Genomic DNA, 72,089 nt, shown 5'->3' on the forward strand with positions numbered 1-72,089 from the left:
ATTCTTCTGCTATTGTCCCATTTCTCTTTATCTGGATTTCACTGTTTGTTCATTTACTTGTTTTGTCATTTCAAGCAAATCAAAAGCAAAACAAGAAGAAAATTCACTCAAAGCTCAGACTTGAACTCATTTTACAGTTAGGGATTTATTGAAAGGATTTCAGATTTATCTAGTTTGACACTAACTACGTAAATGTCTTTAGCCCTGTGCCTTCCTTGTAGTGTGACAAATGGAAATCCTCCCCCAAAATAAAAACACCGAAGTATTCAAGGTTGTTTCTACATTTTTCCAGAGCTCTGTACTGTGACTTATTTTTTAGCCAGCAAAATTCTCTTTGTTTCTCTCCTTTGTGAGATTAATACCGTTATAAGTGAAAGGCCTAAATGGGTTAAATTGCTTCAGTCAGTTCCCAAATAGTTATTACTTTCCCAAGCTGTTTCTATATCCTCTCAGGCAATTAAGCTCCCAAACTTGTTCTCTGGAAATATGTGGCATGATTTGGAAGTAAGCAAAGACCCCCTTCACTTCACTAGCTGTGGATTAAATATTATTTGAAGGTTTAAATTAAGGTTCTAGCATAACTTGTACAGTAGAGTTGTGTAATTCAAAAGGGAAGACTAACTTTTCTAGCTTTTATGCCAGTTTTCTTATTTGTAAAAAACTCATTTAGGGACCAATTTTTTTTCCCAGATACTCTTGGATAAACTTACCTTAGAGGAATCAAATTGAAATCAATAACTGGGACATGAATCTGCACTTTTTCTCTAGTTTGAATATATTCCCATATATTGGGAATATATAGTATGTGACTTTGCAGGATATTTTGGTAGTGCTTTAGTATAGTTGGTTGAAATTCTTTGACAGTGAGGGATATTTACTGATTATGAATAGTGTTAGGTTGTATTTTCCTAATACGATCAGCAAAAGGAAGTTCAGACATGGTCTGATTAACTAGTCTAGAAAGTGTGTGTAGATAAATGCTTAATAAAAATGGGGAAAATATTATCCCTGCAAGTTGTGAAGCAAATCTGTGGTAGCTACTGTAACTGGAGCAGTCCTCAGGAGATGTAGCTTTGTTGTTTGTGCCTGGGGAATGTCCCTAAATATCAGTAGTCTCTTTCCCAAAGAGATCTGAGTAAGAATATATATATTTTTTCTATTCCCAATGTACAGCTGCATTTATCTGTTTATTTATTTATTTAAGAAAATAAATAATCAGAATTATGTTGTCGCAGCAACTTGCAGGGCAACTTTTTAAATATTCACAAGCTTTCCCCTCCTTCTTTGTTCCATCTATATGCATGAACAAGTCATTTGTTTGCATGTGGAAGAGTCTGGCCCAAGGTTCTTCTGACTGAATCTGAATGCTTTTGAGTGCAAATTCTAACTATTCATTTAGACGAGCTCCTTTTCCCTTGGCACTGTAACCAGCAACCTTTAAAGTCAGGCTTTGGTCATCTTGGCCATATGAAAGCTACTCAAAGTGGGATGCTCCAACAAAAAGATTTGTCAAGTCATGACAGCCCAGCTATTGGAGACCCTCATGTTTTAGGCAGATCCCCCAAGAAGCCTTAGACTAACCCAGAATGGGTGAATAAGATAGTTTTCAATGCAAAACTACTTAGCTTCAGTTACATTCTTTTCAGCATTCGTGCATTCTGCTATTCCACTTTTGGGTACAGAGATGCACAGGGAATTTTTGTATTATCAATGCAAGAAAAAAAAAAAACACATTTTTTTAGCCCAGATTGCAAATCTGTTCAATTTCCTGTGGGTGAGCTTAGGAAGTTCCTTTTCCTTCAAAAATCTTATTTCACATCAGTCTGAATTTGGAAAAATGTAGGCTTGGATAGAAAGTGACAGACTGCTACTAAAAGTTTGCAGATGAGGTAGTTCTCATTTTGAAAAAGAAAGAATGAGACAAAGAAAATAAAAGGAGACACTACAGAGCAGCTATAGGTTATGTAAGTGGTTTAGAACAGCAATGGTCAGTAGATAAAGGGTTTAGATACATAAGTTTTTAAATGTGCTTATGATGTCAGAAGGTTCTGAGATATGAAGCAATAGAATTATCTTAGAGTCATTTTTTCTGGAAGCTAATCACTGGTCATAGGATCTGAATTACCACAGAAGATGTTGCCACTCTACCTCATCTGTCATTAACAGCCAAAAATAGGTTAAAACTCTATTTTAAGTCACAGAAATATAAAAATGTAGGGAAAATAATTACTTTTAAATATTTTGCCTTGATTACAAAAATAAAATTGTGTTTTTCCATTCAAAGCTGTGGCCTGCATCACTGCTGTTGTGTCTTATTACATTACTCTGTGGAGGTGAAATTCTCTGAACCAGTTCCCCCAAGATTTTAGTAGCATCTGATTTACTGCATTTAGTGATCCTGTGTAGGAAAAAATGGATTAAGTGTTTTATAGTTTTAACTTAGCTCCACTTCTATCTGCCTTTAAAGTTCTAATCCTTCTTTATCTAGGGACACAGACCAACAAACTAACCACAGTTCAGAAGATATTTTTCAAAACAAATGAAATCTCTCAGAACTCTTTAAACTGAGACTGTAACTGAAGATTGTTTTATACAGTAAAACAAAGGACCAAATCGCCAGCACATGGAAATCTGCAAAGTACCACTGATTTAATTCAAAATCAGTAGATCTCTTTCCTTAGTTCTGAGTCCTGCTAATTTCAAAATCATTCATTATTTGGTGTCTCTTGCACTGAACTGCTTTGAAAGTTGAGCTAGTTAAAGTTATATTAAATTGATTACTGATAAATATGTTCTGTATCATATTATGATCAATGTTTTTCTGAAAAATCAAAGCGATTCTGTAGACATTATACAAATTGAGCTTGTAAGTCCTCCTAAGGTCTGTGTTGCTTACTGTGTGTCCCCACTGTAATGTTAATAATGCAGCTTCAGTTAACAAATACAGAGACCCTTTATCAGAAATCAAATCAGAAAAAATGTTATGCTTTGCAAATATCAGTTTCCATTTCCACATGGCTTGAATATCTGCAGTTTCCATTAAAAAAAAAAAAGTCAATCATATTTCAGGAGAAATGATCAGTCACAATAAATGTGTGTATTTCAATCCAGAAAGCAAACAAACAGACAGGCATTGCCAGGTTATGCTGTGCAGTAGTTGTTCCTCCTAGCATCATAGAACAGCCTATGTTGGAAGAGACCTCAAACGAACACCAGGTCCAACCTTTCACGGGAAAAAGGAGCCAGGAAGAGATTAACACCTTGTCCAACTGCATCTTGAAAACATCAAACATGGGGAACTCTACATGTTCCTGGGTAGGTTCCAAAGACTGATTGTTCTCATTGTGAAAAATTTCTTTCTTTTTTTTTTTTTTTTTGTGTCTTTCTTTTCAAGACAAAACCTCTCAAAATGCAACTTGTACCCATTGCCCTTTGTCTTCTCCATGTGCTTCCTTAGAAAGAGAAAGCCTCTGCCCTCTTTGTAGCTACTCTTTAAGTACTGGAATACTGTGAAAAGACCTAACTTCTTCAATAGTCTTCACAGGACAGTTTCCCCAGCCTTTTGATCATCTTCATGGTCCTTTTTTGGTCACTTTCCAGTCTATCTACAGACTGTCTTTGTTCTATTCTTTACATTGAAAAAATTACAATCCTATAGTAGAACACGAATTTACCTGCTCAGGGCAGACTACTAAACAAGTTGCTAGATTCTATTTTATTGTAAACATCACTTTTACAATGTGATTTTCTAACTAAATATGCTGCCCTTCCACAGGCAGGCAATCCTGCATATCCAGGTAACTGCAATACAACTTGTATGGCAGCATCTCTGTCAGAGGTGTATTCCTTTTGATACAGCTCTCTGTGACAAAGACATATCTATTTTGATTGTTGCTGTTTTTTGTTGTTATTGTTGTTACTTACCTTTAGCTGAGTACATCTTAGTTGCTGGTATCAGCTGGCCAATACTGAAATTGTTGCTTTCATAAAGTCAGAATGGTGCTTAACTTCCTATGTAATTCAACTTCTATTAGGAGCTATTTAATTGAAGTTCTTCATACTGTGTCAGGTATTCTGACTGGGAAGTTTTTTTTTTTTGTTTTTTTTTGTTTTTTTTTTTTTTCTAGAAAATTACAGCTGCTTCATTCAGGTTGCTTACATCTGTAGCAGAAGGTCACGTATTAGGTACAAGTTGAATGGTGACACCTGAGAGATTGTAGCATTTTATTGATTTATGTAGTAAAGTCCAGTTCAGTGTGACAAAACCTACAGTGACAAATAACTGGGGCTCTTCTAACATATTTGCCAGCCTAGCCTAAGATTTAGATCTTAAGGACATAGTCATCCTATAAGTCAATGTTATTATAATGTTTTCCGAGGTGCTGAAAGTCTTCTATTTCTCAGCTAATAATTCTGAACTGGGAGTTATTTACCGCACACTGAGCAGACTATGTTCTGTATAAAGCATAGCCAAAAAAGGCTGGTTAAGCACTCACTATGGATCCTGATGATATTCACTCATTTCTTTTTCACCCTTCCTCTCACGTTGAGAGGATTTGAATGTGTCTTTTCCAAGAGAGTGATTTAAGCATGAGAGTCTCCTTGGGTTAGCCTCTCATATTTCTTAAATCTGTTTCACTTGTACTACAAACTTTTTTCTAAGACAGGAATACTCCTCTCATCTGTCTAAGGTCTAAAATGTAGAGTAAATCTCTTGTCTAACTACATTTTAGTTCCAACTAAGTGTTTGATCAAGGAGATACATTTTGCACAGGGAAATATACCCACACAGTTTTCTTTTGGATGGGTAGAGATACCACCTCAGATCTCTCTGACCAAGAAGGAATTTGTATAAGGAAAATGAATTTCATCCTAGGTGAAAAGGAGCTATTGGACTACTCAGTGGTTGGATAAAGGGAGGAGAATGTAATAGCACAGAGGACCTCTGAAAAATGGCTGACTTAGGTGTACTTTTAGCATTTTGCCATTACCATGCATTAGCTTACTTAATCCCAAGTGAAATGCTTTCTTCAGTCCTTATTAATACAAGAGTATAGTGATCATCCATGAAGCACCATGAATAAAAGAGAAAGTTCTTAGCTTACTGATAGCTGTTATGTTCAAGCATTGCTCCAAAAGCATTAAGAGATGTATCGGTTGGTAAGGTAGATAGAGAGTACATTTAACACTTTCAAAACTGGCAGGGATGCTAGTTTTCCCATTTCTTGAGAATTCCTCAGCACCCCTATGCTGCAGTCTTTGGGAGATTACTTCGTGCTTTTGTAACATAGGCTTTATATTAAATAATGTTTTCCCTAACAAATTCTTACTTTCATGGATTTTTGTATATGACAAATGTGTTAACACTAGAATTAGATAGACAGTATTCTACTCATGCTTGGCTCTTGCTAAATTTTTGGTTACATATATACTTCCTAGGTTACCTGCTCCAAGTCTAGTCATAGGGTGAGTGGAGTCTTTTGGAAATATCGTGAAGTTACATCCAATAATCTGTTGGAATCTCTGCATCCCATGCTACATATGAAAAAATCAATAATGAAATGATGATGCTATTCAACCTTTGACAATATTCTTTATTGGAGGAAAGCAAGCAAACACAGCAGTATCTCTCAGACTTGTTTAGGACTTCTGCGAGTGGTCTCAAGGTCTGCTGTGGGTTCCTGTCTTGAGAATACTTTGATGTCTGATATCAAAATTATTGTTTAATCACCTCTGTCATTATCCATGCATAGGTATTTTTCTGTGAAAATAAAACAGGAGGCATTTTGCTATTGCCACAAAGCATTTGCTGTGTTTTGACGGCACAGTGCACAATGCATTCATTCATGTGGGTGCAGGAGCTGTGCAGCTGCATGACAGCCCTTATCCCATGGCATCTGACTTAAGCAGGAGAAGGTAAAGAGTGTTGTTTCCTTAACACTTATGCTAAATCTATTCCTGTTCCAGTAAGTGATATCTGGTTCTGTATTATCATTCTTATCTTTTTTTTTTTTTTTTTAATTTTCCAAATACAAATAACAGAATGCACCTGGAGTTGCTGTCTGACTCCTTTTGTACTCAGCCTAAGAAATACTTTGTCCCATGAATAACTTTGTCCCATAAACAACTTCTACCAAGTCATCTTTTATCATGGTGGTCAACCAGGTTTCTTCAATGTTTCTGGAACTTAAGCATAGTAAGCATATACTGTCAATCCTTGTTTCTTATTATATTTATTTATTTATTAAAACAAACAAACAAACAAAAACAATGCAAACCAAACCAAACATCTTCTTATGCTTGGAACTAAACACAAATATCTAACTTTGTTTCTCTGAGCCCATACTGTATTAACCCGATTTTCACAGCTGTCTGCTTTGAATAAATATTGTTCTTTTTTATTTTATTTTATTATTATATATATTATATTATATTATATTATATTATATTATATTATGTTATGTTATGTTATGTTATGTTATGTTATGTTATGTTATGTTATATTATATTATATTATATTATATTATATTATATTATATATTTTTTTTCCTGGCATTACTGCAGGAGTTGCCCCATGTTCATTTAAAATGCGTGATATGGCCTGTTCAGTTCAACACTGATATTGTTCTATGTTTCATTCTGAATATCTTCTCCCTTGGAATGTAAAATCATCCTGTAATGTACACTGATAACAGCAGTGTTATCTCCAACTTCTTTGGGCAGCCTCTATATTGACAGGAAAATGTTTATTTTATGATACTTCCACCAGTCCTCCTTTCTTGCTGCTGTTCACAGTTTCCAGCTGTTGCTTGGAATCTTGCTCCCTCCTCTACAGCTTTACTGTTCTTTTCTCTTGTGAAGAGATATTGTTCTCCCCATCTCTACTTTTGCTCTATTTCTGTATTATGAGAACGCTCCTGTTGCTATTTCAGTTTTGCTTTGCTCATCTTCTGTGTATTGAGGCCACCTGACACCAGACTTCTGGCTTGGAAATTGTAAGTAACATTGCCCGTGCTTGGATCTGAATGACAGTGTCTCTTCTGAGAATCTGTCTCCTTTTTATATGTACAGCTGTTCTTTCTCTTATGAGTTTTCTTTTGAAGTCCACTTATCGGCAGCATTCAGCAAAGCTATCAACTGCTTTTGTGAAAGCTTCATTCTTTACTTTTATTCCTAGCATTTTAATATAAGAAGGGATCTTGTGTGAAACTTTTTCCTGAAAGAGGCCACTAGGAATAACAGATTACCCCAGCTTTTGAGATATGCTTTCCTGTCCTGCAAACCTAGACAAAATAATTAGAAAGGAGCCGATAGCTGTATCTTATAAAATTCTTTAATAATAGCTTGTTTCCTAACTACATTACAAGTTCTCAGTCAACAGCTTGCCACTGTCAGTAGTTCTACTTGAATTGGCTTCTCTGACCTAATAATGAATATCTGTCCTCTGGAAAGTTTGTCTAAGTTATTATCTTTGGGAAATTAGTCCAATAACACATAATGTAGTATAAACTAAGACAGGAAATTGTGACTTTTATTATAAAAAATTGTTTTCTCCAAATAGAGCATATTAAAATCAAGGAGGGTAACTAACTTGTTCTGACACCAATACACATGAGAACAACGTGCTGTATAGACCTGATGGTATGTAATAATGTTATTTAAATCTGGATCATTAACATTCTTTACATTTTTGTCATCTTCAGAAGACAACAAGCTTATTATGGAATAGAATATTGAATTTGGAGAATTGCTATTCTAAGAAATAACAAAACTGATTAACATCCCATATTGTAGTTTCCTAAAATAAGTACACTAACTAGTTAGCTATTACAAACAAGGTAGTAATATTCAGTGAAGATAAATTACTCTAAATATAAGTGAAAAATAACTTTAGGGAAAAAAATGTTCTTAATCTAAAATTCATTTTTTAGAATGAAATTTTCAATGTTATTGCCTGAGTTTTTCAGGAAAAATGGAAACTGAAAGAATAAAATACATGTTTCTTTTTAATTTTGGTGAACAGTATATAATAAAACATTTTTGAAAACAAAATATTTTTAACAAATGTATTTTTCTTGAACAATTGTTTTCTAGATTTGTTTTCTGCTTCTGAATTAAAAAAAGCAGAACCAAATCCATAATCAGGTATTTCAGAAATCACTTTTCCAAGAATGACATTTTTAAATGGATCTAACACTCAACATTTTAAATAAATGTCATCTTTTGCAAGAAACACAGTCCAACCCAGTACCTATTGCACTCAGAGAAAGTATATGATTCATGAGTCATGTAACAATTTCAGATGCAAGTTTTATAGTCAAGATCATCCTCAAAGTGAAGCTAAGTTCAAAGTTAGATTAGGTTAGGTTTTACAATATACTGCTTTACGGGAAGACTTTATACAGTATCTAGACATCTAGATAGGCTTTATATCTGAGTACTTTTTACATATATCTTGGGGCTCAAAATATGACTTACTACTGGCATGGAAAGTGAAGTTGGCTTCACATGTCTTTTCCAATTGTGAAAGTGTTCTGTTTGAATATCTGAGGAAAAAAGGTTTTACTCTTTGGTATCCAAATAAACACTAATTTCAACACAGTTCATATTCTTAAAATTATTATTATTATTAATTATTAATTATTATTATTATTAAATAAGTTGGGTTTGGTTTTGAAGCCTGCTGAACATGTATGAATGAAAATAATAAACATAAGGATGTCCTTTGCATTTTGTTCAAATACTTCACTTCACTAGATTCTGCATGTAAGTATGTTGAAGAAGGGAACAGAGAAGAAACAGCTGTGGAGAAACTTCTTTGTCATTCCTGAGAGTTGAATGAGAAGTAGGAGTGTGGAGTCAGGGTTGTGTGACTGTCTGGAGTACTGACGTAATTGTGGAGGGAGTACAATCTGGTTCAGACCTGTGCACTGAGAGGACAACAAACAAGATTTGTACTATGCAGTCTTACTCTGAGTGACTTCTTTTGGTGCACCAGCTACCACAGCAATCAACTTTTGCACATAACCTTATGACTCAAGTTCCATTAAAATATGCACAAAAAATTGTACATCTATACCTATATATATATAGGTATAGATTTTTACATATACATATAAAAATCTTTCTGAATGTACCCTACAGAAAGACAGTGAAGAATTTTAAAGGTGTCATAGGGCACAAAGATTGAACCTTAATTAGAATTGCTATTTTGAATCTCATCTAATGATGCAAAATTAGGTGAGAGAACATGGCATTCCTGTTGTAGTTCCTAGCTTCGTATGTTCTAGGAGCCTCTAATAAAGTTTTGTCTAACTTGAATATGACCTGTGTATTCTGGAAAGGAAACAATGTTCAGATTAAGCTCCTTAGTCTTCATTTTTTTTTTATATTCAAAATGTCTGCTAAATAAAATAATCTTTGTGGAGTGTTTAAGGAACCTAAGAGAGATCCTAGGAATACATTTTCCCTAAAGTGAGTTGATTTGTTAGTTGATATATGTATGACTGAGGATTTAGTTTGAGACTCTGAGAACCTGATCATTGGCACTTGTCTGAAACTCCCTTTATACACGTAAGGATGTTATTTTATCATTCCATAATTTCTTTCAATTAGCAAATATATACACAGCTTAAGAGATATTTTGGGAAATGACATGGCAAAGCAGTCACTACAAAAAAAAAAAATCCATGTACTTACGGTAACTTATGTAGTTTGTCAAAAACACTTGAACTATTGAGTGAAGCTAATGGTATTTGCAAGTACATTTTTAGTCCATTGAAAATGACAGTCAATTCAAGGTTATTGCATAAAATGGAATCATAAGCAAAGATTACTTGGTGGAGATAAAAATGTCAAATAAATAAATAAAAAACGAATGGATATGAGCAATATGAAAAAGTTAACAGATTTGTGCCAATAAAAAATGCCTATTTCTTTGACCCTCGTTGACCACATTGCCTAGTGACTATATAAAAAAATTAGTTATTGGCTTCAATAGCACTATTTGAATTCATGCAGGCAAGAATTTCAAATTGAAAAAAAATCATAAATATCATTCATGAATGTTTTCTTACACAAATGGAATTGTAAACCTATTTCTTGTCTCCACACATTTTTCACCTGCATTCCATTTTAAAATATTATTTCAAGCTACCATTATAATATGAATAAATTTAATAATTCATTATAATTTATTCTTATAAAGGAAATTTTATGTTTTATTTCTTATAAAAATATTCTTTTATGTATATTCTTATGTAAGAAACATTTGTCTTGTTAATTTATTTTTTTTTTCTTGTCCTCAGTTGGCACGTGAAGCATGAGGGGCTTATAAAATAAGAATTATCTACTCACTAAGACAGGTTATTTATCAAGTATACAATCACTGAAAACATAAAGGCATTAATTTCTTTCTCACTTTTGTTTTCTTTTTTTTTTTTTTTCTGTTCAAATTCTCTAGCTAGATCTGAGACAATTGTAATGCGATCACTTATTTACTTTGTGTATGGTAAGATTAACTAATGATTTGGTCTATACTCAAAACTCCAAAATATAAACGTAAACTGGGCTTGCCAAAAGGAAATGGTACCAGATTAAGCTTAGATCTTTTCATATTAAACCAGATCATTTTCAAAACAAAGGAAATAAAGTCTACTGCAAGTTTACATACTATGCTTCCTGTGTAGCATGACTATTATATAGTAATTATTTTGAAATTTATATGCTCAAACATAAGTAAGTCATCTGAAATGACATAACTTGGAAAACTTTTAGCTGAAGAACGTAAATATTAATGGAAGCACTGTAAAGCACTGTAACTAAACTGGTTTAGATACTTGCTAAAGAGTAGACACAAATAGAAAAACTTGGAGGGAGACTGCCAGTGAAAGTTCCTGGTATTGGTCATGAGAACAATGTCAGTTATTCTTCCAACTTGTCACCTTTGAAAAATAAGTAGAAGTATGAAATTCACTGATAACAACAGTATTGGGAAGATATTCTCAACAGACAGAATGTCATACTCAGAAATAAAATAAAATAAAATAAAATAAAATAAAATAAAATAAAATAAAATAAAATAAAATAAAAAATAAAATAAAATAAAATAAAATAAAATAAAATAAAATAAAATAAAATAAAATAAAATAAATAATTGGACAGACACTCCAGGAAGATCAGAAATAACAGATTAAAGATCCTTCATCTAAGGAAAAGCCTAAAACATCATTCTCTTTTCCTGCCTGTTTAGAGCATCTAAACAAAACCAGGCACTTTTCCTGGCCTTTTAAAACTACTGAGTCCCACTCAGTGAAGTAAATACTCTACATAGAGGAGGCCTAATTCTGGACTCTGATGGACTTCCAAACTTCAAAGTCTAGCACTGTTCAACATTTCCTACTAGCTGACGATGTGTCCCCCTGCTCAATGTAGGACTTCTCATGAAGTAAATTTGCATTCTCTTTTGATGTGCCAGCATAAGTTTTAGATATCCACATTGTTACAGCAAGGAACTGTTCTTTAAATGAGGCAGTAAATAATTGCTCAGACAACACAGCTTCCTGAGGTGTCTTTCAGCAGCTGTATATGGTTGTGTAAGTGTTCCTAGTCTGTTTCAAAGAAACTGTATCAGATGAGGGTAAAAAGAAGAATGTATTTTAAATTAATATATTTCTCCTGCATGAGATGAACTCATCAGATCATACAGGCTGCAGTTCCATGATGCAGAAGCTTTAGCAATAACTGAAGTTTAAGACATTTCTGCCTTACCACCCCTTACTATTCAATCCCAGTTCTGCTCTGTATGGCTTATTGCTCATTTGTACTGCAGGATTGTTAGTCAGCCCAGTCATTTCCATGCTCTTATTCACACAGCTGCATTGGTCTGGATTACAAACAACCCTGCAAGTGAAATAAAAACTGTTCTTTTGTTTGTAATCTGGGTCTCTTTCATGATGAGTTCAGGGAAAAATGTCACAAGCAGATCAGCAACAGACTGCCAGGACATGGAAGTGAGAATATTTTATGGAATCACAAATTTACAAAATGGTTGAGGCTAGCAAGGACCTCTGGCTGTTATCTGGTCCAACCCCTTACTCAAGGAGTGACCCAGGACCATGTCCAGGTCTTTTGAATGTCTCTAGCATGGAAGATTCCACAACCTCTCTGGACACCCTGTACCAGTGCTCTGTCACCTTCACAGTAAAAACAAACAAACAAACAAACAAACAAAAATCAATCAATCAAACAAACAAACAAACAAACACTTCAATGTCATTAAATATTTTGTGTGATGAAAGCCTGCTCTAAGATAGATCTAAGATTTTAGGCATTCACAACTGCCTCTCTGCTCATGTCTTATAATTAAGGACAGCGAGACTGTCTGTGTAGCACTACTTATGTCAGTCTCTCTGGATGCACCTATACTAGTAAATTCAAGTATGCTGAGGAATGCTTCCTTGCATGAAAATGCGATCATCCTTGCTTTGGCAACTCTCAGCATATTTCCTGAAAATTACTTGGCCTGTTTCAACAACTGCTGTTTCTCAGCAACTCCCCAGCATGGTCTGTCAGCCAGAATAGTGCAGGAGCATACCCAATGGGCAGTTTGCCTCTAGCTACCCAGCCTTGGAAATTTATTAGTGTAGATGCCAGCCATTCTGTGAATGATCTCAGGGCCCTTAATATTCTCAGATGCGTTTGACTTCCGAGTGGTCTGTGTCTGCAGGATATCTGAATGTGTGTTCAGCATTGTGACCTAAACTTTAGTACATGAAACTGTTTTGCATGCCCCTGACTCCAGGCTTGGTGCACAATGTGTGTTAGGATACCAGTGAAGGCAAGGAAGTTGAAACTAGCTTCTTGTCTTGGATTCTAAGAATATTTTCACTAACTCTTTCCTTTTAGAACTTATCCAGGTTCGGTTTTGTTTTTTTTTTCTCTCTCTGAATGTTAGCCCTCTGGGCATGAAAAATCTTTTTTTTTTTTTTTTTTTTTTTCTAATTACGTACAACAGAGCAGATAAGTGACTCAGATACGTGATTAAAAATAAATAAAAAAGTTTTAAATAAATAAGTTTGCTTATTTTAAAGCAAGGCACAACTTTTAATGATTTTTGCCTTCAAAAATACTGTACAATTTAGGGAAAAAAAAAAGGTCTGTGCAGATATTTTTGATTGAAAACTGCAATTACTATCTGTATTTCCAGTGAATCTATTTCAGAGGGAAAATGAGAAAGTAGGCTTTTTGGAATTTCTATACTCATTTTTAATTTTATCTGCAATCGAGACCTCCTGCTGGCCTCCTTCTTTGTATTTTTCTCAATTCATTGTATAACTGATCTGGGGAGAGAACAAATCACTAGGTTTGGAATGCTGATGAATTTCTGATTTTTTGCTGTATGCCTCTTTAGCACAGTTATCTTACACTTAATTATATATTCAATTATAAAAAATATATAATTCAAAAAGGTACATTAATAAAATAAGGTACTTCTGTTTTAATAAAATGAAGACGTATTGCTCTTATAAGATCTGCAGGACATTATAAGAGTTTGAAGTTATACTACCATAAAAGTGCTGTTTTATGAAAATCTAAGTAACAAAAACCAGGAACTATATTAAAATAATGATTATGATTAGAGAAATCTCTTTACATTCTTGTTTTTCTTGTTGCTTGGTTGAAGGTACAAATGGTTAATTATATAAATGTGTTACTTTATAGCTTACTGAAGCAAGAAATAACAGTCCTCAGCTTCTTGTTCTTTTATTCATAACTTGCAGCAGTCTTTGTATCACAGACACTTTAGAAACTTTTCTTTTGAGGCCTTAAATTATTTTGCTATATTTTTAAACTTCTCTAAGTAGGTTGTGTTATTTATACTTTTATCATAGTCCCTGAGTTCCAATATAAATGAAATTCTCCGATATTTCTCTTTTCACTAACCTGTTCTGTTCAGCTAATTGTTGTATGATAGCTTCCAATGTGGTGTGTCATCCAAAGTGAACACATCACATAGAAAAAAAGATACCAGACTACTGTCTTCTCTTAGTGAAACTAGCTATTGATTAAGGTTGTTTTTGTCCTTTGCTTTATTTCTCTTTCTTACTGCAACAGCAAGGAAATGTAAGGTGCATGGTTATTGATTGGCTGATTATAGGCTTATGTGTAGCAATTCTATTTTAAAATATTTGTTTTTCTAAAAATGTTTGTGCCATGGACTGACAATTACATTAGCCTAGCAGGAAACATACTTTTAAAAATGTGGAATGTCCATGTCTGCAGTATTTTTACAACATAAATAAAAATGTGGCATGAGTTATAAAACAAGGAATTGTACATCCATGAAAATTGAATATAATAACCATATATTTTTCTTCAGATCATATTCAAATTATTTGTTGCTGTTGTTGTTTTCTCCATGGGCTTAAATTCTTAGGAGTGACTTCCTTTTAAATGTTTTTTATGTAAAGCAAAAGCAGTAGAGAGAAAACATGTTTTTTCTCAACAATTTTCAATACAAAATGCAGTACTTGTGAAAGGCTTAGAATTAGCATGTTTGAATGAAGATTAAAAATACTATAATAAATATTACTCTTTGTGGTTCCATAAAAGAACAGCACGCTTTCAAATTAGTTTAATGCTTATGGAAAGAATGAGACTGACTGGTTCAGAACCAAAACTCTTATTTATTGTCACTGATTTTGTACAGAAGAGTCAAAATAGGAGTCCTTCCTGAAGCAAGTGTCTTATGTGTAATATGGGTAAGGATTTCCACACATTTTATCTTTTCATTCTCTGCAGAATCAGCCAATGAGATTGTTACTTGTGCAGATATTTAGTTCATATGGACATGTAGCTATCAGAAATTCAAAAGAGAACTGTGCCAGGAAATTAAATCAATAAGTTTGTATAGGCCATCAAACAAAAATTCATTAACTATTGACCCTTTTGACCACTCCACAGTGCCTGAAGGAGAAAAGTTGCATTCTTACTTCTCTGTGGTCCAGATAATGAAGTCATGCTACCCAGGACAATAAAAACACATATTAGTCTAGGAAAACATGCTAAAATCTCACTCATCTTCTTCAGATCCCCACAGAGCCACAAACTGTTTCAATATTCTGCCAAAGATACAACTTCTCATTTTACAGCTTTCAATTTTCTGAGATCTTCTACATTTGTATTATTTTCCTCTAACACTGAAAGTGGGTAGAGTAAAACATGCCTTCAAGTACTACTATTTATGCTTTCCAGGAATGTTAAAATTACTTACCTGTTCACCAAGTAGATAAGACTACATTGGCTGTTTAGCCCTTGATGGCCTAATGAGAAGCTAAGAAGATATTCCCCTCCTTTCTTCCAGACACATTCCTTCACGACAATAAAAACATCTAGTTTATCAAAGATAGCATAAAAATGTTTACACTATTAATGAAAAATTCAGCATGAAGAAGAAATTGACAACAGAGAAACACGTTGGGGGGAGAAGAAAAAAAAAGACTACTGATATAAATAAACAAGTAAGCACTTGTTAAAACATGCTGACTCTTTCACCATTCGAGACTAAAAGACACTGAAGAGACTAAAATAGTCTTGTATACTTAAACACCTTGTTCATGCATACATGAAATTTTATAAATTTCATGACTTGCCCCACAAGAAAGACAACATGGTCCTGAAGACTGCAAAGAAACCAGGTGGTCAAAGCAGTGGCTCCAGCCACAGAATACATGGTCTGGGGCAGGATTGTGAATCCCATGTGTTGTCTCCCCTAGTGACTCCAGACACCTTCAGTCTGGAGGATGGGCAAAGAATGCCCAGTTCTTGTCTCATTCATATTCTTTCTATGTCTAACAAGTGGGTGCTACCATCATTGGTGCTAGCACTCTGTGTTTCTTGACACCTTCATGACTTTCCCAGTGAAACAATATGTTGTTCATACTTATCATTCTTTGTTCCTATAACTGAGCTTCTCTCTTTTCACATAGGGTTAACTGAAGTTCATATGGAATCATAGAATGATTTGGGTTAGAAAGGACTTTAAGGATCATGTAATTCCAACCCCCCTCGCCATGGGCAGGGACACCCTCCACTAGACCAGGTTGCTCAAAGACCCATCCAACCTGGCCTTGAACACTTCCAGGGATCCCACAGCTTCTCTGGGCAACCTTTTCCGGTGCCTCACCACCCTCACAGTAAAGAATTTCCTCCTAATACCTAGTTTAAATCCACCCTCTTTTAGTTTAAAGCCATTACCATTTGTCCTTTTACTACTCTCCCTGACAGAGTCCTTCTCCAGATTTCTTGTAGGCCCTCTTTAAGGTGTTTCAGCTCTCTGATCATTTTCATGGCCCTCCTCCGGACCCACTCTAACAGACCCATGTCCTTTTTGAGCTGGGAACCCCAGAGCTGAACACAGTACTCCAGGTGGGATCTCATGACAGAAGAGTATAGGGGGAAAATTACCTCCCTTGACATGCTGGTCATGATTGTTTTGATGCAGAGCAGAATACAGTTGGCATTCTGGGCTGCAAGCACACACTGCCAGCTCATGTTGAGTTTTCATCAACCAACATCCCCAAGTCCTTATCCACAGGGTTGCTCTCAATCCATGCTCCATCCATTTCATATTTGTGCTTGGCCCAGATGCAGCACCTTGCACTTGGACTTGTTGAATTTCATAAGGTTTGCACTGGCCCACCCCTCAAACCTGTCAAGATCCGTCTGGATGGCATCCCTTCCCTCCAGTACATTGACTGCAATATACAGCTTCGTATCACTGGAAAATTTGCTGAGGGAGTACTTGATCCCACTATCCATGTTGCCTACAAATATGTTAAATAGTGCCAGTCCCAATACTGATCACTGAGTAATATCACTTGTCACTGGTCTCCACCTGGACATCAAGCTGTTGACTACAACTCTATGAGCACAACCACCCAATCAATTTCTTATCCATTGAGAGGTCCATCTGTCAAATCTGTCTCTGCAATTTAGAGACAAAAATGATGTGCAGGACAGTGTCAACTGCTTTGCACAAGCCCAGGTAGATTGTCAGCTGCTCTTCCCTTATCCACCAGTACTGGAACCCCTTTGTAGGAGGCCACCTAACTTGTTGGGAAAGATTTTCCCTTAGTGAAGCCATGTTGGCTGTCACCAATCACCTCGTTATTCTCCATGTGCCTTAGCATAGTTTTCAGGAGGATCTGCTCCATTATCTTGCACAGAGGTGAGACTGACCGGCCTGTAGTTTCCCAGGTCTTCCTTTTTTCCCTTTTTAAAAATGGGAGTCATGTCTTCCCTTTTCCAGTCACTGGGTACTTTCACTGGACTACCACGACTTCTCAAATATGATGGATAGTGGCTTAGCAACTTCATCTGCCAGTTCCCTCAGGACAGGACCCATGGATGCATCTCATCATGTCTGATGGACTTGCACATGTTCAGGTTCCTTAGATGACCTCAAAACTGATCTCCTCAAGTTGGCAGTTCTTCATTGTCCCAGTCCCTGCCTTTGTATTCTGTGACTTGGGCACTTTGGCTAGAACACTTGCCGGTGAAAACTGAAAATTGTTGAGCACCTCAGCCTTCTGCATATCATGGTAACCAGTTCTCCTGTTTCCTTCCCTACACTTTCCTTCCACACATAGGGGCCCCACATTTTCCCTAGTCTTCCTTCTACCACTGATGTACTTATAGAAGCCTTTTCATGTTGCTCTTGATGTTCCTGGCCAGATTTAATTCTACCAGGGTTTTAGCTTTCCTAACCTGATCCCTGGCTGCTCAGATGATTTCTCTGTATTCTTCAGGCTACCTGCCCTTGCTTCCACCCTCTTTAGGCTCCCTTTTTGCATTTGAGTTGTTCCAGGAGCTCTTTGTTCATTCATGCAGGCCTTCTGACATTTTTGCCTGACTGCCTTTTTGCTGGGATGCATCGCTCTTGAGCTTTGAGGAGCATAATCATATGCTAACATTATTGTTCACTAGCCCTAATTTACACTGTCATAACCCCATAGAAATATTTAGCTGGACTGAGCTGTAACTAAAGTTGTAGAAATGTTATTTGTATGGAGAAAACTCTGATGTTATAAGTCTCTCTGGAAGTATCTGGGGCAAATTCTGCTACCATATTCAGACAGCACGTAGAATAGGAGAATATGGATACTACTGCAGTATACAGCAGTATCTCAATGTAATTTTTAATTTTGTTTTGTTAACAGGTTATCTAATTATTTTACACATATAATTAGCAAAATGCCACTTCAGGATAAATGTATCTATTCACCTTTTTAGGGCTGCAATGAGTTTCCTTGTTTTACAGACCATATACTAATATTTCTTCACAGGATTTCTCCATCAGAAGTCTGTCAGCCCAGCTTTGGGATAAGCAATTATTATTTACTGCTTCCTATTCTAACTTTCTGTTTCAGGAAGTTCACACTACCCATAAAATTAATACAGCAAAATTAGGGGGAGAGACTGTATAATCTGTGTATGTCAGTTGAAAACGAGCGAGATACTTGTGAATGGGAATTTGTTGACAGAACAGGTTAAACAGTTTATATAAAGGTTTATATAACAGCTAAATACAGTTTAGCTACTGAGGACACAGAAATTTTTAGGGTGTCTTGAGAGAAGGTAAAATGCAAGAAGTGGAACTCCTATTTTTCCAATGCCTGTTTTTCAGTTTGTCTCCTCTTGTTATATGGTGAGAACACAAGCTTTTATGTTTCCGTGATTATAGTCATGGAGGATGACAAGACTGGTGACTGCAAAAATTTAAAAAGAAAGCTTAGGTTGTAGGACTTCTGCTGGCAGGGGTAATAAGCACATTAGTAGACATCACAGTCTACTTTTTCACTGACTAAACTGAAACTAAAATGTAAAAATGTTGTACACACATTGAGCATATATGTTGGGATGACCTATAATGCCATACATTGGTAACTTAAATGTTAAACAAGGGAGCCCAAACTCTCAGTATAAATATTCTTCAATTGTTTTTATGGATAGCAGTCCAAATACCTTATCTGAATTGTTTTCATTAATAGAGTTTTAGAAGCATATGATTTCAGAAGCTTTGAATAAACTTAATTTGCTTGATAATTGTTAAATCTTAATCTATCCTATGAGATAAACACCGAGTACCATCATTTCCTAAATAAATCAGCAAAATTTTTAAGATGTTAAGCTGAAGTAGAGAAACAAGCTAGTTCCTTGATATATGAAATTAAGGTCCTGAATTCATTTATACCATTATATTCATGGCCACAAGGACTTCTCCTTATGCTAAGAAAATAAGTGACTATATTGAAGTCATAGATTGGCTTTAGTATTGAGGTGTCTTTAAAAAAATGGAAATATACTGATTTACAGCTTCAGTTTCTTTCTTTACTTCATATCATAGCCTTAGGAAACCTTATTTCAGCTTATAAACATTAATTGCTATCTGTTCTCTTTCCAAATAAGTTTTCACCTGTTTTTTTTTAGAGACCTCCACAATATCTTCTTGATTCTGTTCTACCAAAATTATAAAGTGCTATGGAAGTAACTATTTCTGATTATTTATTGACAATATCTATGATTATCAATTAATTTTACTTCATATTTTGATGTAATTAGTTACCAGCTAAAAATTCTTGAAGACATTATAAATTATTTTAGTATTCAGATTGTTTCTGTAAATATTCAGTTCTGATTGCATGTAAAAGTGAACAAACAAACAAACAAAAACACAAACCTACAGATATTGAGTAGAATTTTAGTAAAATAGGATTAGTAAATAAAAGGAGGTCACTGCTGAGGTAAAACATTCTTGTATTAATGCATTTATACTGATATCACCTCTGCATTTTACTCATTTCTAGTTAGCTGAGACATTCAGTATAATGCCTTTGTGTGTTTGTATATACACTCCGGTATTTCAGGAAAGTATATCATAATATATTAACATATTAATTATATGAGTTTAGAATATTAAAATGATATGTTTTATCTTGTGCATATTTATTAACATAAAAATATGCAGTAGGCTACTTATTATACCATTGTCATTTGTACCACAATAGCTAAGAATCTTGTCAGGATTTACATTATAATTCCCTACTTTCAGGGGTTTATAATTCATCAATAAAACTTTGCTCCAGACTGAATGTTGACATGAAAATTCAGTTTAGGAAAACATATTTTGCAAAAAAAAAGGACATTCTAAAATCAGAAATCATTTCCCTAGAGGATTATTTTCCTTTTTGTTGTTTTCCAGAATATCTTACAGTGATGAAGTTATAGTAAAAATATTAGCCTCTCTCTTGTCATACTTGCACCAATTTGTAATATGCTAAAAGCAGGTGAATCACACTTTATATAAAACTCATGTAGTTCAATACAGATCATAGAATCATAGAATCATAGAATATCCCGAGTTGGAAGGGAACCATAAGGATCATCAAGTCCAACTCCTGGCACCACACAGGTCTGCCCAAAAGTTCAGACCATGTGACTAAGTGCACAGTCCAATTGCTTCTTAAATTCAGGCAGGCTTGGTGCAGTGACTACTTCCCTGGGGAGCCTGTTCCAGTGTGCAGCCACCCTCTCGGTGAAGAACCTCTTCCTGATGTCCAGCCTAAACTTCCCCTGCCTCAGCTTAACACCATTCCCGCGGGTCCTATCACTGGTGATAACGGAGAATAGGTCACCTGCCTCTCCACTACCCCTCGTGAGGAAGTTGTAGACTGCGATGAGGTCCCCCCTCAGCCTCCTCTTCTCCAGGCTGAACAGGCCCAGTGACCTCAGCCGCTCCTCATATGTCTTCCCCTCTAGGCCCTTCACCATCTTCGTTGCCCGCCTCTGGACATTCTACAACACTTTAATGTCCTTTTTGTACTGTGGTGCCCAGAACTGCACACAGTACTCAAGATGAGGCTGCACCAGCACAGAGTAGAGCGGGACAATCACTTCCCTCAACCGACTAGCGATGCCGTGCTTGATGCATCCCAGCATACGGTTGGCCCTCCTGGCTGCCAGGGCACACTGCTGGCTCATATTCAACTTGCTGTCAACCACAACCCCCAGATCCCTCTCTGCGGGGCTGCTCTCCAGCGTCTCGTCGCCCAGTCTGTATGTATAGCCAGGGTTGCCCCGTCCCAGGTGCAGGATCCAGCACTTGCTTTTGTTAAACTTCATGTGGTTGGTGATCGCCCAGCTCTCCAATCTGTCCAGATCTCTCTGCAAGGCCTTTCCACCCTCATCCGAATCCACAACTCCTCCAAGTTTGGTGTTGTCGGCAAATTTGCTCAAAACACCTTCTAGTCCTGCATCCAAATCATTTATAAAAACATTGAAGATGACTTGCCCTAAAATGGAGCCTTGAGGGACCCCACTAGTGACCATCCGCCAGCCAGATGTGGCCCCACTTACCACAACCCTTTGAGCCCTGCCTGTCACCAATTGCTCACCCGTCATATGATGTTTTTGTTAAGTCATATGCTGATACATGCTTTCATTTCCACTCTTTTTGATTTTACCTATAGGGTATATATATTTACTTACACTTCTCAATTTTCATGCACAGGATGTGTAATTGGTAAAGATGAAAAATGAGATAAATTCATGAGTGTTTGATTTTCCTGAGATCAAACAACAACTATCAATTCATCCCCAAACCAACGAACCACCACCACCAACAACCAAGTAGAAATGAAGAGTCAAGGAAGAAGTAGGAAGGGAAAGTGAGGTAAGAGGTAGAGCATCTGTATGCAACATGTAGGTAGGGTACTTCCAAGGAGGACTCATGAAGGCAACTGAGAAAAGAAACGAGTGAGTTTCTGTAGTGATTATCTGAATCTAAGACAGAAGGAAATAAGGTGTAGTGGATAAATAGGAATAATCATCAAGTGGTTGCAATGATAACATAATTAAATGATACTTAGATGCTTGCACAAGATCTTGAATAGCATGTTTTATTAATCTGAATATGTAGATAAGTATTCATGCTTCTCAAACAAGAGTTCATATAATAAAGGACATATTAAATCTGTGCTGGTGTTTATGTGCAGTGCATCGAAGATATCACAAGCTCAGACACTTAACCACATAGACTTCTATATTTAAAGCCTTCACTGCATAAAAGTAAACACTTCTATGTCGCTAATTTAAGACATATTTTGGATGTCTAATTTATGGTAAGGTAATATCACCTTAGAACAAGGAATTCCCTTCCACTATAAAGTAAACCTAGGATAACTAGATGTAAACCTAGGACCTAGGATAACTCAGATGTAAACAGTGTAGACATCTAAAGATTGGTGAGAAGATACTCACTCATAGATACAGTAATGAAAGAGACCACATTATCTGTCATGACTCTTTCTGTCATAACTACCGTACCATGAACTTACATTTATGAGTTTTAGAAGCACAGCGTTATGTATTCTCTTCAAAGACCTATTGCACCAGATCTCACTCCTCAGTTATTTTTTGGGGTGTAAAAGAGATAGTCTACTCTTCTTTATTGTGGCTTTTTTTTTTTTTTTTTTTTTTGAGTTTATTGACTTCCAGCATCCTGCAGAAAAGTACTGTCTAAAAGTATATCTGTGTTGCCAGTCATCTCTTAAGAAACCTGAAAGCTTCTAGTAACTGTCCCCTTGGTCTCTGGTGGCATTCCTGGTGTAAGCTTGGCAGAGATAGCCAAGCACCTAGAGCCTCTGCCCCTGCCCCCCCCCACCTCCCCCAGCCATGGCAAACATCAAGCAAGATCAAGCAAGAAGGGAAATCCCTTCCACTCCTCTGATCCTTATGAGAGCAGAATAAGGTCATTATGCCTTTCATCTTTTCTTTCTGTGTTTTTTGTTTGTTTGTTTGTTTGTTTTCTGTACTGGAAATACGTTGTTTGACTGGCAATTTATTTATTACTAATTAATTTTAATAATATGCTATTTAGAAAAAAGCTAAGAAAGTTAAAGATTTGAGCAATGATCACAACATTGATAACACAGAAAATATGACACTGGCAGAGACCTTATGATGACATGAAACACGATCAATGCAATTAAATGAAAATACTATCTATCACAGTGCAGACCAGAGTGTGCTTTTTCAAGTACTTCACTCCTGAGTCTCTAGTAAATTATCACTTCTTTTTCCTGTTCTCTGCGTATACCAGTTGTGGTGAACAAGGAACATATACACAAGGTAAGAACAGTAAAGATTTTCATATGCTTTTAAGTATGTGGTTGCACAGGCTATTTGTGTACAAACAACGGAAAGTGACAATTGATCTCTCCATAGCCACAGCCTGATGATCTTAGAGCAAACAGATTCTAAGGATGGTGTTTAACACTGAAGTTTGTAATATGGATTTTAGATTCACTGCTGAGACAATAAAAGGATAAATGGATATTCAAAAAACATGAGCATACAATAAGCAAATCAAAACATTTGCTGTGGATTTCTCCATTGATGTGACTCTATAAATTTATTTTTACATTATTATTTTAAATAAAAAATATACTTCAGATGTGAAATTATGTGAGCTGTTAGTGAGGAAACAAACAAAGCTTCTGAATCAAAGGAATAATTGCATTCTGAATTTTATAGCAACATTAACTTCTTCAGTTGTAAAAAAAAAAAAAAAAAAGAGAAAGAGAAAGAAAAAAAGAAAGAAAATAAACAACCAACCTGGATAATTGCTGTTGTTCTATTGTTCTCTTTTGCATCTGTATTGTATGTCCACTTTATTTGAACTATCAGTATAACTAAACTTTTATTTCAGTAAAATATAAGTAACCTATAATGGTTGGTGACAGCATACACTCATTTTCTTTTTGATGGTTTCCCAAATTGATGTGTTCTTTATATTAAGACTATAAAGAACATCTGTTTTTAACAATATCCACTGACATTTGAATGCCTTAAACCAAAACAATTAAGGGGACTGTATTTTCTCTTTTCTTCAGAGCCAAAGTTCGTGCTGCAGATAGATGCACCCATCAGACATGCCTGCCTGTATAAAAAGAGCAGCCTATCTATAAATTCAGATCTCTGTTTTGAAAAAATACATCTTTCTTTGCAAAATGAAGCAAAATTCCACACATGTATATACAATAGATCCAATTATCCCATATAAAGATGTTAAGAGAGTAAGGATATGGCAAATGATACTCCAAATAATTTTAAAGAAGGAATATATGTATAGCATGCCCTGTCCTATCATTCAAAGAAGTGGGCATTGTTGCAATTGATGCAGTCAGAGATTTAAGACCTTTTCTGATCCCACTTACATATGAAACTTCAAAATTCAGAATATGTACAGCTATAAAAATATTTTCCAAATCTGAATGTTATCTTATAGTTTCATAATCATTGTAGAATATAATGGTTTTAGTAAGAAACTCCTTTCCATTTACACACACTATCTTTATTTTTCACCACATCAGCTACATTGATCTTGTTGATAATTCTTGATAACTGCAACCAAAACTGTGAAATACATGGGCACAAATAATGTCATCAGGTATATTCGAGGTATATGTACAAAAAGCAAGTAAATACTAGGAAATACTAGGACTGAAGTCTTGACATACAGAAAAGCTAACACTCTAGTCCAGAGATACCCAATTGCTTAGTGAGCTACAAGTTCCAAAGCTTATTTTCCTTTATTTTTCCATGGAAGTTAGAGGAAGAACAAGACATTTTTGACCCTCATGTTTTGCAAGTGAATAAGGTAAGAGCAATAAACCATCTTCCTCATCTCACAGATTCCAATTTTACTCTAAGTTATACTCTTGTATGAAAGCAGAAGTGATTTTGGACTATAACCATGAAAATATTTAAGCATAGCAATGGGAAGCATTATGATGATCCTTTAACGCATTTTGCTGCAAATTGGAATCCCTCATCCTGACTTCAGTGCTCAGGCTTCCCATAAATGCCTCAACAAAATAAGGTCCACAGAAATAAGATCCATAAAAGAAATAGGGGCTCATTCCTAAAAATAAGATGCATGAAGGACAGCAGGTAGCAAAAGAGGCCACTGAGGTAACTAACAAGACACAGTGAAAACAGGGCTTGAACCCAGAAAGTTAAGCCTCAATTATAGGATACAATTCAGAGTGTTCCTGACACTGACTGCTTATTGCAGCTTCTCAGTCAGAGCACAGCTGGGAGAAGAAGAGAGGTTGGTTTTATGCCTTTTTTTTTTTTTTTTTCATCTGTTGCCTCAAAAAATCCATGCAATACTTCAATAACTCACCTACATTGTGAGGTTATGCTTATATCTTTACTTAAGAGGATTTGAACCTTAACTTTCTGCAGCTCCCATAAATGTTCTAATTTCAAGACCACGACAGTCTCTCAAGTGTAATGAAATAAGTTTCTATCTTCACTTCCTGTTGAAACTTTTTTTTTCATGAAATAAATACATATTTGTTAGACCTGCAGACAGAAACAGAACAACTTCCTTCCAGTGTACAGTACACTCCTCTAATTACAGAGACTAGGTGTCAGTAAATGATCACTACTCTATGTTAAGTATTCAGTAGAGCAGATAGTCAAAGATTCTTTCCTTAACCACTAGCCTGTGAAGTCATGCTTAAATATTGAATACTGAACATGTAATCATTTCCTACTGAGTGAAACAGCTAAGCCAGGAAGGACTAGAGTGTTGCTCTTGCTTTGCCAGCCTGCAGAACAGAAACAAGCCTGGTGTTTGCAATACTGGCATGGGTACAGGGAGACAAAGATGGGATGGCTTTTTACATGGGACATCCCCAAAATCTGGAAAAGAGACATTATTTATGATAACGCTGGAGAAAGCAACTTATCCTCTTGTGACAGTAACAAACTTTGTTTCAGCCAACATGTGCTATGAATGTCTACTGAATTTAGCCCAGCAGACACTGTGGAAAAAGGAACAAATAACTTTTCACTGCTGTTCATATGTAGCTATTTCTGATAATATCTGAAAGAAGTCCCTTCTCAGGGAAAGCCAAGGCATTCTACAATTATGGCTGTATAATATGAATGTTTAGAATCTAAATTTTGGTTTACAGAATCACAGAATGTTTGGAAGGTGTATCTGAAGGTCATATTGTTCAACCCCTCCTGCTCAAGCAGAGTCACCTACAACTGGTGGCCTAGAAAGTTCCTTCATTTTCTTTCCTCATTCAGTTTGATTTCTTTCATCCTAACAGGTGGCCTACCAACTTGAGATTATTTTATTAGAACACACATGAATCAGTACTGTCGTTCTGACGTGAATGAAATATTCATTGATAATCTGAAGTGGATTTTTGTTGCTACCCCATCTGAAGTCCTCTACTTTGATGTACTCTCTCCTCCAAATGTTAAGGTCAGAGTTTCCAACCCATCTTCTGACCTATTGATGGGGCCAGCGTTCTCCTCAAAAAGCAACCTGTGAGCTGACATGAGTGTCAGCAATCATGTGAGTTCACATGATTGACATGACAGCAGCATGCAATTTCTTGTGTCTTTGAGAAGACTTAATCACAGGTTTTGTACTGATGTTGAGGCTAACAGATAACCAAAAATGCCCCAAGTGGCTACTGTGTGTGAGACTAGAATCATGCTGACAAATTACAGCACATCTTTTACTTACCCTGGAACAAAATTTGCTGCCTTCTTGCCCATAGCCATCCAGTCTCTGTGGCCATAGTTTGTACCTGGGGGCATAAATTCTCCCAGTGATCATGGGAAGTCAGTCTGCAATCCAGCCCTCAGCCAGACTGTAGGGACATAGAAGCACACAGGCATTTAATAATGATAATAACAATCAATAACAGTGATGATGGTTATACTAGCAATAATATTTTGAATGAGAACAATCAGTTCATGGTGCTTGGACCATACCACTACTGTATTTGTTTCTCAGGGATTTGTAACTTTTGGCAGCTCTGTAAGCCTCCCATCCCTCACTTCTATCTGATCTCTATTACAGGGCAATAATCTTGTCAATTCAGCTGTTACTTTATTACCAGTCTGAAGTCTTTCTTCCCCCTATTCATCTGTCTTCTACCTGAAAAGGTCCTCTTGTTCCCTGAAACTTTGAATACTCCTTATGAACAAATGCCTCAAGACTTTGCTTATTGTTATTTTGTTATCTCCATTTAGCAAGTTTCAGAGATTCTATTAATAACATAGTTTTCAACTTCTCTCTCTTTTGCTCTCTTTTTTTCTTTCTCTATTTTTTTTCCCAAAGGCAATTCCAGAGCAATTCTTCTACAGATAGACTTTTGTTAGTGAACTGTGAGAAAAGCTAGGTAATAAAAGGAACAGATTGCAGACAGAATTATGCCACAGACAGTGACAAATTTACAGTACTTAAAATGTAGTATAAGAATTTAGACTTAATGGAGCCATGGAAATTCCCCACATTCTTCTGTCTCTTCAAAAGTTATGTTTCTGTTTACCAAACTTTGCATTGTAGTGTTGTGTTGTGTTTTTTTTTTTTTCTTTTTCTCTTTGCCAAAAGAATAGAGCTTTATTTTGAGACAACAGCTCAGTAACTCATTAAGTAGCACATAAACCAGAAAAGGGAGTCAGTATTAGGAGAAAACAGAACCAAAACCAAACAAATAAAACCAACCAACCAATCAAAAAACAGGAAGGAAAGCAGTTGTTTCATGGTACAAACTACAAATTACAAGAAATATTTACATCTAGACTTGTTACCAGTTCATCCCAGCTATTTAAAAAGAGATAATGAAATATGTTAGTCTATGATGTAGGAGGAACTGACGTTCTCATTCTAGAACTTTCCACTGTCATTAACCTAGAATTGTAAAGATCTACTAAATATTATATATATATATATATATATATATATTTCTTTTGGCATGAGAACAGTAGGAGAAAGAAGTAGTTAAAAATAAGTGAAAGTATATCCTGTTATATTCATTCAAAAGTGTCAAAATAAATGAGAGTCCATCATCCAGCCTGATATTCTCTTTGTTTGTGGTGACTTCTAAAGAATGCAATTAAAGAGGCCATAATATGCTTAATTGTGTTATAGTATAGCAGTAGGCTTTTCACATCTGTTCCCATAGCAACAACAACACTGCAGGAACAAGTCATTCAGGCTACAGTCTATGTCACACTGGTATGGTGAAGCTCTCCCTGTCAGAGAAATAACAATAACTTTCTAGGTTTCAAGATACATAATTTGGAATTGTGCTACCAAAAAATGTCATTGCTTAACAAGAGTCTTATGGTATTAAATAAGGATGAACTGCAAATTATATATATATAATATGGACATATATATATATAATGGAATTATTTTTAAGAATGGAACAATATATATAGTTATATATATATAACTATAACTATTATTTATATACATACTTATATATAATATATATATTTCCCTATCTATCTTCTATATTTTTCTTATTTGTATACATTACAGGTTCTCAAATGCCTTTGAATTCTGATCACCATACTTTACCTGGAAAGCTGTAATAAATCAGAAACAATAGACAATGACTAATCTGACAAGATTTTGTTTTTATTAATATAACATTATCTCTTATGGCATTGTTAGAACTATTCTTCAGTGTGTAGCTGAATGTTTATTGGTGATTTGTTTTTAAACAGTTAAGGTTTTCATAATATACAAGCTATAAGAAAACAATCATTTTTTCCTATTAGAATAATTATTTGAACTGAGGTTCTACTGAAAACTGTAATCCTTTCCTCACAAATAAGACACTTATTATTGTCTTTTCAAATGTTTCATCTATGTTGTATTAGAAGAGAACAGGAGAAGTGTTGTGTGAGAGAAAAAAAGAAAAAAGAAAGAAGACTATGAAAATATAATGACCTTTTTTTTCTTTCTTATGTGGAAGTTTTTCATTTTAAAACTTCAGGGATTAGTTGAACTACCTAATAGTTCAACAAATTGTACCAAATTAGAATACGTTATCTTAACACATTTGTTCCATGGTAACAAACACAGTAGTTAAAGATGCAAAATGATTTTGAGTATAACCTCTAATTTTCAGACCTTCATAATAGTTTAAATTGTCCTTGTCAGGGGCAACTTTCCATATTATTCTATGTCCAAATATATATTTTTTAATTATATTTTATTTATTTATTTATTTATTTATTCATTGTAATGTGTAATTATGCTCTAGCCAGCTATATTTAAGTCAAGGAATGTTTGCTATTTTTGTTATTTTAATGTTTGCCATGTTTGTTATTTAAAAAATATAAATTGTATTTGATTTAAAAGACCACTCTAGAAACAACTGACATAGGAAATAAGGAATTTAAAGCTAGGTCCGAGAAGGGAGTTGAAGGGTAACATAATTAGGCAGGTCAGCTGACATCCTTGGGACTTGCTTCATCCAGCGGGACATTTTCATTAAAGGTACTGCTTTTCCCAGATTGATTAAAGAAAGACAGTCAGCTAGCTGCTGTGATGGTTGGCAGCTGGGAGTTAGAGGTGTGCCTTTCAGCATGCTGTATATTTCAGGGTTATAGCTGGATCGCATCAAGAAGAAATAGTGATTTTAAGGTAGATTTTCACTTTTTTTCAATTTCAGATGGTTAGCATAAGCATATTTTTTCTTCAGTCTCGTGAGTATTGCAAATCCAGCTCATAAGAGTTGAATCGCTGGGAGCCACATCACCAGTAAAGGATACTTAATTGAGACATTCTGTTTAAATTTGGCCAATATTTTCTGGGCTTGAAAACCAAAGAAGCCTTATGATTTATTGTGCTGTAATTAATTCCACTTAGATGATGAAGTCTTTTTAAAGAAACATATATATATATATATATTTTACCCACTGGGTAAAAATAAACAAACAAACAAACAAAAAAAACAACATAGAGATCTTATAAAAGTTATGTATAACTTATGTATATAAGATATGTATATAAGATATGTATAACTTATATATATAAGATAGATATATGTATATCTTATAAAGTTATGTATAGATTATTTTAACACTTCAGACTAACTGCCTTTCCTTCCTGACTTACAAAACAAAGTGAATTGAAAACTATTAACTCCAGAATGAGCACTCATTTCTCATTCTCTGATAAATCTGGATTTGGCCATTATAATACACTGACTTTCCAATTCACCAGCTGGTTACACTGATGTGCGGGAAGTGAATATGGGAAAAAAGCAAAATAGACAGTTGCTCTGGTGGGAAGGCTGGAGGAAGACTTATTGCAAAGACTAATGTTTGAACATCTTAATGCCAAACGCAATCCACAGCTCTGAGGTAAGTCTCTAGAGTCTCTCTCTAACACTCAGGAATGATGAAGTTCCAGAGGAAAGGAGTGTACACCAGCTGCTACGGTATGCAGGGAGCCATGCAAGCTGCTGGCTGTTTCTGGTGCCCCATTTCGTTTGTCCAGGCATGTATTTACACTTGCCATCCTTTAGGCTCCTCTTTCTGATGTTTTTTAACCATACCATTTCTCCATCAATGCATCAGTTAGTCTCATGAATAACTCTTTCGTTTGTTATTGTCTCTCTATTCTGGTCTTTTTTTCTGCCCTCACAGAACTTTATAACCAGCCTGCTTTGTCCAACCAGATCCAGCTTTCTGGTGTGACTGTCTACTTTTCAGACTGTCTTCCCTCCCTCATGTCTTTGGCAACTGAAAACTCCCTTAACTCCCAGCTCATCTGCCCCATGGCTGTCTACCAGGCTCAGAACTGTTGCTCACAGTTTACTTCCTTTCCTGGAGCTGTAGTCTTAACAGACTTGCTAAGGTCTCTCTCTCTTTTTTTTTTTTTTTCTTTTTTTTTTTTCTTTTCCCCCCGTATTCTGGCTTTTCTCCTTTCTTCCTTCCGTTTTGACAGCTCTCACCTTCAGGAGGATCCTTCATGCTGATCTTGAAGGATGCTCACAAATGTGCCTTGTTTACTTCCCACTTCCTTTCTGTAGCTGGTATTGGCCAGCCCTGGCAAATCTGACTCTTTCTGCTGTAGCTCTATGATGGAAAGAATGTGTCATTGGAGATGTTGCTTTACGGTTGGGTCAGGCTCTGTCCAGGAAGAAAGAATCATAGGTTTCTTCTAATTACCAGCGACAATTCCTGCATTGGCAATTCTTCAAAAGATGCAGCAAAGCAGATTTTCATGATGTATAAAAAGCACTCCTGACACACTGCAGCTCCTCTGCCAATTTCAAGTCTTCTGCCAAACCACAAAATATTAAAGCTGTTCAAACCACAAAGTATTAAAGCTGTTCAGGGCTAAGATCTTCAGAATTTTTTAACATGCTTTACTTTTTGAAATAACTGAAATGCTGTGAATAAGCTAACAACAAAACAAAAATAAGTTTGATTTGAGGTAGACACCCAGGACATTAAAAGGAAGTCAGTCTAAAACATACAAGCTTTATGAAGTTATAATGCAACTGAAAATGTAGCACTCCAATGGGAATTTCCCAGAAGTCATAAAAGTATATCGCACAATCAGTTCCATCTTTTAATCAGAAAACAAACAAGAAAAAACAAAACAAAACAAAAGCTAAGCCCTTTGGGCCATTAAAATGATAGGTAGAGGGTGGAGAGAAACACCAGCTAATAGCAGTGAAAGGAGGAAAAACACTCCTCTTTCATAAAAAAAAAAAAAAAAAAAAAAAATTAAAAGACTTCTAATTCATATTGCAAGTTCACGTTGCTAATTGTTAGATGCAGGAGAAATACCTGATAGTGTAAAAAGAGATTAATGACAGGAAAAAGCTGAAAGAAATATATTCTTTGCCAGTATGGACACACTAAAACATTTGCAGAATAGTTGGGCCTGATAAAACAAGTTATTATGAAGTTTCATTTTCTCTTGGTTCTGAGAGATTGTTTAATCTACTTCAGTACTTCACAACTATCTGTGTAGTGCAGGTGAGATGAGATTCAGGAGAGTTTATGGCTTAGTTTTTCAGCAGTACTAGTCAAAGTAAAAGGCAAGTAAAGGGCAAGAATTGAGCTCAGCATTTTCATTTTCCACATGGGACATTATATATTACATTTGCATTTTATATGTTGCATGCAATTTTCTGAGAGTTTCCTTTCTTACATTTATGCTATATGAGATGGTTGAGTATTTGTTCACTTGCATTACTGTTATCACTTTTAAATTATGGTAAATTCTTGCTGACAGGAAGATACAGACTTTAACATATAGAGAATACAGACAAAAGAAAGAGAGAGAGGAAGATAGGAAAGAAAAGATGAAGGAATAGAGGAAAGAAAAACAGAAGGAACAGAGAGGGAGAGAAGAGAGGGAGGGAGATAACAGTTTTAACAAGGTTTTACTCCCTATTTGCTACCTAACATTTAATGTAATGTCAAGCTTTTTCAAAACCCTCAAATTTAGTTTCTAATCTTCAAATGGCACATAACATTACTTAAATAACATTCTCTAAGGCTTTGGAAATCTGAAATAAAAAGCAGCTCGTATAGGATAATGAAAGGGAAACATTTTCCAGATATTTCCAAAGATCTTTATATCCTGCAACTTGGAATGATCAGATATGTTCTATTCAAGAAACAGTGGAAGATTATTATGAGAGAAGTCAGATCTGTGTGTTTATGACACTTACAATACTATAATTTTCTTAGCTTCAACTTTAGTCTCTACAAACCTCTGTTGTTTTTCTGACTCCGTATTTCTATGGAACTGTGTCTTCCGGAACTTCCAGATTTCTGTGCATAGAAAGAGATGTTGGTAAAGCAGTAAAACTGCAATTTCTAATATACTTTGGTAATGGTCTCAGAAGATGTTAGGGGAAAAAAAAAAAAAAGAAAAAAAAAAAGGGGAGACTATTTACAAAACCAAGGGTGTGTCCAGGTTTTGCTTCTCCAGTGCCTAGACTGGACAGTGTCACTATGAGTAAAGGGGAGAGGAAGGATCATGCATGTTGGTGTCTCAGTTCAGTGTCCTCATTCCATCAAGAGGAAATGAATTCCCATTCACCCTGCTCACGTGAAAGAGATTGTCAGAAAGGAGATGGACCTTTTAATTACTTTTAATTCTGTTGTGAGACACAGATAAGTGTGAGAGTGCACAGAAGCAATATGCATAAAACAAGTAATGACTCAATTTAAGTGCTAAAATGTGGTGTGATATTAAATTTTTGTACTTCTTTCACCCCCAAAAAATAGTTATGATTCAAGTAAAAGCACTGTGAGTTTGATTGTTCAATATTACAGTATATACATATTAATGTTTCTTCTGATAGCAAAACAGCATAAGGGCAGGAAATTGCTAATTAAATAAAACAATTTAATTCAACTAAGAAGAAGGAAAGAAAATTGGGGTTGGATTTATCTGGATGCTTGCTTTACAGATGCTTGCTGAGTACATATCTCCATTTAAGAGGGTTGTTTAGACTCCAAAGCTCACGCAGAAAAACAAGTTCTTGGGTAAATTCAACTCTTTTTGATTTAAATATCTAAACTAGAGGAGAGAAATGGTGCCCTAGAGGTGCTTCTTTTCTCTATTGACCATAAGAGGAAGTTAAAGCAAACAGCTCAAATATATATACCTAGACACTGGAGGTATCAAAGAGAAATGAGAGCATTTCTACCTTAGGTGTCACAGTGCCAAAGCACCAGAAAAACAGCAACAACACCATGTGAAAGACAATTGGGAAAAGATTTATAGTTTGTAACTGGATAGAATTTGGTCTACAGGTTTTGATTTGTGTAATTCTTCTTTCCCTAGAGAGAAAAAGGAATTTTAACTGTGTTATTCAGAAAAACAAGAGTATCTTCATCTAAAATTGGATATGGATTATTCCATCAATTCAGATGAAGAAAACATGGAAGCTAGTTTAGATAGTCCTGAAGGATCTTGACTTGTCACTTCCCACCACAATGTGTGGTTTTACCATTTTCCATTTTGTTTCGTTTCCACAAGTCTGTGTTCTTAAGTGAAAACAGTACTTCATCTTTGAATTCTGTATTTTGATAAAGCTTCCTCTAAATGACTGGAGGCAACAAAATATTCTATATGTATAAATAAACCCACTATAGCTAGGCTGCTGGATATGTGAAGGTATCCTGCTATCCAGCGTAGTGCTCTAGAGCACTCTAGGACTAGCCGTGTATATCTCAAGCTATACAGGATATTTTTGAAACTGTTACACAAGAGTCTCAAAGACTAATGTCTGGCTATATCTTGCAAAAACTTGGAAAGCATTAAATCAAGCAGTTAGGGAGGTAAGAGGATATCCGATTCTTAAGGGGGTCATGAGGAACAGTACAAGATAAAAGCCAGGGCTTAGTGCATATACTATGCTAGGGAAAGCACTTGCTTGCATATTGCAAATCCTAAAAGTTCCCTGAGGTGCTCTGACTGCCTGCTTCTACAGTGAATCCTACAAGTGCATTATGGAATGTGCTCATTCCTTTTTCATTTCTCAGAAACTGCAATTCACTGAGAAAAAAATTTACCATGGCCCTTGAAGGGTGTGCATCAATACCGTTTATTGTTCCAGGATGAATAAGAGAGTGTTCCTGACCTCTGCCTTAAGAGGTGGCAATGAGTTAGGGGAAAAGGACAGACATTAAAACTTGCAGAATTCCTCACTACTCAGCAAACTGTTGCCTCCCTGACTTAGGAAACAGCAGACTGACCACCTAAATCATCGCAAGAATTCCCTTACTTTCTAACTCAGCAGTCACAGAATGACTATTAAACACACCTCTGGGAAACTTAAGGTTTATTGATGCATGTTTGATGTGCATTTTAAGTCCAGCTTGTGGTATTTGTCCAGAATATTGAGTTACTGATACATTTTGCAAAAAATCTTCAGGACCAAGGTTTAGTTCTTAGGTGAAGACTGTTATGAGAAAGAGACTTGCTTTTCAGCATAATCAGCCAGAATCAGCAGTAACATCTTACCCATTAGGGGCCTGAAACTTACTCTGAGTAAAATGCATGGCTGCAGATTCCCTCAGCATTCTTTTTATGACCATAATTTAAAAGGCAGAATGTGGTTGAAACAAATGAGAAGAGTTTCTTTCCTATAATGTAGGCTTGGACCCACAAGTCCAACCAAATACATAGATAAATATAGAAATATACAGACTAAAAAGTGTTATAGAACCAAAATATTTCATTTGAGTTTCAGATCAATATACTGCTTTGATAATTAAACATTGCTTTGACTGTGATGATTTGTTACGTGACAGACACCCTCCAGTCTCTACTTTCCTTTTAAGAAGAGCATTCATTCATTGTTTTATTATCTACAGAGGAGTGTATATTTGTGGTTTGTGTGCCATCTGATATCCCAACCTCAAGCATCATACAACGTCTGCCACTGCAAGGTTATTCTCCATAATGATCTCCATATGCTTATATATTATCAACGTGACCAAAAGGTAACTGTTATTCAAGACAAATATTGTTCCCTTTTTAATATATATCATATACAGACAATGTCAATCAAAAAAGACTGAAACAGAGCAGACAACAGAACTACTCTTTAGAAGAATGTTAACAAGCATCCTTTCTATCTTGTTTCTTATAACAGTCATAAACATGGAGCAGCCTATACACATTCCAAGACATTCAGGCCTTGGAAAGCTAAAATCTCTTAACGTCAAGTACAGAAGCATTACAAAAAATGTAATAAGAAAAACATGCTTGGATATCAGAAACAGTGGTAATTCTGATCCATGTAGTTTTGGTCTAACACAGGATGTTTTATGTCAGCCATGGATTTATTCTGTTAACAATACTTCATAGTTTTCTACTGTCTGAATGAATACAGACATCCTGCCTCACAGTGAAACAAGCACATAAACATAAAAAATCCGATAGCACAGAGCTCTAGCTTTTCTTTAACAGTTTTTTTTGCTGTCCTCTTGCCTAACCTCTCCTGTCTTTAGTTAAATATTTTATAAAGTATAAGGAAAAAAGAAACAATTAATAGACATCAGATTTGTTTAGTAGCAGAAGAAGGTACACAGGCCTATAACCATCATCTTTATTCCTGAAATTTTAAGTTGATGAATAGCATCACAACTTGGCACAGGAAATATATGAATATTATCATTCTTCAGCTCATACTAAAATTGGAAAAATCGTGATGTGTTTTGTCTTCTTTTGTCAATTGAAATAAGAAAACTTGAGTTAAAACAGATGACACGAGTGTTGCTATAGGCACATTTGATAATAAGCATGTCAAAATGGCTCAAGTTCTTGAATACTCAAGAATGTCAGCAACATTTAAAGTTACAGGAGTTTGCTGATCTACTGGAGCAAAAAGCAGAAAAATTTCTAGATTTTCTCATGAAAAAGGTGAAAATAAAAACCTTAAGCAAGTGTTTCATTTTCACTGATATTCTGATATAACCAAGGACAGTTTTTGAGAAGACAGTGAATAGAAAATCTCATGTTTAGTGAAATATGAAAGGTGTCATAATGCAAGAGTTTCAGGACATTGAATTAATGGTACATAGTGCCGGGGGGGGGGGGGGGGAGGGGGGAATGTGATAAAATATAGTACATGAAAATGTTTTTGCATGTTTTACAAGTCTGGCAAAAGACAGTATAAGAAAGTTTTGTCATATAACAGCATCTCATGGTTGCTTCTGTCTATTGGCATCTCTTTTACACAGTTATGAAACCCTGAAATCACATGAAGAAACTCTTTCAGGAGTCAGATTCCAAGACCTGTTTGTAGCTACTACATCACCAGCTAACATTTCTATATTAGTTTTCAAGGGCATAAATAAAGGAAGTACACAATTGTTAAGACTGAAGAGGCGGAAGTTAGATGAAGAGTTGAAGGTGTCCATTGTTAGCAATGTTACTGTTTTATGATACTTTGGTTAAGGATTTGGTGAAAAGGAATTTCCTGAAAGACCAAAAAACTTTATTCCAGATGACTCTGGGATTCAAGGATGTATCTATGGGGTATGTATCTATGGGTTACAATGCTTCTAAACTCTTTTTGTTATTTTGTAAATAATCCTCTTCTGATGACAGCTGTTTTGGATGAGGTGTTATGGAAGAAGTATTTGCCAACTACCACAAAGACTCCAAGAGCATCTAGACTGAGCCAATGTCAAAACAATTAGAGAACATATCAGAAGGTGTGTTCCTTTTTTTTTTTTTTTTTTTTTTTCTGGTATGTCCTTTTGTTTATTGTTGAGTTGCAGTTGGAAAAACTCCTGCTGTCAGCTCTGTGTGTTTCCTTGCTTCATCAGGTTATTTTCAGTGGATAGAACAGTAAAGAACAGAGGCTTTTCATGCTGTTTGTAAAACTTGTGTACTATTTTCTCCAAAATACAAGCTACCTTAGAAGAAAATGTAGCAGCTGACTGGTTTTAAACTGCACCAAATTATCACCTAATTATGACATAACTCAGAGTTACACATCAGAGTTACACATCAAATTAAATGTTTCATTAGCCTTCCAATTTTCCTCCTTTCTAAATTTAATAACTTACTGAAAATAAATTTTAAAAGTGTTTTAGAGTATCCAGGTAGATTTTTTACAAGGATTGTTTTCCAGATGGGTGGCCAACCTAGAAAAATTACTTACTTATCTGGTTCCCAACCTTTTTCCACTTCATAAGTGACCAGGAATTAATGTGTGGGTGCACTGAGAAGCAAGGAATGGGATCATTGGATTCATTTTGTTTCTTGGCATGAACAATGAGGCAAGTGGGACAAACAACACTGTGCTAACACAGGCAGTGCTAAATAGTGACTTGAAAGCTGTGTCGCTCAGGAGCAATTTGCAGTACATGTCAACAATAACGTTATTAGCTAATCAGTCTTACTAACAGTGCCACATTATCTAATACTGAACAGAAAGTGATCTTAGTAGCACTCACAAGCAACTATGGCTCCCATATGGATCCATATTTGTTGCTATGGAGCAAGGGTAAAATAGCAAGGAAATGGCTTCACAGAGACAGTGCCTCGCAGATCACACTTACCTTTCCTTTTAACAGGACATAAGGTAGTTCAGTATGTACATTTGTGGTCATGCAGATATGTTTCTGGTACATATAGGTTCCATAAATCCTTTGAAACTAGGGCTTATAATTTCATTGCTGATGTCTGGAGAGCTGACTACTGAAGGAGTGAACAGAAGCAGCTATGGACCTAGCAATGGCATTTAAAATAAGGCAGCTACATGATAAGACTGCAGCTGAAAGCAGAAACTGTTAAAAAGCTTGGCTGATGAAAGCAAGTGAAGTCTGGAGAGATGATGCTGAGATGTGACACCAGGAGACAAAAGATGTCAGAAAAACTGAAAAATGCAGTCACTAAAAGATGTGGACATGAGAAGTTAACAACTTTTGAGAATGAGCATCAGGAAATTCAGCAGATATTTGAAGCAGAGGGAACAGAACCCACTGGGAAATTAAATACAGAGAGTGCATGGGGGAGGGTGTAGAGCATTGTGAGTAATTAAAATGTTGAGCTTATATCTAAAAAATAATTTAGCATACAATATTAATGACAGCGTAATTTCAGGTCCTTAACCTCTGATTGCCTAGAATCTATTTGCCATTTACCAAAGTCCTTCCACTGTTTTTTTTTTTTTTTTTTTTAAGCAATTATTGTTTTATTTAAAAGGGAATATTCCAAAAGATTTGAATACTACCTTCAATTTTTAGTTGAATGTGATCACAATGTTATCAGTGGGTGTTGTCACAATGAAGATTCAGGGAAGCCTATTGATCACTTGTAAAAAGGGGACTGCACACTTACTGCATAACAGTAACTCATGTTTACACATGCAGTACAATTATTGCAAATGACAATCTAAGTTAGTTGTAGTTTTTTTCACCTTACTCATTGCTCTTAACACAAGGCAGTATTAGCAAGTTCATATTCTATCTTTCTACCAGATCATTTTCTCTCTTGCTTACTGTTAGTGTAAGATCTTTTAACACAAAACCAACATGAACAGAGATAAAAAGGTGATTTTCAGCTGATGTATATTTTTTTGACAAAAACGATCTATGTAAAAGTAATAATTATTTAAATTGAGGCTAATGCTGGTTACTTAGAGTTTGTGAATGTTACCTCCATTAGCAGAATATTCGCAAAAGAGAATAATAGTTTTTGAATAAGGTACCTCTACTGACAGAGAGACAGATAACCCTTCTATATTATATCATATCATAGACTTTCATGTGACTGTGTTTATACAGCAAGTAGATCAATTCAATAATTGTACAACTTTTTTTTTTTTTTTGTCATAAAGCAAAGGCAAAATGAATCAGATCAACATCTCTTAAGAGCTCTGATGTAAGTTTATTGCTTAGAGTTTTAATTATTGTAGTTCTAAAAACATTTTACCCAAAACCAGACATCTAATGTGCTAGACATTGCACAGACAAGAAACAAAACAAAACAAAACAAAAGTAAAGACTGTTTGCTGAAGGGGACTATATAAATATTTATATTCTCAACAGGAACTTCAAGTGGGGGTGGGTGTAGGTTTCTTACAATTTCACCTTCTTGGTAAAATCAAACTGATCCACTGAAGGTGGTCTAAGCAGCATGTCCTAAGACACCTCTTGCAGACTTTCATCAAAAGTCAAAAAATGAGGCTTATTCTTTTGCACTGCATAACGTTGAGTGGATAAAGTGGAGATACAACTGGAACACTGAATGAACCACATGTATTCTCCTAAAACATCATTTTACAACCATATTAAACTCTGTATCATTATGAATAGGAAAATTACAGTAACACAAAGAGTTTCACTTTTGCCACTTCTTACATTGTGAGTGCTTGCTTTGTTTAAAATCTTGTGTTTGTTTTGAAGGAAATTTCCAGATTTTCAAAAGCAAATTGCAAATGTAGCTATTTCCAAAAGTGACATCATGTTAACATCAGCACACTGTATTGTTAACCACAGATTTTTTTCCAGTGTGCAAGCCTTTCTTGTTTGAGTTTATGAGAGTATCTGGAATCAGTAATAGGTGTCACATACTAAGAAAGGGCAGAGGCAGACTAGAAAAAAACTGGAAGATAACCAAAAGATATATATCTCCACAATGGATTTGCCAAGAACAAATCATGCCAGACTAATCTAATTGCTTCTATCCCAGGCTAACAGACTTACATAGATGAGAAACTGTAGGCTTTTGACAATCTTCAATCATATTCTAGTAAACAACCAAAGGAAAGATTTTCTAGAAAAAAAATTGTTATAAGGTTGAAGTGAAACTGGTCAGAAAACTTTATTTAGATAGAAGGTTATCAATTTTTCACTGACAAAATGGATAGGTTATCATGGAATTTCTCCTGAACACCACTGTTATTCAATATTTTCATTAATAACCTTGATGTAAAACAGGCATTGTTCTTATGAAACCTGGTAAATACACTGTAGGATAGGATTGGATTTCAATAAGTTCTTGTTGAATTGGAGATCTGGTTTGAGAAATATAGGATTTAATTCAATACAGCAAGTGGAAATTTCTAAGACAAAGATACTCAGTGGCAAAAAAAAAAGGGGGGGGGGTAAGAGACAGCTAGCTAAGAATAAACCCATGCTATAGCTGAACATGGGCTATTATTAAGTTCTTGTGAGTAATATTATAATGTCATATAAACAACAACAAAAAGCTTCTAACATGTATAAAAATCAGTACATTCTTATATGGTTTATCATGGGCACAGTTCAAGAAAGACATGGGCTCACTTCAAGAAAGATTGGACTAATTCAAGTGCAGAGTATACAACAACAAGTATGGTACAGGTCTTAAAAACGTGATTTATTAAGACTAGCTGAATGTATTAGTATTGCATACTCTTAAGAGAAAACAGTGAGACAGGATAATAATGTTTAGATAAGTTAAATGACTGCTGCTTAAGAGGAATGGACTAAATATTCTCCATGTCCACAGATGAGAGAATGATCATAAACACAGCAAGGAAGATCTAGATTAAAAGTCCAGAAAAAAAATATCTGACAATAAGGATCACTGTAAGAGATTACATAATGTAAGGGAGACCTTAATCTTCTTTGCTGGAGCTATTTGAAGTCCTGTAGCCAGACATGACGAAGAACATAAGGAAAGCTCCCCCTCCTGTTTAAGGGAAACATCTCTGCCCTTTTTAAAAAGGGTAGGAAGGAGGACTTGGGGAACAACAGAGCCTCAACTCTGTGCCTGGCAAGATTATGGAAAAGATCCTTCTGGAAGCAATGTCAAGGCACATGCAAGGCAAAGAGGTGATCTGAGACAGCCAGCATGGCTTCTCCAAGGGTAGATCGTGCCTGACCAATCTAGTGGCTTTCTATGATGGAGTGACTGCATCAGTTGACAAGGGAAGACCGATCAATATCATGTACCTGGGTTTCTGCAAGACCTTTGAAATGGTCTAACATGACAACTTGATCTCCAAATTGGAGAGAGATGGATTTGATGGGTGGACCATTCAGTGGATAAGGAATTGGTATGAAGGTCGCACCCAGAGAGTGGTGGTCAGTGGATCTTTGTCAAAGTGGAGGCCCGTGATGAGTGGTGTACCTCAGAGGTCGGTCCTGAGACCGGTACTGTTTAATATCTTCATCAACGACATAGACAGTGGGATCAAGTGCACCCTCGGCAAACTTGTAGATGACACCAAGCTGAATGGTGAGGTTTGTACAATAGAAGGAAGGGATGCCATCCAAAATTGGATTGACTTGGAGAAGCTTAAGAAGAGGGTTCACGTGAACCTAATGAAGATCAACAAGTCCAAGTGCAAGGTGCTGCACCTGGGCTGGGTCAATCCTGGATGTGGGTACGGACTGGGAGAAGAACTCATTGGGAGCAGCCCTGCAGAGAAGGACTTGGGGGTTCTGATGGACGAAAAGCTCAACATAAGTTGGCAGTGTGAGCTTGCAGCCCAGAAGGCCAACTGCATCCTGGGCTGCATTAAAAGAGGAGTGTCCAGCAGGTCAAGGGAGGGGATTATCCCTCTCTTCTCAGCCCTTGTGAGGGAGGACATTTGGAGTACTGCATCCAGGTCTGGAACCCCCAGCACAAGAAGGATGTTGATCTGTTAGAACTGGTCCAGAGGAGGGCCACAAAGCTGATCAAGGGGCTGGAGCAGCTCTTCTATGAAGAAAGGCTGAGAGAGCTGGGGATGTTCAGTCTACAGAAGAGAAGGCTCCATGGTGACCTCATTGCAGCCTTTCGATACTTAAAGGGAGCTTATAAAAAGGATGGAGCAGGACTCTTTACTCATGTAGATAATGATAGGACAAGGGAGAATGGTTTTAAACTAAAAGAGAGGAGAGTTAGATTAGATGTTAGGAAGAAATTCTTCACTCAGAGGTTGGTGAGGCACAGGAACATGTTGCTCAGGGAGGCTGTGGGTGCCCCATTCCTGGAGGTGTTGAAGGCCAGGCTGGATGAGGCCCTGGAAAACTGGGTCTAGTGGGCGGCATTTCTGCCTATGGCAGGTGCGTTGGAACTAGATAATCTTTAGGGTCTCTTCCAACCCAAGCCATTCTATGATTCTATGATTCTATGAAATATTCAGAAATAAAAAATACCCTCATTTTTTCTCCCTCCAGCTCTATTGCAACTCTACAAGCAATAAAACCTTCTGCCATGAGCATAAGAAATTCCTGCAAAACAGTTTGAAGTATGCTGTCCTGTGTAGATTAAGTTTAAGTTACAGAGGTCCAGCTTCAAGCCTACTGATTTCAAGCTGGTGTTTTACTAAATTTGTTCATTTTTATGGTTTTAGGAGAGTAGTCCTCAAGCATGTGTTATTGAATGTGAATACATTTGCACTGTTATTGTTAATTTTGTAGAAGTGGCCTACTTATGGCCACTTCTGGCCATACGAGCCATATATATCACTCTGAAGTGATTATACTTACCAATTCAACCCATGCCAGAATTATATATTGGAGTTCATTAAAGACAGATTATTTTCAGACATTAGAAAATGTAATTTTGATGTTATGGGTTGAAATAGCTTTGATGAATTATGGCTATGTTTTTATTAAAAACATTCATGATCACATGTAATTTAGCTTTTTGGATATTTGGTAACATCTTTTATTGTGAGAAAATAGGCCCTTGCTTCTTTCTCTGCAGAAGATGTACTAAATCATTGTAACTTTTATGGTTTACCCATATATTAAGATTAATTATTTCTGTCTCACCACATAAATTAATGAAGAATAAAACCTGTGGTGTAAATCAGCCATTACCTGCTTTTGAACAATTTCTTTTAATAGTATTTTGTGATATCATTTTCTGTTATTCCTTAATTTAGAATAAAAACTTTTATTATTATTATTATTATCATTATTATTATTGTTGTTATTGTTATCATCATCGTCATCATAATTATTATTATTATTATTATTGGCATAGGAACTAAGGTTAAGTATCCCTAACGAATCTAAAACTAACAACTTTATAGAATCTAGTTCATCAAACGATGCAAAATCTCTTCAGCCAATGTTTTGCTGATGGGTATAATTTTTCTCATCTAGGGGACTGGGAATCTTATGTTAATTTTTCAACAGTAATTAAACACCTAATTATTCAAATAGTACTACATTTAAGATGATTTTAACTGTACGTATTAGTAAAAATGTAAACATAGATGTATCTCTATGTTTTAAATACAAATAATCTTGAAAATTAGGACCCTTCTCTTTTGTATTATGAGGGATATATAAAGGAGGAGTGCAATATCTAGCTGTCTTGTTGAATCCACAGCCTGAGTAAACATCTAAGCTGCTATCAGATGTGTGGGATATGGGCATCTGAGAGGGATATCCATAATATCTATGAAGCTGAGAACATGAACACCAAAGATATTCACGTGAAAATACTGAGGGGAGGAACAAGAGAGATGAAGGAAAATGATTCACATAACCAAACATAGAGTTCTACATCTCAGTCATCAGATCTCCCTTTTTAGTTGATGGAGGAAAATAAGTATACATATAAGTCACCGTTAATCTAACACAGATGAAATTGTAAAAGGAACTGTAGAAATGCAGGGTTCCTTAAGACATAGCTCGGGTTGTATCTATGCCATAGATCTATACAATTATATTAACTGAATCATTCAGGACAGACCAATTTCTTTCATGAAAGGAGTCCTTCAAGTACCTTGCTGGATGGAAGGTGGCTGTCAGGTACAGGTATTTACAAATTTAGTAAGGAGGCTGGGACTGCCAGCCCTGAACAGTATGCAGCCTAAATCATTTTTTTTTTCTCTCCATCTTAAATACTCTTGTAAATGCCAAAAGTCGTTTGAGTTATCAGAAATAATCACCTCAGCTTTGTTTTCTTCCTACCTGACTTTATTATGAATGTGTTACAGTTTCTGTCCCATCACTGTCAGTGCACCTGGAGGTTTATCAACATATGCAATATTATTATATGGACAATAGTCAAAAAAATCCTTAGCTTTCCTATGAATTCTGAGATCAAAGCATGGATCGTCTTCAAAAACACATTGAGACTGAGACAGAAATGTAAAATAAATCCAGAATTTTTTAAATGTGTATTAAAATTAATTATAAATAAATAATTCTGATGGGAAACAAGCATCTAAATGTCCACAGATTTGAAAAATTAAATGAAAAGTTAGCATGAAAAAAAAAACTGTCTTTATTTTCTGATGATATAGACCTACTCTAATTTTTGAAAAAAAGTACAAAGATTACTGTTCCAGTATAAAAATGAGAAGCACAAGTTTATTGTTCATAACACAGATAATTTACAGTGGAAAAGCAAGTTCTTACTTATAATAACTATTTATATACTTAATAATGTTAAATATAAAACAAGCTAGAAGTATTAGCTGTAGAATTCAAATTAGTTATATCACTGATTATAACAATGCGTATTTTTACTTTTTTATACCAACTATTCCAAATATTTAAGAACTGCTTTGTATTTTCCAAAAGTCACTTTTGTAAGAACCTTAATGACTGTTATTAATATTTGTTAGAGTGCTTCTTTTGTTTTGATGCATTAGTCTGTTTGTAACAGTTTATGACATGATCATTTAAACACAATAAATGTCATTTTGCATTTTCAGTATCAGAAACTGATTATGATATACAATAAGACCAACTTAAGAAAAGTTTCTATTATTTTAACATTACAGAAATAGAATTAATTTACTTGTTTCCTATCGGAAAGAACTTTAAGTGTGTATATCTATTGTGGGATTTTCTATACTGGCATAAATCTTTCTGACAGAAGAATTGACTAATCTTGTCTCGAGTGCAATTTGAACTCAAAAGACAAGGTACCAACAACAGATTTCTTAAGATAAACAAATGAGCAAACAAAAAACTCTTAAACAGAAATTTCCTAAATGTATACATATATATGTATTTCAAGAAGGGAATAAATGCTTCTGAACTCTGTAAACTTTCTTTAAAAATGCTGTTGATTAGCAATTTTCCTTTCTATGTATTCTTTAATAGGAATAACCTACCATAGTTTTTGTCTTTTCCAAAATGGCATACATTAGTTAGCCAGAATTCATGATCCTTTGGCTGTCAACTATCTTTTTACTGTATTAAAAAGCAAAATGATGTTAGCCATGTTTCCAAATCTCAGTATTGTTAGTTCTTCTGAAAAGCAAAATGTAAGCAAAAGATTAAATGAGCCTTGTTTTCTGTTGCTTTTTTACCTCTAGAAGTGGAGAATACTTACGAACTATTTGAAGTGGTGAACCCAATTCTAGTATAGTTTTGTAAGATTCCTTTATTTCTCTGTTTACATCCATTCTATGGGTGACTCTTTGCAACCGTACTACACTTGCTATATATTGGAAATTTAATCCTATGGATTTTGTATATATGAGGGTTTTTTAATTATTATTTTTATTTACAAAACTGCAGTGTTAAAAAGAGAAAGATTTATTCCTGCTGTTCTTCAACAGCAGTGATTCTGAACTCCAGTCCAAAAATAATATCTGTTTCTAACAGTTTACAGGCTGTAATGTCTCACTGTCCATTCAGAAAAGTATTTCACAAATGTACAACCATACAAAGGTCTTTGAGTTCATCCAAAAAACATATCCTTTATAGCTCAGCTGAAAATATTAATAAAGGGAAAGTATATAAACATCTTGACCATTATTCCTTTCTCTGGATCTTAGAATAGTTTTAAATGGCTAGTACCCACTTCAATACCCTAGAAGGTTATCTGCATCAAATATTCAAAAGCTGCTTCCACTGTGCATCTGTGCTAGTTCTTCTTTTATTTGCAGTCATCATAAATGGTCCATAGGGGAGGGCAAAAGGGTAATAAATGAACAAATAATACTAAGGGCTCTGCTGTGAGTAAAATTGTCAAGGACAGACTTTTGGGTAACCTGTAAGTAAGTCCAATTGACATGTGTTGATGATCTGATACCTGAGCAACATGAGAGCTATTGACAACATTTTTGTCTGTTAGTGACAGTCAATGGGATTTAACCTTATTTTCCTAGGTGGTTAAGTTTTGTTCTCATTCTCTGATATACAGACTTTAAAGCACTCAGTTGAACATTCTCCTGTAGAATTGCAACGTCTAACAAAATATCTGGAATATATTATTTTTTAAGTGGAGAAATGGCTAATTTGGGATAATAATATGATTCTTTTATATATGTTTGTTGTTACGGATTTCAAGTAAAAGACAAAAAGAAAATTTTATAAAATAGTGCTTTATGTTTAAAGCAGGTGAATTTTGTCAAGGATTTTTGTCTTTAGTGCAGTCCATTCTGTGTTCTCACACTGGTCTTCAAGAACCTTCGGTCAGACTTTAGTTTTCTTTCATACGGTTTATTTATATATAGGAATAATTCTGTCAACAAGAGACCTGTAAATAGACCTGTCTTAACCTTGTACTCGTTGCATATCTTGCAGATTTAATACAAGATTTTGAACCTGATTCTACTTCACACAATATGAAAATGTAAAGAGCTGTAGATAATTTTGATGAGCTCATGATATTCAGGAAGACTTCAGAACCAAGAACAACTTCTGATGTTCTGTGAGAGTTTAGGTTCTCTTTATGTGACAAAATTCTAGCATGTTTAGAAAATGTACAGTTATATGACATGTAAAATATAAAGAGTATGACAGCCTACAAAGAATGTAATATCCTAACAGTACATAATTCAGCTATCTAACTAGGTATATTAAGAATGTACAATACATCAAGGTCCAGCGTAGGTATATCCTTAACAAGAAGCAAAAAAAATCTGATTATTTGGAGTCTGTGCTCTGACATATGCACTGAACTAAAGCCACGAATAGTTGCAAATTTTTCAGCATGCTTTCCAGTGCTCACAAATGTATTATCTTGTTCAGATTTAATCAATAATTTAATTTGGGAGGTTTTATATGAATGGATTTTATCCAATAATTTGGTCTCTCTTGTTTTTAATGATGTGATGATATGTGATGAACTACAAAAGGAGCTGTGTTTTACATGAGCTAATGAGCTCTACAATTGGAAGGTGAACTGTATCTTGGCTATAAATCACAGTTAATGCAGTAAAATTATTATAACCAGAATTCTGAAAGTCTGCCCAGATTATAAAATGAGTGCAATTGAAAACTGAAAAATAAAGGTATAAAAATAAGGAAATTAAAATATTACACCCTTTAAGCAATGTTTAAGGTAAAATGGAAACAAAACAAAACAAAACATAAAGACATTATTTCATTAGCTTTAAAGAACTTTTATTTCACAAAACCTTTCCTTGTTTTCTGAGCAGCCTGACAAAATGAGAAATTAATCCATACAGTTGTTAATTTTGCTACATATTTAGTACTGATATTGGTAAATTAGTATGGAGAAAGCTGCCTAACTGATGACGTTAATTAACCATTTTTTTTCCCAGGTGAGAATACAGGAATACAAATGGGTATTCTTTTATTCTCTCATATTCATCTTCTTAGCCTTCTTCTATGTTTATATCACAATAAATTTGAAGTCCAATGGGTTAGCATTGGAACAGAATATTACTTACACAAAATGAAGATTATGTTAATCTAAATGCATGTGTGAGTGTGTGTTCATGTGTGAGTGTGTGTTTATGTATGTATGCCAATGATAAAGAAATGAAAAGGTGGTTTAGAACTATTTCATGTACCCAAACATTTTACTCCTTTTACCAGAGAAAAAATTATAAATCAAACAAAAAAAGATGGAGTTTTCAGTGGTGAGGCATCCATGTCTGAAGCCTCCTTATTCATTAATAAGGAAATAATAATTCTCAATCTCATCTAACTTCACCAAAATGTAAGTCATAGAATCATAGAATGGCTTGGGTTGGAAGAGACCCTAAAGATTATCTAGTTCCAACGCACCTGCCATAGGCAGAAATGCCGCCCACTAGACCCAGTTTTCCAGGGCCTCATCCAGCCTGGCCTTCAACACCTCCAGGAATGGGGCACCCACAGCCTCCCTGAGCAACATGTTCCTGTGCCTCACCAACCTCTGAGTGAAGAATTTCTTTCTAACATCTAATCTAACTCTCCTCTCTTTTAGTTTAAAACCATTCTCCCTTGTCCTATCATTATCTACATGAGTAAAGAGTCCTGCTCCATCCTTTTTATAAGCTCCCTTTAAGTATCGAAAGGCTGCAATGAGGTCACCATGGAGCCTTCTCTTCTGTAGACTGAACATCCCCAGCTCTCTCAGCCTTTCTTCATAGAAGAGCTGCTCCAGCCCCTTGATCAGCTTTGTGGCCCTCCTCTGGACCAGTTCTAACAGATCAACATCCTTCTTGTGCTGGGGGTTCCAGACCTGGATGCAGTACTCCAAATGTCCTCCCTCACAAGGGCTGAGAAGAGAGGGATAATCCCCTCCCTTGACCTGCTGGACACTCCTCTTTTAATGCAGCCCAGGATGCAGTTGGCCTTCTGGGCTGCAAGCTCACACTGCCAACTTATGTTGAGCTTTTCGTCCATCAGAACCCCCAAGTCCTTCTCTGCAGGGCTGCTCCCAATGAGTTCTTCTCCCAGTCCGTACCCACATCCAGGATTGACCCAGCCCAGGTGCAGCACCTTGCACTTGGACTTGTTGATCTTCATTAGGTTCACGTGAACCCTCTTCTTAAGCTTCTCCAAGTCAATCCAATTTTGGATGGCATCCCTTCCTTCTATTGTACAAACCTCACCATTCAGCTTGGTGTCATCTACAAGTTTGCCGAGGGTGCACTTGATCCCACTGTCTATGTCGTTGATGAAGATATTAAACAGTACCGGTCTCAGGACCGACCTCTGAGGTACACCACTCGTCACGGGCCTCCACTTTGACAAAGATCCACTGACCACCACTCTCTGGGTGCGACCTTCATACCAATTCCTTATCCACTGAATGGTCCACCCATCAAATCCATATCTCTCCAATTTGGAGATCAAGTTGTCATGTTAGACCATTTCAAAGGCCTTGCAGAAGTCCAACAGCATGACCAGATTTCCTAAATGAAATACAACCACACTGTCTTTCCATCAGATCATTAGGTAATATATATATGGTTTAATGATTAAAATATGTTTTTATTTTCATGATTATAAAACCGAGGATTATCATTCTTCATTTTATTTCCTAAAATTCATCATATGTAATGGGAACATTGATAACACAATATAAATGCAGAAACTCTAGATAAATAGCTAACAATATGGATATGGAAAACTATTTACAGCAGTATCTGAATATGCTATGCATAGTCTAATTTTACACTAAAGTATCAAGACTCCAAGGCAAAGTGGGACACTAAACACTAGATTGGACCCAAGATAATTGCATAGACCATGAGCACACTCATTGCTTTCTGGAGGGAACTCTGTAAGTAGTGCTTAAACAGAAATTCTTGACACCTCTCTGATTTTCTCACCTAGTGTTATAGTGAAACAGAGTGCAACAGCAGAGAGCACTAGCCTAATAGTTTCTACAATCTGCTCTCTGACATTGTGCTTGTGATTAATATTCATGCTTTTGTTACCATCTGCAGTTCTTTTTTCTTCATTGGTGTGTTCACATCATCTTTCTTTGCATTTTATTTTCATATATGTAGCAGTCTTTTCAGCCTTGAAACTTGTGCTTTAAGTATGCTCTGTACATTTTGAAATGTTATGCAAATGTTTATATATATCTAATCATATCCTACCTTATCTTAGAACTAATCCTATTACAAATTGTGGTACGAGGGAAAACAAACAAACAAACAAACAAAAACAAACAAACAAACAAACAAAAAAGACCTTATTTGGAGTACCTTTAGATTATGAAGTTTTGGCTGTTTTTTTCACCACAGATATTCGAATATACAGGTACTGCTTTCACAGGCTCGGTGTACTGTACTAAAACAGCTGACCATATTATTTCTTCCAGGCATTAGCTTACTTGCACTGCATACCATGGGAAACTGCCTTTTTATCTTTTTTGCCCTTTCCACATAAATTCCGATTTCCACACATTCCAAGTACACACAATTACAAGATGTGTCAGGTTTTTTCTTTAATCCGTTTGTAAACCTTTATATTTTCAACATTGCTTTCCCATATATTATAAATGCCATCACAACTTGTGTGATTTTCTAGAATCTTAGTTATTGTATATAGCATTTCTCCATGAAATTTCAGTAGATGCTAAGACTATAATTTGCACTAATATGGCCACATTTTTAAATGTGAACTCTGCTGGCTGCAAAATCTGCAACTCTAGATCAGAAAATTTACATAAACAATTTCTTGCTACTCCTCTGAAAATGAACGTGCAAAGTCTTGGGTGATTATTCTCAGATAAATCGGCATAAACTGGATGTAAATAAAAACCATGGAACTCAATTTCAAAAAAAAAATAATAATAAAATCTTGTTCACTGATGAGAAATAAGTTTGAGATTTTTTAACACTTTATGAATGCCTTCCTCATGTAAAAGCATGGAGTGTCTGTGGTTTAGGATTATAGCACAAAAGAGACATCAGCTTCAAAGGACATTGACAGAAACTGGACTAGCACATTAGGGAAATCAATAGCACCCCTCATCATATGCCAAATAATGATAGCACAGTAGATCTGGGAAGAGGGAGAAGAGACTCACCTGACATAAGAAAGTCATAAACTTCTGTGGTGGGTTTGCACAACATTTTTTTACCCTTTCTTAAACATGTTTTCCCAGAAGCATGACCAGCTTGGCTGACGGTCTCAGCTGTGTCTTCTGGTGGGGACATTTTTAGATGGATGAAATTGGCTCTGTCCAGCATGGGGGCAACTATTGGCCTATTCTCACAAGGACCACACCTACCGATTGCATCTTTACCCCCTGTTACCTAAACTTTGCTACTTTATCCTAATACATCTTCTAAGTACATGACACTGTAAACTAAGAAAGTGTCTCATTTCCAGACAGATCTGTGGCACCACGGACCCTTTATGCAATAGGAGGAAAGAAAAAACTCTTATTCTAACCCTCATTGAATGACCCCTCTTTCCAAAAGATTATTTTATGTTTGAAGGGTACAGTCTTCTATATCATTATTCCTATGAGAGTTGCATTTCATCTCCATACTGAGTGCACTCAGGAGGCATACTTGCACATCCTCAGATGCTTGTAGAGTAAGTGATTGATAATTTGAGTCCAAATATATTTCACATATAGGATCACCACTGAAATGTCTTTTAAGCTCAGTGCAGTGAGAGCTTCACCCATGATAATAAACCATAGACGAACACACCTTTTTATCTGACTTCTAACTCACTTTTCCTTGCATACTTCCCTAATATAATTCTTAGTTGCTGGAAGACCAGATAAGGTGGAATTAAATATGGCATAAATAAAAGGGGCGGGGTAAGCAAGACAGTAGCCTAGAGCTTGTTCAGCTCTTGTACAGAGAACTGAAAACAATTTACCTTCACTTCAGTACAGATGTGAAAACCAGTCTGGAGTAGACTCTTCCCCAGACTCTAATTAGAAAAGAGAAAATGGAAGCAATGAAGGTCATTGTTGAAAATGCATGTTTTTGTTGATAACAATATAATTTGTAGCTGCTTTCAAAGAGAAGTATGCTTAAATGGCTAATTAAAACATCCAAATAAACACTGATAGAATAAAAACCTTTCCCTCCTGTAGATACAATTCTCAGGGATATCTTTAACACTGACTGTTCTTCAGGGAGTTCATGTTTAAACAGTTACATAATTAACAGTCTGTCTAAGTATCCTTGATTTTTATGTTTAGGTTTTGATTAGCTTTAATTCTTATATTTGTTTCATCTTTGTAATCATATCCTGAAAAACTCTTGTTTTATATTTCTGCAAAATTGTTGCTGGCCAAATATTGCAACATAGTACAAATATTTCTTTGAATTTAAATTAACTTTATTCTTTAATCATATTATGCTTTTTCGGTATTTAAACTCCTGTGTTTTCAGTCCTACACACTTTTTTCCTATATAACTATTTTTATACAAGTATACTCTTATATTAATATAGATGTGTAGATCACTTTTTTTTTTTCAATTTTAACTGGTATTATAATCTTCCTTGTTTTATTAGGCATCAGGAATATTAATATATATATGTACTAGAAATTAGACAGAATAAGACATGCAATACACATGTCAAAACTGCCTGTAAGTAGTAATATGCTTTTTCAAAGTATATATATGTTGCTTGGACTACTTCTGAAATAATGCAACGCTTCTGTGAAAACAGGATTGGTGTTATACAAATATGTCTAAGTTTATTGGACAATTTATCTGTAGTGAGTACAGTTTTTCTATTGCAGTTCTAGGCAGGTAGCTCTTTAAATCAAAAGAACTGAGAAAATGGAACTAATCTTCAAAGTATTTAAATAATTCTATTGCTCTAATTTTTGTTTTTGTGTTATCTTAGAATCATAGAATCATAGAATATCCTAAGTTGGAAGGGACCCATAAGGATCATCAAGTCCAACTCCTGGCACCACACAGGTCTGCCCAAAAGTTTAGACCACGTGACTAAGTGCACAGTCCAATCGCTTCTTAAATTCAGACAGGCTTGGTGCAGTGACTACTTCACTGGGGAGCCTGTTCCAGTGTGCAACCACCCTCTCGGTGATGAACCTCTTTGTGATCTCTAGCCTAAACTTCCCCTGCCTCAGCTTAACACCATTCCCGCGAGTCCTATCACTGGTGATAACAGAGAATAGGTCACCTACCTCTCCACTACGTGTCGCGAGGAAGTTGTAGACTGCGATGAGGTCCCCCCTCAGCCTCCTCTTCTCCAGGCTGAACAGGCCCAGTGACCTCAGCCGCTCCTCATATGTCTTCCCCTCAAGGCCCTTCACCATCTTCATTGTCCTCTTCTGGACACTCTCCAACACTTTAACGTCCTTTTTGTACTGTGGTGCCCAGAACTGCACACAGTACTCGAGGTGAGGCCGCACCAGCGCAGAGTAGAGCGGGACAATCACTTCCCTCAACCGACTAGCAATGCCGTGCTTGATGCATCCCAGGATACGGTTGGCCCTCCTGGCTGCCAGGGCACACTGCTGGCTCATATTCAACTTGCTGTCAACCACAACCCCCAGATCCCTCTCTGCGGGGCTGCTCTCCAGCGTCTCGTCGCCCAGTCTGTATGTATAGCCAGGGTTGCTCCGTCCCAGGTGCAGGATCCAGCACTTGCTTTTGTTAAACTTCATGTGGTTGGTGATCACCCAGCTCTCCAATCTGTCCAGATCTCTCTGCAAGGCCTTTCCACCCTCATCCGAGTCCACAACTCCTCCAATCTTCAGTTATTTACTGCACTGATAGAGTTCCTGGGTGTGGATATTCACACAATTCAGTTTTAGCCATACAAATTCCTTTTAGCATGACTAACAAAGGGGCTCATGGAACAGCCAGTGGACCCCTTGTGAACAGATGGTAGAAACTGATGCTGTTAGCATCAGACCACCCATTAAGCTCTGCTGAGACTGCAGGGGCTAATTCTGCATCCATACCTGTTTTACTTCTCAATGTATTGATTTAACTATTCATGAGAAAAATGAAAGCAACTACAGGAGGAGGTGGTTCTTTTCTTTCTTTCTTTTTTTTTTTTTCCTCTTCCTTTTGATGATTTGGGCTTCAGACATGTTAAAAGACAAAAAAAAAAAAAAAAAAAGTGAAAATTTCAGTCTGATCAAAAAGAACGAGAGCTAGCATTCTATTAAGGATTGAAATAAATATATCATTCATGTAGAGGAGAAAAATTTTGTATTAAACAGTGTGTTGGTGTTCTCTTACCTATCTTCCAGTAGGGAAGACAGACCTATGGCTTTAAGTGGAAATATAAAACTGTAGAGCCCACTGCCAAGGCCTGTGATTAGAAAATGAAATAATTGCTTGTTCACTTTTCCCAAATGTTATTCTTTTTAATTTATTTCTGCATGCCTCTGCACTTGAGTTTCATGTTTACTCTCAATGATTATTTCTTTCTACAGTACTGCCTGTGTAAAATTCTGCTGCAAGTGAACTGGTCCACAGTAAGTTCATCATGCACTTTATACTGTGTTTACACTATGACCATGTTTTACACCTTGTCAAAAGTGATTTAAAATTTCACCTTACACTTACCCATAGTTGGGCTTGCAAAAATTTCCTTGTGGAATTTTTATTCATATCTGGTCATTCCCTGAAGTGAGTAATGACTTATTTGTTTAATGTTTCCTTGGCATATGGATTAGCTCCCAAACTGACAAGCTCTTTAGCATTCACGGTCTGGATTTTAGAAATAGTTGCCAAAAATATATCAAAACATTGACTCTTTCTTATAATGAGGAAGAAATGTGACTTCCTCAAGATCCATATACATTGGCTTTAGCTGCATACTCTTGGTGTATTTTAAAATATGCCTTATCAAACACTATATTGTCTAATTTAGTCTTGACATCATCTATAATGAAAAATTATGGCAGACACTTTGAAAGGAACAGACTGTATTGTAGGGAACTTTCATACAATATGTTGTGTACCATGGCATGCATGCCATTGAATTCTGAACAAGCCATAAGAATGTGACTGAAATAGCAAAGATTAAAAAAAAATCTTGAGAGAAGCAAGCATGAGTGAAAAGAATAAAGAACATTTTACCACACTGAAAGGACACTGTTTTTCATACAGTTGACAACAGGAATCAGTACCCTCAACTGCAGACAATGTACCTTATTTTGTAGCCATTTCTGAAGGAAATCATCTGTAGGAAGTCAGACTAGAAATTAGTCTACATCTAAGACTTTCATTAGAGAAATGAATTTCTGGTGTTAGCCAACAAGCGAACACTTTCCACAGTCTTACTGAGGTCAAGTGGGGATGGCTTCTAGAAGAAAGCTTTCTGTTAATACTAAGCAATTGCAGAATTTCTTCTTACAGGAAAAATCAGAGTGCATTAGCAAAAGTAGAGCATCTTTGTGCAAGACCGTGTATGTATGGTGTATGCAGCATGTAGGCCACCCAGGCTGCTATTTTCCACACTAAGAAGCCCAAGGTTATTGGGACACATTGCCAGTTGCTCTGGGGCTGTGCTCCTGATTGTTGCTTGAACAGAAAAGGAGAAATGCGAGCAGAAAGCACAGAGAGGAAGATTATGAAAGTAGTGCATGCCCAGACCCTGTCCTGTTCCAAAACTGGGACACAACTGAGATGTCTTCAGATCAAAAGGCATCTCAGCATGTTCTTGTGTTTCTCATAACCATTATTTTGCTTAGTGGAGCTTTTACACACACATTTATTTATCAAAAGAATTAACATCTCACATGATCTTTAATCAAAAGGACATAAAATAGTTTTCTTCTGTGCAAGTGAGGGAACTCTGGAAAACCATATAATTAAAAGATAGCTCCAGTTATCCTCTTTAGGCACCAGTGTTATTCAAAAACTGTTTCTCTTGCTCCTTCTGAGTCCTTATGGATGTGAAAGGTCCTTATGCTTCAAAATATCCACTAGTTTCAATGGGCATGTGAAAGATATTTTGCTGGAAAATAATAATGCCAATTGAGCTGCTTCACATATTACAGAATTTTCTGAGTAGGTGTTGAATTTATTGCCTCAGGTACATGCTCAGAAAGTCTCAACCTGCATATAAGAAAAGAAGAGCAAAATTTTTAGATTGATGTGCATATCCTCATCAGTCAATGGTAAATTTATTATCCCTGCATGTGGAAGAACCTCCAGTTCAAATCTCTATATTATTTGATTTTTGACAGTCACCAGTCCACTCCTCAACACACAAGGAACCTGAATAATGTCATTTTCTGACCACAGTGTAACTGGTTATGCTGGTGTAAATGACTTTGCCTTTTTACTACTGAAGAGACTTGACTGTGTAGAAATTCTGTTTGTATTAGTAAGACGCTGCCTCCAAATTCCAATGAGTAGAATATTTGTGTGGATTTGTGGAGTCCAGTTTAAGTCCCTGCTCAAAAAAAAAAAAAAATTTGTAAAAAATGGATCAGATTCAACATAAATTTTCTACACATGCTCTCTTATAAGGGTTAATACAATTACATGCATAACATCTGGCATAGGGTGTTAATTATATTGTTTCTCCTCAGTATTTGTTCCTTATGTGTTTATGGCTCTTTGTCCATCTCAATCATCTCACTAAATGTCAGTCTTGTATACATGTCTCTTTCTGTGCCCTGTATATGGGGAAATAAATCACAGCTCAGGCAGGTTTCAATAATGCAAATCCATTTGCACATCTAGGCTTAGTCCAGTCAAAGTCCACAGCTCTCAGCATGTTTGAGAACATGTGGACAACTACTTCATACGTAAGAATGAAGAAATAAGTCTGAGTGATAAGAAAAATTAGATTCTAATTTTGAAGTCAGAATCCCTATCTGTAAGGTTTTTTAGTATATTATTAATAATTCTGAAATCTAAATACCCTACACGACTAAGTAATTCTGACCAATTTTCATTTGTTACTTCCCCAAACAGTCATGTTGATAAACAATAGATGAGATAACATATCTAACCCTTCTCCCTCATCAAAGTGCACTGTAAAAGCACTTCTCTTTCAGACTGAATCTCTACATTCTTCAAGTTCTTACTAATAAAAAGTGAATGCATAGTAGTCTGACATCTTTGGTTTCATAAAAGAACGGTAAAATTACAAAGTTGAACATGCTACTTGAGAAGAAAAATGAAAGATTATGCTGGAAACAAACTACTGAGACTATGTCTTATGTGAGTGTTGCTCCTGATGTCTAAATTTATCCCAAGAACATGGTCAGAACCAACAAACATGTAACAGGGATAATTTGCTTTCCGGAATTTTTGAGCCATTATGATGAAAGATGCAGGCCAAAAAGATGACAAAGCATTCTTTCAACATTTCAAAATGAACAAGAAATTTGAAAGGTGATTTGGGATTTCACTAAATCTACAGAAGTGAGCTGCTGTTCTGTTAAATATTTACTGTCCTTTATAAGATTATGGGGGGAAAAAAAAAATCAAGTATAGCACTTGCAGAAAACAGTTTTTTTTTTTTTTTCTTCTATAAATGACCAAATTATACATAAGATTACTAGTCTTTTAATAAACTTTTTTGGTGGAAACTTTGCACCATTAAAGATAATGCCATTAACATTAATCACTTTAAGAGTACACTATAGTTCTTTAGAGCTTCATCTAATGTATGGTGCTCTGTTAGACAATAGCAGAAGTGAGGTATCACATTCCTATGCTCTGCCCATGGAGTAGTGAAATTCTGATAGAAATGAAAGGCAGCAACCCATTTTAGATCAGGATAGAAACAGGCACAAATAGTGCATTTACAAAAGTGCTTTAGCTTTGTGAAAGACAACTCTAAGTATCTCTTGTTTGTCTCTTCTCAGTTAAGGTAGTACGCTTATTCCATTATTACCTCTTTTTAAATGTCTTTTTAAAAAGTCATCTATCAATATGCAGTCTTTAAATCTTAGTGTTTTAATGTTTAAAATATTTGAAGTCTTCTCAGATACAATACTAGTAAAAAATGCTTCATGGAGAGAAAACTGATATACAGTTATAAGGAACTAAGAGTGGTAAAAGATGGTACTTTAAAATTTTTTGTTTTTCCTGGTTTCATACAGGATTTTGCAGGCACATGGCATTAGAGTTGCCATATTAGCACTCAGCAGCAAGAGATTATTTTAGAGGAGAGTTGTCCTACTTGTGGTATTAAATGACCATCTCCAAAAGATATTCATAGAATCATGGAATGGCTTAGGTTGGAAGGGGCCTCAAAGATCATCTAGTTCCAACCCCAATGCCGTACACAGGGACACCATCCACTTTTTGACAAAAGAATTTTCATAAAATAAAATCTTCTGAATGAATTTGAATGGACAATGTAATGCAGTTTTAAAAAGTTAAATTAATTTAGATTTTAACCTGAAATGTCTTTTTTTTTTTTTTGATCAATACATGGTGAAACAATTCCAAATATTCTGAAACTGTTATATTTCTGGACTAGTTTGGGTGTCTACTTGCTGGAAATATTGCTAAAAGAAGATTCTTCTTACATCATTTTTACACCAATTGTACAAATCAAAGCCGGAAAGCTTGAACCTTTGAACAAATATTTGAATATTTGGCTGAATATACTCTTCAGCCTTTCGAAGTACACTTTTCAGTAAGTGATGAAACATAACAGAAGAAAGACATAACTGGAATATAAATAACTTTTTTTTTTTCCTTTCCTACTTTTTTTTTTCCTCTCCTATCTGGATGTTTTCTCTAAGTTACCTGCCCGTAACTTTCATTTTTTTTTCTATCTTTTACTATGTGTATCTATAGATACACTTTCATCACAGATTTCTTTTCTAATATGAAACTTTTTAACTGCACTGCAAGCATGTTTAATGTTTTAAGTTTTAATAACTTCTCTTTTCTAGAAAGTATCCTATCTGCTACTTGCAACAATTATCAACCATTAGATTAGCAATCTACCTCTTTGTTCTGAAGAAAATTTTCCTCATGAATAGATGTACAAAATTTATGATACCTCATGGAAGATAAAAAGTAGTCATCCATTTTTATCAATAAAGCATCATCATCTGTATTATCTTCCAAAATATTGTAAAAACTGCCATTTCTACACGGGAATTTTACACCTTATTTTCAAATTCTGTTTTTCTCAGAAAATGCTAAGTGTGAGATAATGATTTGCTTATTTTGTTAAAATGAATGAATAGAGAGGGAACAGTGAGAATTTGTATGTTTTATTGATTTTTAGATTGCCACTCTGCAGTAATGTTAGTATTGCGGACTGCAGACAGATCTAGGTGTTATCACAGCAAAACAAAACCCAGATGTTCAGTTTGCATCTCTTTTGTCTTTCCTCTCAGCTTGAGCATTAAAGGACTTGTGTTCAGTCTGCAATTTTCAGCAAATCATTTTCACATCAACACTGTTAATCATGAGATACACTGTGACAATTGCTGGTCTTATTTTCAACAAAACATATTTTACTCCATTCTACAGGCAAACATTTCCACATATGTTTCTGCTGTCACGTTTACGAAAGATATCAGTTCATATAAAGTTACCATATGTTTCTGACAGGATGAAATCCTTCCTAAAATTTTTTCACCAGATTTTCTATTTGTCATAATTTGTGAAATCTAAATAATATCCAGCATAAAGAAGAGACTTTGTTTTACCTGTAGTGTCAGATAGTTATTCAAACTATGATATTATTATCAAGTTTCTCCCTGATAACAGCATTCATTCATTCAACAGCGTTCATTCGTGAATTAGCCATTGCAATAAAACAGGGCATATCTAGGTATTCCAGAACATTGAACCATATGATTCCGTTGCCTACATCCTAAAGGCACTGAATCTGAATATACAATCTTTATTCTGAGGTATACTGTGCTCAAACTTGCATCCTGAAACAAAAAGTTATGTAGTAAAACAGAGACTGAGTTGCACGAGTCCTTAATTCTCATCAAGGAAATTGAAAAAGTGCTCAATATAAAGTAGAATTTTCAGTTCATAGGAGCCATAAGCAATTTAAAGGCACTACTGAATATCATTACTTCATACAGTTCTTGTTAAGAAATTAAGTTGAGCACCTAAAAAGCTGTTGTCCTGTTGGAAAACTCTGATTCTTTTAAGAATCATAAGGAATCACAAACACTAATTAATGTTAAATGTATGTTAGCAGTCATGTGTTCAGTTGAAATATTGTCTCTATTTAAGTTATTTTTAACTCATGTTTACACTCTAGTACTCATTTAGTGAACAAGCTCAGACAGGGGGCTAGCTTACACAGTCCTATAGTCTGTAAAGGGATGTTCAAAGAGTGACATATCCTTCATCATACTGTGTCATGCCAAAGACTAACACCCAGCTACAGATTAAAGAAATCACAGAAAGACCACTATCCAACAAAGCACAGTGTGGTTTCACGAACCTATTCTTACAATTATGGTACAAACCATAATTCACTATGGATGAAAATATAAAATCTCACACTGTATTTTACTAATTTTTCAACATATCTTTTGAAGAAATAAGACTAACCATGCTTCCCTTGTCCCTGCTCCCTTCCTCCAGGCCTTCCTCCCCACTCCAAGATCCAGGTAACAATTTAAGGTTACAAGGTTACATCTGCCATAGGAATGTTTGTTAGTTACTACTCCCATTCAGCATATTGTGTGAAAGCCTTATCCATGTGCTTCTACTAAACAGAATCTAGTTATGAAGTCCTTTATTCCTATCAGCAGCAACAGCTTCCAGCTTGTCTTTTTACTGTTCATTTCCAAAACACTGTAAAAAACAGTGGAAAGATAGTGGAAACTGAAACATTTTTTATCCTCTATACCACACCCCGCCCCCTGATATCAAGGTGTCAGTCATTTTTTAGTAAAATTAATGGTTTAAACAGCATAATAATCAAATAAACTATTTTCCTTGCTATTGTTTGTTTTACTTTACTTATTATAGGCAATCTTACATTGAGTTGTCCAGAAAAAAGCTAGCAGAATCATTTGTTGCCACATATAGAAAGGAAAGGAAGCTATATATTAAAACAGAGGAAGATCTGATTGACTTAATCAGAATGGAAAAACGTGTAGTTTTACCGAGGTCTTTTGAAGATTGGCCTGCTTACAGCTAACAAGGCTGAGTTGGGCACCTTTGCTCTTGTTAGTGAGAAAAGAATAACTGCCGTATGTCTGAGTATAGGAATATTCAGGGATCATTTACCATTTCAAATCTCCTCTGAATTGTATTGACCTTTCCCCCCAAAACTTGAAATATTAACGTGAAAAATTTCTGCAAACAACATTGCAATATAGCAATTCAATATAATCCCGATGAATCAAAAATTCAGTTTACAGCATTCATCAGCTGGCTTCACTGTAGTGTTTCATTATTAAAAACAACAATAATGGCAAATGATACAATTCCTAAGTAAGATAATGATTTAATATTATCATCCCTTTGTAATTAATGATATGTGATAGTTAAATTCCAAGGTACCATCAACAAATGCTAAAAAAATTTCATACCAGAAGCTGCTTCCTAAGGCCCAGTCTGTTCTCTGAGAACTAATGCCAGCAGTAAGGCTTTCCTATAATTAACTGTACCACTCGGTAATCAGTTTTGCTTAGAAAACATCTCAGATCTCGTAAAATACAGATGATCTTTCTGCTCCTTTTTGATTCTTCTTTTATCTGTTTGAAACCCAAAGATCACAGATGGGGCTTCTGTATGAAGCAGTTCTGACTGGATTGAAACCAAGAGGGATGAGATGGCAGCAATCCATTTGTAGATTTATTGTGGCTTACAGGTGCAAGAAATTGTCTCCAAACCCTGGTCAGCCATTTCTCACAGCCACAGGAGTCTACATTAACACATTGCTATTGGCCTGCTCTGCTTTTTGTCTGAGGTAATTTTCTGTTTGTTATTGACTATCAGAAGCTGACAGAAGACAGTAACCTTTAAGTTTTTGGGAAGCTGTAAGCAGCAGTACATAGTTTTTCTAAATTGTTAGCACATCTGAAATAGATGCCATGTCACAATTAATATAATAGTAATGACACCTCTCCAGGGCATTCCAAAAGAGTATATTCAAAGTTCACATTGTTTAATGGAACAATTAATGCAATAATTTTGACTCTAATATGCCTTCACTTGTAAATCATCAAGTCATTAACCTTAATAGAACCAACCTGCTGTCATTTATCATGCTCATCTAAATTGTTTGGTACTGCAATAACAATGTACTTCACAATAAGAAGTATTTGAATGTCCCAGTGAAACTTGGCAAATGCAACCTTTTAATGTACTGGGGGTATTTTCTAAAGAAAGAAAAAAAAAAAAAAGAGAGAGAGACACACCCCCAACCAAGCACCCCCTCCCAAACAACAACAATAACAAACAAACAAACAAAAAGCACAAAATATAGCTAAATGTAACAAAATTGAAGGATCTGATGAAAACATGGTTCAAACATTAAGACCAAAACCAGAAAAGTAGAATTTTGGGTAGGAAAAGAGAACATCTTTGGAAAAAAAAAAAAAAAAGCTAAAAAAATAGTATTTACAATATGTATAAGTAAACATTGTAACTGAGCTAAACATGAATGAGGTTTGAGTATGAATCAGTAGTTGGAGTATACTGCATTAGTCACATTATAAAGCAATGAGAAGAAACACTGGGGAATGAATGTTCACTAAAATAAGGTAGTAGACCGAAAGTCCAATTTTATTTATGCATAAGAAATACTTCTATTACAGTTATTTGTGAGAATTTTGCCCAGAAAATTTTGGTCAGAAAACCAAAATCATATACTGTAGATATCACCTTAACTCCTATCAGCTCAAACTCTCTATGGAAAATGTTTAATCACATTGCAGATTTTCTATCTCTTTTGCGTTCTTAATGATGAACTAATTCTTAATGTGTTTTGTTTGCCAATGATTATTGATTTATATATTTTAAAAAGACTAAGTAGCTCCCAAATGAAATAATAATAATAATAATAAAAAAAATAGCAACACAGAAGAAAAGTCATTAGAAGTTATTGTAATAAGTAGATGGGAAAGAGCAACCTGAATCCAGTGAACAATTTAGGGACCACTTAAAAGGACCATGAGGATTAATTTTAGAACTAAATGACCAAAATAAGATTTTAAAAATATTCAAGGGGAATGGACAGATTATTACAATGATAGCTGTCCATTAGGTACAAAATGGTAAGATGAAAATTATTGTACTCCAGACTATTTTGAGGGGAAAGAAACCTGTGAAAGTAAAAGAAAAACACCTTAATCATACTTTTAATTTTACCTCCCCTAATCAACTGTCAGCCTTACCTCATGTTTAAAAACCTTTAATGGAAAAGTAGAGATTTAGATTGGATGTTAGAAGAAGTTTTTTACTCAGGGGGTGGTGAGACACTGCAACAGGTTGCCCAGAGAAGTTGTGGATGCCCCATCCCTGGAGGTGTTCAAGACCAGGCTGGATGGGGCCCTGGCAAACCTGATCTAGTGGGTGGCATCCCTGCCTATGGCAGGGGGGTTGGAACTAGATGATCTTTAAGGTCCCTTCCAACCCAACACATTTTAGTATTCTATGATTCTATGTTAAGCACTAATCTGTTAGAAAAAATTGAATAACAAACTTCTACAGGGACACAGAATATTATTTAAAGTTACTGGTCTAGATCAACAACTGGCATATATCATTGTAGTTCTGCTTAAATCAATACATCCTGTGTATCTGACTCAGAATTTGCATAGCAAATTCATATTTCTATGAAGATCATCCTGGCATTGCCTCTTGGTTTATAGGAAAGGTCTATAATTAGGCACTCTCACAATATAGATATTCTACTTCCTGAGACATTGGCTCAGGAGTGTAACTGTTACTATCGATTACAGGCATTGGCAAATTCACCTTAATAAAAAATGCAGATTTAATATTTCAGATGAAATTTCAATTTGCAGTGATGCAAGGAAGGAAAACACCATTGTATTCACCCCCACAGTAAGAGAGAATAGTTTGTTCCAAACTAACATGAGTTGCATAACAGGTAACTAATGTGCAAGTAGAATAAATACATCTTTATTTTAGACCATGTATTTCACAGTATTTAGTGCTCTACCAGTACTAATCTTCAACAGTAGCTGTGATTTCATTAGCCCAAGTGTCTTAGTTCAACAATATGTGAAAAAAAAAAAGCACAAACAAACAAACAAAAAACAACAGACATGTAATGGATGTTTTCCCATCACCTGTAGTCACGTAAACATGACTGGAATTATTCTCTCACCTCTCTTATCAATGAGATTAATAGAATATGCTTCACAACATATATCTATTGCAATATATAGAGAGATGAAAATTAAATTATACATAGACTCTTTTCTTGGCAGCTCATCAAGCTGTTATTGAAAGCCTTAATCTAGGTACTAATTCTGCATGGGAGAGTCCAGTGAGGTAACAGAATCAGAAAGAAGAGTCCTTCGGAGTGAAAGTTATAGGCTTGTTGGTTGCAATTGCCGTCTATGAAGTTCTGCTTTGGCAAGGTAATTTAGCATTACCCCAACTACAAATACATTGTTCCAATAAAAGAGAAACCTTCCTAGTTTCTTTGTTTTTGAGTTTCATCCAAACACTCAGAGAACCTTCTCCAGCTCATCATTGGCTTGGTAGCAATATTATAACTATGTTTGTGCAACTGGCAAGGTTGTGTAATTCTTGCTGGTGATTTTCTGAACTTCTAAGTATCTATGAAATGTGATTAGAGTCATATCACACACCTACTCTCTTCAGTCAAATGCAAAACCACCTGAACTGATGGTTCAAGTCTAGCATATCGATTTGACACACTGCAATACTATGCAGGCAGTCCATAACAGTTCTGAAAACACTGTGGCTACCTCAAAGTGGAACTACCCACTGCTAACACAAATGCTTTGTTACTGACCCCATAGCCATCTTAGCAAGGATATCAGTCAGCATTGTGTAGTAAAGGCATGGATGGGTCCAGATATTTCTTCATCTCCTGGAAACATGACCTGCATCTGTCACTGGTCTTAGGCATGGCAGAGCAATAGGATGTGAGCCAGAGCCATGCCAGGCTGGGCAAGGAACACCAAAACACTGAGAACCCTGGAGCCAAAAGTTACTGAAGCACTGCCAGTTTCTGTGGATCAGACAAATGGAGCAAGAAAACTCATTTTCTTGAAAAAGTGTAAGATCTTCCAAAGGGTTTCTGATTTGGCAAGGGAAGTATTTTAATAAACCTGTTTCTAAAGCTGGTGAATATCTACAGAACAGAAGCATAACACAAAAACTGCTGTTGCACAGTTGAATATCCAGAAGGTCTTAGTCTGGAAATTCAAATTTTAGACATAGATAGCTCTTATTTCATTTACATCATTTTTGGCAAAGGTGTTCACCTAGCTTCTGCCAGATTACTCCCACTCCATTTTTTCTGAACAGACTGTTCTTTGCTTGTTGAGTGCATACCATGTAACCACTGACAAATATGTGTTTGAAAGAAAAATGAGAGGCAAATAAATGAAAAACAACTGTAAAATTCAACGTATAAAGGTGTTAAAATGGCAAGACAAAATGAAAAGTTAAAGATCAAATATTCAAGAGTTATAAAACATAATAGCTGTGCTTTATAAAGCATCCATTCCGCATGTTTTCTACGGTTTCTGCTGGCAATAAGTATCAGTTGTTCTCTTATTACTAATGTGCCTCAGAGATAAGATTTCACAACAGCATATGTGATATTTTGATATTATTATTTTTATTACTATTATTTTTTTTTAAGAGCAACAATTTTGGTCTTCTTGTTCACAGCCTGGAAATTTTACTTTTAAGCATTTATTGTATACAATCTATCATTTATTTTCATTTTGCTTCTATTTATATTTCTTTTGTCTTTTTTGAAGTGCATAGTACATAGCATCTGCACAGCATGGGAATCTATCATGATTTATATTTTTCTTTTGCTGTGCAGATGTCATTAGTAAACTCTTAATTTCAATTTTTTTTTTTCAGCAGTTCATTAAAATTCCCATCTACTAGCCCTCAAATCTAATTTTTAAGAGGACTGATGTTAAGGAGGACTAAGTACACTTCTGACAAACCATTAGATAAATGCACTGCTCACAGTTGTTTTCTTAATGACATTAGGATTAAAAAAATAATTATAATAATAATAAAAAAAATCCACTGAAGTCAATAGAGGTAAAATGGTACACAGCTATGTAAACAGAATTTACAAATATAATCTCTGTACTGTACTAAGTTGTAGAAAATTGTGTAAAACTGTGTTTGTTTGATTTTTCCAAAGGTAAATCAGAACAGTGACATAGTCAGAACCTACTGTATTTAAACTAGAGCTAAAGCCCATTTATAGTTTTGACAAACCTAACTTGTGGGAATGTAGACAATCTACATCTCTTTCATGCTCATGAATGTGTTACTCCACCAGCCGTTCTAGTCCTTTCTTATTTCCCTTGAGAAGTTCTTTCTCAAAGCGACTCATGCCTTCTGTTTTTAGTTGGCTCCTTCTAAATCTCTCCTCATCATCTATTTGCCACGCTGCTGCTCAAATGATGTCAAATATTACCAACTTCATAATGTCTTGTTTCTTAGGATATCTCTCTTGCCTTTTTGTTTGTTTTTCTTTCTATATATTTGCACATATATTTGCATATATGTTTGCATTCCTTTAACCCTGTTCTGGTTCTCTCATGTCCTTTGGACTGCTCTACTGAAAATGTTAGAACCTGAGAAGTATATTACCTTTTGGCTACCTTACTTTGCCCTGAAAAAGCTATGGATATTCATTTCTGATGTTGTCAGTCTGTGACTTTCATATTAGTAGTTCAAAAAATTATGATGACCAGTTTCCGAAAGGCAGGACTTTGCATACTTGAGGAAATCATAAAAATACTAACTTTAGTGGATAGCTCATAGAATTTTTGAAAACTGGAGACTGCTGGCATTAAAGAACAGCTTGAATAATGTAAACAGTTGGTAACTATAAGGATCATAGACAATCATAGACAAATGGATCATCACAGTCATTGACAAATCTGACAATCAAAAATCAATTTTTACTATGCTAGGCATAAACCCCTATTAATCATACATTATTTAGCTGAGAGGTAATCCGAGTTTACTGCAAGACTTAATCATACATTATTTAGCTGAGAGGTAACCTGAGTTTACTGCAAGACTTCAGTGAAAATACCAGAACTCTAGACTAACAGGAAGGATGAGAGATTAGAGAACCCTATATATTTTAAGCACAATTTTTTATGTTTTCTAGAAGAATGATTTCATGGATCATTTATTTGTATATTTGCCTTTTACAAGGTTTTATTTCCTAGACATTCAAGCTTGCTTCAGAGAGAGGCTGTATTTGGGACAATAGCTCTGAAAAAAATGCAGGATGGAATATCATTTTCTGTCCATGGTCTTCTGCCTTTTACAAGAAAGAATAATTCATGTGGAGGAAAAACAAACTAACAAACAAACAAACAAAAACAAAAACAAAAAAACTGGGCGTTAATCATTTTGTGATGGATGTTTGAACACAATTAAGAACATATTTTCCATGTTAAGTGAAACTTCTTTTTTCCTGTACATTACCGTAGTGATTTAATATGATACTTTGATAAGTAGAAATGTTCAAAACCACACAGAAACAAATTGAGTAGTGACAGATAACATTATTTTTCAGTACATTAAACCACTAAGGATATTAATTCATGTTCTGGGGAAAAAATAAAAAATAAAAAAAAATAATCTGTGAAATATGTAAATTGCTGTGCAAATTAAAAATTATCTGCTTACAGAAAAGCTTGAAATTGTAGTGGAATAATCCTACATGTTAGAACTTTACATTTTGAAAAAGGATTAATTTTTATAGCTTAATTTCAAAGAAATTGAGTAAAAGTATTCTTAGTTGAGGATACAGGAAATGAATTTCAGAGATTAGCAATAATATTTCAGGAGAGTTTGACTGCTTCTAGATTTTTACCACAAAAAAATTTAGAGAATCCAGAAAGTTGAGTGACAAAACTGCCCTGTCTAAAATACAATTAATTATATAAATGTAAATATCTTCCCCTGCCTCATAATAATAATAATAATAAAAACAAATAAAATCATACTTAAATAATGTTGAAATCACCTCTTATAAATGTATTAATGAGTAGCTCAGGAGCCTTCCTTCCACAAGAATATTAACTGTAACAAGGTGGGTCTTTTACTCTGGCAAAATCTCATCTGCTAAAATTGCCAGAATTCCAAGAGAAAAATCATGGGCTCAAATTCCATGATAGCACAAGTCTGTAAGCCTTCTAACTACGGGAATAGAGACAGAAAATGACTTGGATGAATTGCTTCCTGATGGCTATGCTCTAAGATGAATTTATGAGCAGATTGTCCTTCCAGTGCCCCTTTATTTTCCATTATCCTATGTAAATCTGTATTGTTAAAGGACAAAGAAACTCCCCTAATGACAAGAAGCCAGGATCACTGCCTTCTGAAGTAGTGCCAGGAGAGGTCTGTCAGAAGCCAAAATGACCCAATCTTTTTTGTCTGCAAAGTGTTAAAAAGCCAAATTTATATTTTGTTTGACACAGAGAATATAGAATGGAGTTTCTAGGTAGATATTAATATAGATACATATTTTGATATAGAATTAAAATTTCATAAAGAGCTATTAAGCCCTCCTTTTTCCTATCCCCTGCAGAGACTGGACAAACAAATCCCTTAAACACAGATTTTTTTGTAAAATATGACAAAACCACACACATTTCACAGGCCTTATCCATAAGTAGAGTAAAAGTGACAGTGTTTTCAGATGTGTCAGACCAATGCATGAGTTTAAGCTACTAAAAATCTGTGAATTAAAGAAAGTTAGGTACTCTCAGAAATGTTATCCTAGAATGTACTTATTTTCCTGTTCAAATAAGATGGGAGAATTTTGAAAATACAATAAACCCCCCCAAAATATGAAATACTGTTAATAAGCTACCACGCACCACACTCAGATAGTTATCCCTGCATCCATCATTACTCACTGCAATGGGCAACAACATAATCAAACAACTAGAAAAACAAACACCACAGAGAGTTGAAAATAGCCTTAGAGAAACATTAAGAATGTTGCCAGTTGGTATTTTAGACCAGCCTGCTCATCTAATATTCTAGAACACATACAAAGTCCATGGTCATTTATATTAATTGACTCATTTCCATGGCATCTTTCTCAAGGCAATCATGTGGTTCAGGGCAGTGATTAAATCAAGTATCAGGCACAAACAGATAGTCATAATCAACAGAAAATAAATGGCCCTCCTATTATATTCTGAGTTCTTGGCAGATTGCAGAGGAAGCTGGTATTGAAATACCCTGGATACTTGAAGACTGACAATTGTCAGAAATTAATAAAATGCCAATGATTAGTCCAGTCATTCAGATTTTGGGACATCAATGACTATTCGTATTTTCCCATACAGGTCTGTAACTACAGTATGGATGCCTAAATTGACCACAGATCTGGACATATGTGCTCAAAGCAACTCACATCTTTCAAAGGATTAGCACCTTTATTCTGCATTTAAAAATATTTCTGGTGGTATTCTAAGGCAGTTCTAATGTGAATATAATACAGAAATCAGTTTAATGTTTAAAACATAAGGTCAGTTGTGAAGTAATTACTTAAGAGGATTAATTTCATTTTTCAATTGTAAATTACATCATCCAAATTCTCAGATGCTATAATATTGATTTTTTATCATTTACATGTCTGATATAGAAGAATGTGTATGGATGGTTCAAGATTTGGTGAGGCTCTCTGTGTACTGGTGAGTCCAGGAACAATGTTAACTGCAGGATGATTCTGAGGAAGTAAGTTGTAAGGTATTTACCTTTAATACAAAAAACAAGCACAGTCTCTGCCTATCACTCTGTAGAAAAAAATCATTTTTTCTTTGGGATCTTATCTTTGCTCTTCCTCAGCCAATAGAAACCAACTTATATAGTGTTTACAGAGAAACAAGTTTATTGATTTGCTTCTAGTGCTGCAAGAAGGTGCTTCCAATATGACAGTATTAGTTATCTAATGATAAATTCTCCTGTACTTATTTCAATACATATATCTACAGGGCTTATGAGGAGCCAGGAAACACATTTTCTTTTCTATTAAGATTAAAATGCTTTTGTCTCCAAAACCAAAGAAACAGAACGACAGAATTTAACTAAATGTGCTTTCAGAAAATGTATCAACTTTGATCCTGAAAAACATCCTGAGTAAAGACAGAGAGTATGTCATGCAGTTCAGCATGATAATACATAACTTGAATGAGGAATTTAGAGATATTGGAAGTGAAATAACAGGTAAAGAAAATGAATAATGGTAACAAGGATTTTCTGAGGTTGTTTTCCTCCAGGAAACAGTTAGAAAATGATTTAACAGGGGATGTAGGTTAAGGGAAAAAGTCTATTCCTTAGGAATATATATGAGCCTCTTGGACAAAAGAGTCTCTGGAAATACAACTCTGACTTAACCGGCATGGAAATAAAGCAACAATCAAAGGTTTATTAATACTTTAGATTTTTCCTTCTTTTGGGCCTCTTTTATTCTATAGTTGACTCACTCCAGTCTAATACCCAGTAAGTGTGGAACCCATAGAGAACCTAAACAAACATTCGTCTTACCCTTCACCAATGCTGGAACTCAGGAGGTTGTGTTTAAAAGACTACATATAATTTTGTGCATTATATGGTTATGGGTCTTTCAGTTAAAAAATTTCTCCTGAGGACTGTTCCAAACATTAGTAAATAGATGCAAATACAGCAATCAAGCATCATGGCCCATTAGGAAAACCTGAATCTTGAAAAGAAGCTAAATGTTCTTAACAGCTGTCCAGTTCAAACTTAGTACCATGCCTAAAACATAAACAAATAAATAAATCTCAATGATGTCTTTGATTTCTTAATGATTTGTTGCAGTCAGCATTTGAACTGTAAATGAATATTTTCCCATAATACTGAACCAAAATTTCAATATGTTCATATTGTGGCTATCTTCATTAAAAAAATAAATTCAAATTGCAGCCATATGAAAGCAATTCCTGTAAACTCTGTTTAATTTCTAGGATGAGCTTGCATACAATTATAGTAACTGTCTTTTTTAAAGTAGAGAACATTAGACACTGACATGGAAAATTCATTAATAATTTATTAATCATCACAACCCAATACAGAAGTTGTCCAGAAGAAAAAGACAGTTTTGTTTACTTGGACAAGATTGAGAAGTGGGGCCATAGGAACCTAATGAGGTTCAATAAGTCCAAGTGCAAGGTGCTGCACCTGGGTCAGGGGAATCGCAGGCATGAGCACAGACTGGGAGAAGAACTCATTGACAGCAGCACTGCTGAGAAGGATTTGGGGGTTCTGGTGGACAAAAAGCTTGACATGAGACAGCAGAGTGTACTTGCAGTCCAGAAGGCCAACTGCATCCTGGGCTGCATCAACAGAGACATGGTCAGCAGGTTGAGGGAGGAGATTGTCTCTCTCTTCTCTGCCCTTGTGAGAACCCACTTGGAGTACTGCATCCAGGTCTGAGGCCCTCACCACATGAAGGATGTTGATCTGTTAGAGTGGGTCCAAAGGAGGGCCATGAAGATGATCAGAAGGCTGGGGCAGCTCTCCTATGAAGCAAAGCTGAGAGAGCTGGGGATGTTCAGCCTGGACCTCCTTGCAGCCTTTCAATACTTAAAGGGGACTTATAAAAAAGATGGGCAGATAGAGATAAAGGGGAATGGTTTTAAACAAAAACAGATTTGGATTAGATGTTAGGAGGAAATTCTTCTTCACTCAGAGGGTAGTGAGCCACTGGAACAGATTGCCCAGAGAAGTTATGAATGTCTCATCCCTGGAAGCGCTCAAGACTTGGATGGGGCCCTGGGCAACCTGATCTAGTGGGTGGTATCGCTGCCAATGGCAGTGGGGTTGGAACTAGATGACCTTTGAGATCCCTTCCAACCCAAGCCATTCTATGACACTATGAACAGACCTGAGGGTGTTCCTTGAAAGCCGGCTGAACATAAGCCAGCAATGTGTGCAGGT

At 35.5% G+C, this 72,089-nt stretch overlaps 2 long non-coding RNA genes across 2 annotated transcripts; both read right to left on the bottom strand.

The window, feature by feature from the left end:
• Positions 1–4,092: 4,092 nt before the first annotated feature.
• On the bottom strand, positions 4,093–33,131 carry LOC310894018. Its single transcript, XR_014579492.1, has 3 exons — positions 30,852–33,131; positions 26,615–26,741; positions 4,093–5,761 (listed from the first exon to the last, which is right to left on the bottom strand). It is a non-coding gene; the product is annotated as an uncharacterized lncRNA (long non-coding RNA).
• A 22,666-nt stretch (positions 33,132–55,797) lies between these two features.
• LOC310885553 lies at positions 55,798–62,765 on the bottom strand. Its single transcript, XR_014574855.1, has 2 exons — positions 61,484–62,765; positions 55,798–56,391 (listed from the first exon to the last, which is right to left on the bottom strand). It is a non-coding gene; the product is annotated as an uncharacterized lncRNA (long non-coding RNA).
• Between the last annotated feature and the right edge of the window lie 9,324 nt (positions 62,766–72,089).

This window comes from Anser anser, assembly GCF_964211835.1.
Source record: "Anser anser genome assembly, chromosome: 1".
Taxonomy (NCBI): Eukaryota; Metazoa; Chordata; class Aves; order Anseriformes; family Anatidae; genus Anser; species Anser anser.